The sequence below is a fragment of the Poecilia mexicana genome, unplaced genomic scaffold (genome assembly GCF_051168715.1).
Source record: "Poecilia mexicana isolate PSO_F unplaced genomic scaffold, ASM5116871v1 scaffold_8, whole genome shotgun sequence".
Lineage (NCBI taxonomy): Eukaryota > Metazoa > Chordata > Actinopteri > Cyprinodontiformes > Poeciliidae > Poecilia > Poecilia mexicana.
The window spans coordinates 21,440,426-21,511,308 of NW_028263377.1; the positions used below are offsets into that span (position 1 = coordinate 21,440,426).

Below are 70,883 nucleotides of genomic sequence, written 5' to 3' on the forward strand. Positions count from 1 at the left end.
TTTGGATGTTTGGATTTTTTTAGTTAAGCAAGAGGATGCTCTTTGAAGCTTTTGATGTCACTATAGACCTTTACTATGAGAAATCACAGCACACACAGAGCTATGCTCATTAGCATGCCCTTTCAAAGCTTGTTAGTTTCCTTATGTATTTGTGTTGTTTTTTTTTTTTGCTTTACTGGACACAATAGTTTCTGTCTTTGGCTGCTCATAGTAATGGCATGTGTTAATAAACCCTCCCTATGCAGTCACAAAGGCATACCTGTAGTTCATCAAATCTCTGTGGAGATGATCTCTAATAGGGCTCTAATTAACAGTCACGAGCGTGGCAGCAAACTTTAAATGAGCAGAAATAAAAGATTTGTGGGGTTTTTTGTCTGATTGTGGCTGGCCTGAATGACGCCCAAAGCACTGACGATGTGGACACAGTAGAACAATATAAAAGAGACTTCCTCCTGTGGGACATAAGAAGATCAGATTATAACCCCATCACACCAGAGTGAAGATGACATGGTACACCACCAACTTCCACAACACTGCTGGGATGGACACACCTAACAGGGTAAGACCTTTCAGGGTAAGCCTTTGTACAAAGTTTTGTGATTACATGTTGATGCTCTGAAGAATTCAGACTTTAGTTCATGTGGAGCACCTTAAACATGACCACTGAATGTGAAGAAATGATTTAACAGTGAGTCAGTCCTCTTGTCAAGTGACAATGCAGATTCTTCTAATTTGTGTTTTTTTTTGTATTATTATTATTATTTCTTCATCAGATCTCTTATAGACAAATATCTTCATTTCAAAGTGGCATTTTATTCATGATTAAATCAAGAAATAAAAAGTAAAATCTATCAGATAATGAATATTAAATCATAAACGTGATACAATCTGGCAAAAATAAAAATAAAATGCAGAATTTCAAAAAAGGAAACATATGCAAAGAATAAGAAGATAAATCTTTAATTGGTTTTTAAAAAGGTTGGAGTCTCAAGTCTTGAGAAAGACTTTTCTCCAAATTTGAGGGTTTTATTAAATGACTCACAGCAGCTTTAATTTTAATTACAAGAACCATCGGAAGAATGGTGGAATCTGAATAGTTTTACAACTCAGCCATTAGTAGCAATAAAATAAAACTTCATTATCAATCCTAAAAATTCATATTTAGCAGTTTAGCGTCTTTAAAATCTTCATGTTCACAGATGAATTTGGTTAAACCTGCAGCTGAGCTGTGCTTTTCTTGGAAGATTCAGAAAACAGAGCACTGCAGTTGTAAAAAAAAAAAAAATCTCTCTTGAACTAAAGCAGAGATTGCTGAACTCTTGGATTGATCTTTAGATGATAAGATAGATTTTTTTTGTTTAATTTTTAATTATTTTGACTTGGTGTGAAAAATTCATTGCCGAACTGCAAGTTTGAGATGTGAGTTTCTCTCTCCGAAGGCTTGTGCCAATAAGTAAAACTTAAATTTAGCTACTCTTCCATCCATGACTTGATATTCACTACAGTATTTATGTTCATCAGCTGGTTATTGGGAGACACGGCAGCTCAGAGTGGTGTTTTATTGTTATCTAATTTCATAGTCATATTGCCCAAACTAAAACAGCATTGCAGTGGTCTTATGCCATCAATTGATGAAAACACTGACTGATCAACATTTTCTTGTTCAGTCTGTACCAGTATCTGAACATTTTAAACAAAACTTATTGATGCTCAGTATGAGCGACATGTTTATCTGAACAAATGCATTCCAAAGCTACTTTTCTTCCCCTAACAGAAGACTCTGGCGTTCATGTTGATACTGCTGCTTGCTCAGCTGGGATGTAGCGCGCAGAGTGTGTCTGAGTGCTGCAGACAGCCAGCGCGGTCCTGTCGCCTGCAGGTCCTGCTGTGTCGTTCTGGCAACAAGAGCACAGGGGGAACCATCGCAGGAGACGCAGCCGCTGGGATCCTCACCCTGGGTAAACGGAACGAGGACGAGCTGCATTTGCAGAGCAGACTCCATCAGCTTCTTCATGGCCGCAAGAACCAAGCAGCCGGGATACTGACTATGGGGAAGAGGACTGCAGAGAGGGACAGGGAGCAATAAACAGACTGAGTCTGTCAAAAAAAAACAAAAAAAAAAACACAATTGTAACACTTTAGCCTGTGTAAACAATGTTCATAAAATGTTTATAGAAAATGACATTTATATATATAAAAAAGAGATAACAATCAAATGATTTTCTTTAAAATGCATCTTTTCGGGAAAAAAAATGTAATAGAGATTAAGAAATTTGTGGTGACATAATTCAAAGTTTAAGCTGATGACATTGTCTTTAATAAAGTATTGAAAACAAAAAAGAACTTGTCAATATGTTGGTTCACAACATTCACTTATACGATTCAGTCTGATAGAAAATGACTATTTATCATTCACTAAACTACGATTTTGAGTATACCAGGAAATCTTTATTTTTTTTATTATTATTTCTCATCCTTGCAGAAGAAGGTTGTTTTTCTCTCGTTTCTCCTGTGGATCATATAAAAGACAGAGAGTGAAGATTAAGAAGAGGAACAACACATTAAAGACAACATGGGGCTATAAAAGGAAAGAGACAATAAAACCAGAGGTGTAGTGGCCAAAGACATGTTTCAGAGTAGATTTCATAGAAACTGTAGGCCAGACTATAGTTTTTTACAAAAATGTTCTCAAGGATGTACTCCCTGTGTTCATGTACTTATAGACTCTACTGTGTTTCCATGCTTTTCTGTGCGGTGCGTGGGTGTGCCATAGAAATTGTAATAGAGACTGCAGAATCCTTCAACTAGCTGAAAATGAATTATTTTAGCTGTAAACATTTATTTCTGTTACAGAAAGTGAACTGACTGCTTTTTTTTTTCTTTAATTTTGCAAGCCTATCTGGTCAAATACATGGGAGGAAAGATTCCCTGTGGGGACTCAGAAAAAGTCTCATTACTTTCTATGCTTCAGAGTATCCACAGCAACCAGCAGCTCGAGATGGAGCTCTGACCTAGTGGTTTTACGCTGCACAAGTACAATTATTTGATGAGCTGAAGAGAAAAGCATTGAGAAGTCTCTCTTTACACCTCAGTGAGGAGCTTGTAACAGAAATCAATGTAAAGGTGAGAAAGCTGGAAGATAAGGAGAATGAAGCTAATTTCTGTTAACTCCTATGAGGAAAGATAAGTAGGAGGAGACAGGGTTTTTTTTTTTTTAGAGAAGGAAAGAGATGTGCATTGAGCTCACGGTGTGTGGAGTGGAGAAATGACTGAGGCTCCCATAATGGGAGGGGACTCAGATGGCAGGAACTATGCTTTGTGGAGCTGAGACTGACAGAACAGTTGAGGATATGACAACACTGAGCAATGTGCAGCTGAACCTGAAAAATCCTGATTCAGTTCTGGGAGAAAATCTCTGGGAGAACAGCAACTATCCTCATCTTCTCAAAACAGATCGGGCTTATCTGAAAATCTCTGCTTTTGATTTCTGCATCCAACAAAAGAACTTTATACCAAGGCGCAGCACTTTGATTTTATTTCAGGTTTTATGGATTAGTGACAAACTACGAGAAGCTGAAAGTCTCCTTTTAAAAGCTAAAGATGCCTGTGATGAAGGGCCTCCTTGCTCCACAGAATACCTTTTTGGACAGCATTGCAAATCACTTCGATGGAACTCGTAAGTACTTTAAAAAAGATGTTTTACCTTTTTTTTTTTTTTTTTTCATCAAACACTGATCAAGAATAGCGCAGTGGCTCATTTGATAGCCCAAATCAGTTTTGTGGGACAAAATACTCAGTTCCGCGTAGAGCAGAACTGAGTATTTCTGTTCTATGCAGAAATACTTGTTTCGTTAGCTAAAGATTGTGAAGCACATTAACATACAAAATGTGTATAGTTACTGGTGAAATCCTTTATTTTTAAACCAATAACATAAATGTGAAATTATTTTTTAAGGATTTATTTTGGACAAATCTGTAAAAAAAAAAAAAATGAAAAAATTGCACAGTCATTAACTTAATCAGTGAAAAATGCTGTGGTTGTTTCCACCTGGATAAAAATAAGTATCCTTTCACACTTCAGGTATGCTTAAGAAACAAAAGGCCAACATAAAAAACATGCAGTACTCGCTAAAAAGATATTTATTAATTTATTTTTGGGTTAGGTAATTCAATCTTAATATCAATATAAACCTTTATATTGTCATAAAATGGTTGCGGTAGTGGTGAGGAGTGACGCTGTGACCCAGGTAAGGTGATGATAATGATGAGTTTAATGATAATCAATAGCACAGAACAACGGAGACCAGCACAGAGAAACAGGCATCACACGACAAGGATCCAACGAAGAACACAGACAACAGGTGGGTTTAAATACACACAGGGATAATCAAAGGAACGAGACACACCTGGGAAACAATCAACGGGGAAGACGCAGAGACAGAGACTCACAGGGAACAGGGTAACAATAAACACAGAAATAACTCAAAAATAAACACAGAAAACTACGGATCATGACATGTATAGCCAGGATAACATATTAAAAGTCTCCTATACAAAAGATTCATGATAAGTGGCAGCAGCGCAATCTAACAAGTTAAATTTCAGGAAAATGGATGAAATAATGAACATTTCCCATTTTATGGCTCACATGGTTCAACACGGTGGTTTCTTCATACAGATCCTTCACCAGTAGAGGCTTTGTTTTAGATTGACTGAACAAAGCCTGTTAATCTCCATCAAGTAACATAATAATCTTGCATTTGTCCAACCAACAGAAATTTGTGACAGTGACCCTTCAAGGGGACAGTCAGTTTTCAGCATCAGCTGTCAGTTCATTAGATTAGATAGAGCTTCAGCAACAAACACCACTAAGTCCATGAATCGTCTTGAACTTGTCTTGACTGAAATGTGAGCAGCAGCCATTGAAAACTCATAGCAAACAGGAATGGAGACACTATCCACATGATCCTGTTATGAAACCAGGGAGATTGATTAAAATGAATTATGTAGTGGTGGGGAGCTTATCAGATATCAACTGAGGTCTTGCTCAGTGAACCTTTTTGAAAGCTGGAAACTCACCTAAATTATTAATCTGATCACCCACCACCTCAAAATGTAGAAAACAGCCACTCAATAGAGTCAGAACTGATGTTTAGATTAACTTTTTCAGCTTCTGTCATTGATATCGGACTCTTCATGGACACTCTTTCCTGACCTGAGTCTGTATTTCATAATTTTCACACCTTAATCCTTGCTGGACTGCAGGGGCTGGTGCCAGTGGTTAACACGTGAGGTGTGTTCCTAGATCGTCATTTTAAAGAATTGGAAAAGCTCTTTGTTGAACACAACTCAGATTTCTGTTTTGCATTTTTGCTGTCAACATTATTAATTAATCTGATCAGCATATATATATATATATATATATATATATATATATATATATATATATATATATATATATATATATATATATATTTTTTTTTTTTTTTTTTTTTTTTTACTTTAATCATGACCAATAAAAATATAAAGAATCTTTCAATTTCTGACTGTAGGCAAAGGAGTAATTTGAAGATAATTACAAATTAACAGTTTTTGAAGTTACTTTTCCACAGTAAAATAATGCAAAGGATGCATGCTGCTAGATGTGTAGATGTTTTCTCTAAAGTATGTGGAGATGAAGTCATAAACCTAATTAAAGACCTTTCTGGTTTTGTGTTGCTATGGGGATTTCTGAGCAAGAAGAGAAGGAAAACATATGACAATTGTGCAATTTTACAAGAATTTAGTTCTGGGACGCAAATTGAATCAGGCAAGCGCGCTGAACGGAACAGCCAATTAGAAATATGTGAAAGATTTTTACCTTCCTTAATGTATTATTTCTTAGATAAACATATACAATTATGCCACTGAATGATGAATGAACTGTTTGCTTTGTTTTCAGCAGGAGAATACAAATCTCCTCTCTGACATTCAAGCCAGCAGGTGTTCCATGCTGTCCTTGGAGCTACGTTACTGTTTAAAAGTTTTCTTCAGCAAACAAAGAACGTTTTAAAAGGCTGTTTGCTTATATTCAAAGCCTCACCTGAAAACGGACGCCTTACTCATTATTTGTACAGAAATAGAAAGGAGACATGTACCTATTAATGTGCTTTATTGAATTAAGAACAGATTACCAATAATAATTTCTTCCACAATGCTTTTCAAATATTACTCACCAGCTTGTGTATTAAATCAGTACAAAATTGCTCTTGCAAACATTTCAGTACAAGCTTATCTAGCGCATTGTTAGGCTGTAGAGAAAAGCAATCTTTGGCATAACAATTAAAAATTAGTGAAAATTAATACTGATACTATTATTATTCTGATATTATTTTTTGAATAATATATTTAATTAAATAGGAAAATGTAATCTTCTTGAGTTCAGACTTTGCATTAGTGGCTTCTAGAGCAGTAATTTACAGAATCTTATTGTACAAAGGTATCAGTCAGGAGAAGTACAATAAATTCCTACATCATTCTACATTTGCCATCGCACAATAAAGACAGTTATATATGAATGGAGAAAAAAAATTCAAAGACTTACAAGAATCCATCCTTTGTGTTTTCTGCATGAGATCTTTAAATAACTACTTTTCTGTCTGCCTGTGATGGCAAGCTGTTCAGTTGCTTGCCCTAACATAAAGCTAGGAACAGCTTGCAGATATCTAGTCTTAGCAGTGATATTTTTCCAAACAAAATTGTCTGGCAGTATTTGTGCTGCTGCTTTAAAAGAGGGAATTGGTGAAATTCCTCTTTGTGTTGAGCTCTAATGTTGTTTTTCAACCTCTAATCTCTGCTATTTGTCTTTTTGACTTTTTCACAGACAGCAACTTTCTTCTGGGAAATGCCAGGGGTCGATACGATTACCGGATCGTCTATTGTTCAGATGGTTTTTGTGAGCTGACTGGTTTTGTTCGGACGGAGGTCATGCAAAAAACCTGCACCTGCACCTTTCTTCATGGGGCAGAGACCAGTGACGGTGTAATGGAGCAGGTGCACAAAGCTCTGGAGAGTCAGCAGGAATATCAGGGAGAGATCTGCTTTTACAGGAAAAATGGTAAGAAAAAAATACTGTTTCTTCTGCTAAAGTCATTGTTCATCTACTTATATTTAGCCATCAAGTGAACACTTTAGTCTTTGTCTAATATCTCTCTGTAACTCTTTGGTACTCAAAGGAAATCAGTTCTGGTGTCTCCTGGATATTGTTCCAATTAAAAACGAGAAGGGCGAGGTGGTTCTGTTTCTGCTGTCCTTTAAGGATGTCAGCGAATCTTACGGGAAAAGCCATCACTACATTCATGAAGACGGTGAGTCCTTACTGCATGCTTCTAAAAGCTCTTTTCTGAGTGATTCTAAATGATCTCTAAAACTGTTAACATGGTTTTTCGTTGGCTTGATTTTACCTAAAACTGTATTGAAATGACTAATACAGCTAATTTTGTAGTTGCCTTTGATTTTGCAGAGGACCCTCAAGAAAACCGAAAAAGCAGTCGATCATATTTTATTCAGGCTCAAGACAGGTGGAGAAGTGTTCTGCACCACCTGAGTAGCCTGTTCACAAAGAGAGGCAAGAGGAAACTGACCGATGTGAGTTCAAAACTCTGTCTCAACTCCCACATGATGGAAAACAACCAGAGACCAAGAAAATAAATGCACATTTTAATGTTGCTCTGAATACTTTCTTCATTGTTCCTCAAGAGCCCAGTACAGATTAAACCTCTTTATAGAATGACTTTTATTTACCTGAGTGTAATTGAGGGTATTAGAGATGTGGAGTTCAAGATTTCGTGTCATGTGGCATTTTCAGAGCATGTTCCAGAAACCCTCCGTACCTGAGTACAAGGTGGCCTCTGTGAAGAAGTCCCGTTTCATTCTGCTGCATTACAGCATTTTCAAGGCCATGTGGGACTGGCTGATTCTGCTGGCGACTTTCTACGTCGCTGTCACTGTACCTTTCAACGTCTGCTTTGTCAGTCACAGCGAAGGCGGCGATCGTCTCTCACTTGTCACTCGTAGCACCACATGGAGTGACATAGCGGTGGAGATGCTCTTCATAGCTGGTACGATTTCTGTGCATTGACTTCAAATGTTGGATTTAGTGGAGAAAATGTTTAAGCGTTTCAAACCTGTTGACCATCATATTGAAACCCAAGTAACATTATGAAAAGACAAGAGCAGTAAGTTTAAACTACAGCTGTTACCTTGGTGATGGCTGGCACGTGACTACCTCCCACCATTTCTCACCCACTCAGTGTCAATGTTGCCCTAGGTTATGAACATAATTAGATTTTTCTCACTTCGTCCCAGTTCTTCTCCAATGGAAGTGCCATAACACGTCTGTCACACAACCTCTCGACAAGTTTGTCTTTAAAGAGACAGTCGTAGAAAATTAGCTCACCCGCTACCTCGTGCATTTCCCTGAAAGTCTCTGGAGCAAGTTTTCAATCATTGTGCATTTTCTCTCTGTTTCATGTTATGTTTCTGAATCTTTGCAGATATTATTCTGAATTTTCGCACCACATACGTCAGCCAGTCGGGTCAGGTTGTGTATGACACCCGATCCATCTGCCTACATTACTTCACTACCTGGTTCTTTGTGGATTTGATTGCGGCCCTGCCATTTGACCTTCTCTATGCTTTCAACATCTCAGTGGTAAGACGGTCATGATAATGCAAAGAATGTCATGTTTCTTTGTTTAATATTTTTTGGCTAGTTTCTTTTTCGGTATACCTGGTAAAGTTTTAAAATATAGCACTATTTTATGTCTGCATCATAATCTCACACTGAAAATGTTTGAAAAGTGAGATGGGTCATTCACTCTCCTTTGCACAAAAACACAATCTAAAATTCATGTGACCAAGTTAAAGTCACAGCACAGATAAGCAAATTTTGGGTGTTTGTGTCAGTAATAGTCAGACATGAAATGAATTTTTCTGGCATTGTTAAGCCAGAAAAGACAAGTGCCAACAAGTTTGTCCACTTCCATACCTCAAATTTTGCCCATTTTTCTTGGTACTCTTCTTTTTCCCACTGTTTTAAGTTCTCGTTAACTTTCCAGTTTCTAACAAACAAAATCATCTGTTTAGCTTAAAACATAGAAAAGCAGAAAAATGTAGAACCTTTTAATGCGTGTTTTGTTTTCCCACATCCAGACCTCACTGGTGCACCTTCTAAAGACGGTTCGTCTGCTGCGCTTGCTTCGGCTCTTGCAAAAACTGGATCGCTACTCCCAGTACAGCGCAGTGGTCCTTACACTGCTCATGTCTGTGTTTGCCCTGCTGGCTCACTGGATGGCCTGCATCTGGTACATCATTGGACGCAAGGAGATTGAAAGTAGTGATCCTGTTACCTGGGATATAGGTGAGTTCAGCTACTCATGATAGTCTCCTTTAGTCAGAAGATACTTCTTGTTTTTGTTTGAACATCTTGAGTCGTGACTTAATGCTTTAAAGCCTCTGACTTTCCTCCTTAGCCAAGAGGAAGTCTAGGTCACAGAATGTCCAATTTGACCAATTCGCAAAGCAGAAATATCTGTCCGCTAAAGCACAATAAATCAATAGAACATGAACAATGTTTGTGTTACACTTTATTTTCTTCCTCCTGAGTGAATAACAATATGTACCCATACCATCAGGGTGGCTTCAGGATTTGGGTAAGCGTCTGGAGACACCATACATCAACAGAACCATAGGTGGACCCTCCATCCCCAGCGCCTACATTGCCTCCCTCTACTTTACTCTCAGTAGCCTCACCAGCGTTGGTTTTGGCAATGTGTGTGCCAACACGGATGCAGAGAAAATCTTCTCCATTTGTATTATGCTGATTGGTGGTGAGTTTAAAACCATGAACAGAAATTTTCCATATGGGTTAAATTTTCTAAGCGCACCTTTACTGTTTCATCCATCGTCAGCTCTGATGCACGCGGTGGTCTTTGGTAACGTAACAGCCATTATCCAGCGCATGTACTCACGGCGCTCGCTCTACCACACCCGCATGAAGGACCTCAAAGACTTCATCCGTGTGCATCGACTCCCTCAGCAGCTGAAGCAGAGAATGCTGGAGTATTTTCAAGCCACATGGTCAGTCAACAATGGCATAAACACAAATGAGGTAAGCGAGGAACAAAGGGGAAAAAAATCTATCTTTTTATTAATTCTTCTAGGGTACAAGACTTATTAGTAAAATTAACATTGTGCTCGTAATTAGATCTTGTATGTATTTTTTATGAAAGAACTTGTTCATTTTTGTTCAGTAATTGAAACACAAATTAAGGCATATCAAGGCATTTGAGGCATATCAATCAGAACAATAAATTCTCTGTGGGTGTTTCTCCTTTCAGACATACTATCCTTTTAAATGTGGGACATTTTATTTTATATTCTCTGAAGTCTTATTCCATTCCCTTGAGTAGATGTCAGAATTTCAATGACAATGTTAGAATCCATTTTGAAGAAGTTGCCAGAGCTGAAATGGGGAGAATACTCATTAACACACCCACCATCACCTCTCTTAATAATTAATTCAGAGTTGAAAGCAATAGATGCAGCCACTGGTTTTAACAGGATGTATTTTCGTATCAGCTTGATACATCATGAAAGTGCAGCAACCTCTAAAACCTGGTTTGCTGCATTTAAAAATCAAAAGACATACATTTTTCAAAGTTGATTGAGTAGAGGTTGGCTGTTGTCTAAAATATTTAATAATACAAAGTTATTTTTTGAAGATTTCAAAAAAGAACCTTAGTAAAATATTATTTTATTAGTAGCTCATAAAATTGCATGAGCTACTAAAAGCAACCAAAACACGCTATAGAGTTTTAAAATTCATTTGTAAATGCGTTGATATTGGGAAGCCATTACAAATTTGCACATTTTTTAAGGTTATCTTTGTTTACTTCCTTCTTGTTTGCTCATGTTGGTCCTTGGCTAAAATCGTGTATATCAAAACAATATGCTTACAGTAAAACTTAAAGTCAGTAACTTAATTTCTGAGGTTGAACTGCAGAATGCTGATTTACTTATAACAAAAGTCTCTTTTTTCTTTCTCTCATTCGCTCTCAGCTGCTTCATGACTTCCCAGATGAACTGCGAGCAGATATCGCCATGCATCTGAACAAAGACATCCTGCAGCTGCCTGTGTTTGAGAGAGCCAGCAGAGGGTGTCTGCGCTCTCTCTCCCTGCACATCAAGACTTCCTTCTGTGCACCAGGGGAGTACCTCATCCGCCATGGAGATGCCCTGCATGCCGATTATTTTGTCTGTTCCGGTTCCCTTGAAGTCTTGAAAGATGATATGGTCCAAGCTATTCTGGGTGAGTGTGCACAAAGTGTGAAACACTTCTAGCTGTTGACTCACATCTTCATCTAGTAGTAGCATCTTTTGGCAACTCCTCTCTCTGACTATCGCTACAGGCAAAGGTGACCTGATAGGGGCTGACCTGCCAGAGCATGATCAGGTGATCAAGACAAATGCAGACGTGAAGGCGCTCACCTACTGTGACTTGCAGTACATCAGTGTCAAGGCTTTAAGAGAGGTCCTCAGGCTGTATCCGGAGTACGGCAGTCGCTTCAGCTCTGACATCCACCACAACCTTACCTACAACCTCAGAGAGGGCAGTGAGCCTCATGTAAGACTTATAATTTTATGGTACCACAGAATTAATCTGAACAATTTTACTGACCTTATAAAAGAAATTAGCTGGCTACTTCACTAGATACAGCTTGTTGAACATATGCTTAAAAAAAGGCAGATCTGAAGACAAATGGGGGGCCCAACCGAGCACTAGGAAGGTGTCTGTGATGTGAATCTGTTGTTCCACCATCTCTCAAAGGTGCTCTGATGGATTAAGATGTGGCAGCAGTAGAGATCATCATGGTACAGTAACCAAGAAACCATGAGGGGATGAGTTGAGTTTGGTGACATGGAGGCTACTTTTTCTGCAAGAAGTAGCCACCAAAAGATGGATTCAATATTGTCATGTGGGATGAAGAATGCATCACAACAATATTTGGGAGGGCTCTGGTATTTAAACAATTTTCCACTATGAGGTCCAAATGGGTCCAAATTACTTCCACTGAAGCTCAGTAAGTCTTTTCTACAACTTCTAAAAGCCTAATTGGAATGATTGGCTTGTTTATGATTGGCTGATTCACTGTTTATATTAACAACCAACTGAAAAGCTGTGCCTAATAATGTGATTGGTGAGTGTACATATTCACTGTGCATGGTTTCTTGGTACAGTAACCAAGAAACCATGAGGGGATGAGTTGAGTTTGGTGACATGGAGGCTACTTTTTCTGCAAGAAGTAGCCACCAAAAGATGGATTCAATATTGTCATGTGGGATGAAGAATGCATCACAACAATATTTGGGAGGGCTCTGGTATTTAAACAATTTTCCACTATGAGGTCCAAATGGGTCCAAATTACTTCCACTGAAGCTCAGTAAGTCTTTTCTACAACTTCTAAAAGCCTAATTGGAATGATTGGCTTGTTTATGATTGGCTGATTCACTGTTTATATTAACAACCAACTGAAAAGCTGTGCCTAATAATGTGATTGGTGAGTGTACATATTCACTGTGCATAATCACACTTTAAAAATTATGGAAAAATGTTTGTTTGTTGTTTTTTTTGTCTATCTGCAGGCAGTAAAGAGATTTACATGGACTCCCAGGCAGTCTTTGGTACGTGTTCAGCTATTATGTCTCCTCTTTACTTAGACAGAGCTGAGTCAGGTGTTTCTTTTATTAAACTAAAAAAACACAAGGCACATTAATACAGTGTATGACTACCACTGTCCGTAGGTAAATAAAAATACACATATGCTTTGTTATGTATGCAACCTTTCAGAGGCCAGAGAGAGAGAAAAATAAAGTAACATTTTATCACAATGAAGCTACCAGATATAATCATTTTATGTGGGTGTTTTAAATATTTTAGACTCATGCTTTAGTTTATGTTTGCCAAATGGACACACACAGTAAGTTCAACAGCAAAATGTAATGTGTTCTATATCTCATAGCACATTAATAAAATGTGTAATTCTATTACATTGTCACATGTAATGTTGATAACATAACATGTTAACATGTTGATAACGTAATAACATAAAGAACATGTCATGTTCTCAAACAACTTTGGAATTAACTTCATTGACTTTCAATCTCTCTTCCAGCATCACGTCTCTTTGGATCACAAACTACCCAACTTCACTGAAGCAAATGAGGAACTTCCAGATGACACGAACCATTTGTGGCAGAGCAGAGTACAGGGTTCTGGAGGTACTCTTCAGTTTTCCCGTCTCAGCACTTTAGGACAGGAGCTCCAACACATCCAAACGCTCCACCCATGTCGGTCACCTGTTTCTCAACGCCAAGGCTATTGCATCTCTCCTCAGTCCTTTGCCAATGAGGATCTCACTCTGTCACCTTCTGTCAGTCTGAAAAACGAATCCGATTTAAGTCATCAGTCATCCAAGCTACTGCTTCCATCCTTCCCTTGTGTTAGTCCTCTTAACCTGAGCCCCAGGTGACTTTTTCCACCTTGTTTTTCTCTTGCTTGCATTTGCTCTTTTTACATTGATGTGATATTCATTTGTTTCATTGTCAGGGTCGTGGATGGGATTGAGGACAACAGTCACACATTTCAGTTCAACATAGAGCAGGATAAGACAAGGATTAGTATGTCAGGTAATGTTTTTTTTTTTTTAAAGATGTTGACCATTTTTTTTAAGTTAATGGAAAAAAAATGCTTGAAATTCTTCATCAACTGAATTTACATAAGATGTAAGACAATTTACATATTTCATTTCTTGTTTTGATTTTTTTTTCTCTAATACATAAACTGCTTAGTTCATGTTAGGTAATTAATTAACATGTTTAGCTTATGTTACCTAGTAAGCATCATAGACAATGTTATCACATTAACTCTGTTTTCTTTTTAATGTGTTTTAGATGAGTTACAGATGAATGCTAACCTTCTAATTGAGACAGAAGAAGTGAAACAGAACATGACCAAATTAAATAAAGAGGTGAGATTCAAACATAAATCTTGTTTCCCCCTATAAATGCAATACTTTATCCTGATCAAAAGTTATATGGGATATTTATACATATCAATAATCCAAAAGAAAAAAAATAAATTACATGAATGTAATAATAAAACTATCTTTGGCCTTCATGGGTGAGTTTCAATGAACAATATTGTTTTCAGGAAAACAATACTGCCAACATTTCGTACATTTTAGGGTTTTGAGTAAGCTGCAGCGGCCTTATTGATTTTTTTAAGAGACTTGTATAAATACCGTTACAATAATCACATTTTCTGAAAATAAAATTGTGCAACATATATCCTGCAATTTGTTTTGATCTGAGACCTGTGTGGTGGACAATGAATATCACACATCACTTGAAACACGCTATTAATGCAAGGAAACATGATGGTGACAGCATCATGCTGGCGTTTCAGTCCTACACCTACTGGATGATTGGTGGAGCTTTATAAAGGGAACTCATGGGGGAAAAAAAGCTTTAAATTAGTTTTCAGTTAGCATGATAGTTTTATGGGGCTTTAATCAACATCTGAGACTTTAACTTTTATTTTCTTCTCGCAGGTGAACAACTTAAATGAAGAAGTCTCCAACCTGACTAAGGAGCTCCATGACATGATGCATTTTCTGCAGTCAAATATGCCTATGCTTCATCATGTCTCTCCTCCTGGTGTAACAAGTTGTAAAGACTGGCAGCCTCGTATCCCTTTAGATTCATCTGGAAATGCACAGGACTGCAGTGGGTTACGGCCCCACAACAGGACTCCCACTTTGCTGCATTCATCAAGCTCTGTGTCTGCCTCTTTGCACCTATGCTGCTCTGATAGAGATAGAAAAACAGCTGATGGGCTGCAGGGTCAGTACAGTCCATTTCAAACACCCAGAGCCACCCCAAGCTCCCTTTACAATCACAGAATTGTATCCCTCCTCGGCATTGATTCAGACCCCAGCACCTTTCCAGAGATTTGTCAAAGCCAGCGAGGCGTCTACAATACATCTAGTCCTATTAAAAATAACACTAATCCAGTAAATTGTGGACACTCTCATCCTACATTGAATTTTTTAACCAACTCACAAAGCCTCACCAATCCCCAGACGCCAGTTCATTCTCTGAGCAATCCCACTGGACAGGCACGGTATCGCACAACCTTCAGCTCTCTGACACCCTCAGGACCTCGCACTTCACTGTCCACAGATCACAACAAGAGCCAGCAGAGCTCCACGAGACAAAACGACCCAGCGGGATCCGGCCTTGTCCTTCACTCGCAGGACCATGTGTGTTCTTTGCTGGGGCAGATTTCAAACAGAGAGTGTGGAGGATCACTCTACCACGACAGGACAGACAATTATGGAGCGAGTCAAAATGTATCAGAAGACTCACAACGATAATGACTTCTGTTTGTGTTACTTTGTCAAAATGACAAGTTTGTTTAAATGGTAAAGGATTGTTCTTTCCGAAATAATAAATTGCTATTTACCAACTGCTGCAGCCAAATATTATCTATTTGTAAAATAACTCTTTATAAGTTATGTATAAAGTAATGCCTAAAAATTTGAGACTGAAAATTTAGATACATCAATAAAACTATGGCAACAGAGACTGTACATGTACTAGTAGATAATTAATGTAATATTATTTTATTAGTTGCACAGCAAGACATCAGTGAAAGCTGCTTTATTTGCTGTTTCCACAGCAGCTGACATCATTTGTCCTTGAAATAATGCTAGATAAAGAGATGTAGCGCCACTATGTGGTCACAGAAACAAAATGCACAGACTATAATTCATGACTGAGCAGGAAAAACAGATTTGATAGGAAACCGTGTTGTTTGTTTCTCATAAGTTTTGCTTTTATGTAAAAAAGAAAGTTTCCATGACAATGTCAATACAGTTGAGGGTAAAGCCAAGTACACATGTGTTGCTTTGGGTTGATTTTAGTGGTAAGCAAGCAACAAGGCCTTATTTATGAAATTCATCTGATAAAATGATCAAGTTCTCCTATAATAGCAGATCTTTACAGCAGATGGACCCACATGAAATGGACAATCACACTGCCAACAACATAGCTAGAAATTAGCAACAAATTGATCAAAATCCTTGACTAAACCTCAATAAAATGCTCTAAGATAGAGCTATTAAAAATAGGTCAAAAATCTAAAAAAATAAAAAATAAAGAAAAAGAAGGCTGAAGCCCTTTACATTCTCAATTTTTAATTTCAGTCCAATCTGAAGGGAACTAGTAAATAAATTATGCTTAAATAATTCTAGCCATACTACAATGAGGAACACTGCAATTTATTGTCAAAATATCTATATCACAGCAATCACATTAATTATGATGAAGTTATCTAGTGATTTATTTAGTGATTCTATAGGTATCACCAAATATAACCTATTGCAAGTGGAGTTAGGAACCTTTAACAATCTTAATCTTCTGTAAACAAAAGAAACAGAAAAAACAGCTGTATTTGATGACTCTTGGTTTTTACTGATTGCAATTAGTTCATTCTAAAAGAGACGATTCAGGACTAAAACATGAAAAGAATTCTTGAAAAAGTCTTCACATCTAAAAACGCATGGTAATTTTATTACATTTTGGTTGTTTAGACATATTTTGACGTTTTTGTTTCTCTTTGGGTTTCAAATAAACAGAAATGACCACTTTATTTGAACTGGATGAAATAAATGAACTATTTAATGATACACTCACTTCTTTAATGTTCACTGTTTATCGTTCCTAAATTTCTCTGGTGTAACCTTTTGTCATCATATGCTAATTAATACGAAATTCTCTGCTGTGAAAAAGTAACATAGACGGGGATAGCAGAAAGTATCTTTTAATCAATGTGCAACACTTTCAAACTTATTTCTACCCTCTGAAAAGAACTGTACACATTTAGCTTCAAGCTTTGAAACTTAACCGGTGTTCTGAATCTGATAGTTTATGCAGGCTGACGTTGTCATTGGTCAGACAGGCACTGACAAAAACAGTGGGAGGTTCCCGGAAAAAATCGCTTAGCGGAAGGGAAGGCCAGACCCCACGAAGCAGAAGACAACCACTGCCGATGAGGCTAACGAAAGAAGAAAAAGTCATGTAAGTCGAGCTGCCTAATATGATCGAACATGTTAGGAGGGGGAACCCTTAAAGAATGTCCACTCTATGTTATTGAAAAGCTGTTTAGCCTTATTTGGTACAATTTAACCGAACCGATGTGCCAAGTCCGAGCTCAGCCTAAATGTCCATTAGTGTGGATCGAGTGAAGCTATGAGCTTCGGGCTGTAAGAGACGGAAAATTGAGAAACAACGTTTCAAAGCCAAATAACAACTGCTGCTTGACAGGGTTTTGATATGGTTTCAATTCCGGAAGAGACACAGTTAGAAAGACCCCAAGTTTCTTTCGGACAGCGTGAAACAGCTGACGACGTGCGGCCGAGAAAATGAAAGTTGTTTTAATGACGTTTTTGACACAGCTGCTAACAATGCTATCAGAAGTTAACCAATTAGTACTTTTTTTTCTCTCCAGAAACGCATTTAGTCGTCGCATTTAACACGTTAAACAAAGTTTCCTTTTCAGTTGCTTAGCATTTATATTTTGCTGTCGTTTACGCCACTAAGCTAGTGCTAAAATGCTAGGCGAAGAGGAAAGATTAACAGTTGGAGTTTGTTTCAGGCATTTAGTCAGATGTTTATTGCTGACAATATTCTTGTTCACAGTCGGACCTTAAAATACCACATTTTAAGGCCTTTGTTGGATACTTGGTCGTTTATTTATCTGCTAATGTCGCTCAGCCTGTGTTAGCTGTTGTGCTAAAGCTAACCACAACCAGAAAGAAGTTTTGCTAACTTGGAAACATTAGAAACTTGAATCATTTCATGTGCTCCGGATGTGTATTTAGACCTCATTTGTTTCGACTACAACAAACACTGTTTATGGAGACGGTTAAGTACTTGATAACTGTTTTTATCTGAGAGACTCAGCAGTTTAACTGACGGATTCGTAAGCAATCTGCTTTCTTCAAATGCTCATACAGCTAGGAAACTCCTTCCACGTCCATTTTATTAAATTTGCTTATTTTTGTAACCTAACATTTAATTTTGCCTTACAAACTTCACTCCAATCATAAATACCTTTAAATGTCATCTCATAAAGTGTCATTACCGTTGACAGGTGTTATGTTGCACTTCTCTCCGTTATATTGCTAAAGTTATCTATCTACACGTGTGTCTGCTTACATTTAACAGCACATTAAATCACATGTACCTCCTGTTTATGACTTAATAACAGGAGCAGAGTTTGGACCTTTGAGACAGAAAGGGATAACCAGCCATGTGCATGGGCTGTTCTGGTGTTTATGGTGTTTGGACCTTGGCCTCATAAAGCGGCAATACGTTTTGGCAAATCAGCCCTGATAAAAGTTATGTTTTCCTTTTTTTAAAAGAGTATGCTTAAGTTTGTTTTCCAAAGTTTGCTGTGTATTGTATAAAGTTCAAAGGTCACAACACCTAAAATGGAAACAAGGGTTTGCATTTCTAATCAAGTGTGTCAATCTTTGTGTTTTGTGCCGTCATTATTTGGAATAAAAACAATTTGAGTTTTGATGCTAGGAATAAGTACTTAATAGTTTAGCTTCTGATGCATAGAAAGAATCTAGAAGAGCAACCTAGACATTTCAAGGCCCACTAATCTGAAGAGGTGAGCAGTAATTCAGTCTACTTACTAGAAAGGAATGTTGTTTTTTCAGTTTCCTTGAAACATTCAACTAAATGACAAGATGGTGATTGGGCTTCTGACTTCTCTGTTTGGTTACCCAGTGTCTAAGAGACGTCACAAGAAAGGGAAGTTCCTGTGATTTCCTATTGGCCTTTAAAGTGATTACTATCTTGTTTGCTTGTCCTGTGTTACATCAGTGCATTTATATTTAAACTTTCAAACAAATTTTTGACTTGAGACACCGTTTGAACAACCTTTTATGAAAAGAATTTGTCATTTCATTGTAGATTCTAGGCGATAATCTGCCTGTGTATCTTTACCGTTTTAACAAATGCATCTGACTTCAGTGTGTAGAACTTGAAATCTTGCTGACTGTATATTTGAAACTGCCTTAGCCAAGACTGGATGGTTACTTGGTATAGGGAACAAAGGGAGACCTGTGGTGCAGCCTTTATGTCAGATACAACCAGCTGTTCTGTGACCCCACCCTTTTTCACAACATTCGTCTCTGGTTGCCTTCATAAAACTTGTACCGTTTGCTTATTATACTATTAAGACCTGAGGAGCCGTCTAGATAAACATACCAATTTGCCAATATTTTCACTTTCAGATATGCATTACGTTTAGCGCAATTAAAGGCAAGGTTAATGTAAAATTTTGCTCTGGGATTGAGTTGATGAAAAGTAAGGACAGGTAAAGAATGTAGTTTGTTTTCTTCATTGATTATAAGTTTGAATTTTTTTCTTTTATTTGTAGAAAGTCTAAATAGATGAGAGTTATAAGTCAGACAATGATATGAAATGGACAAACTTTGTATTTTTATATTTATATAAAAACAAAACAAGTTGAGAACTTGATGTTGAACCTTGGGGTACATCAGCGTCATTAACTGTTTCTTTTGTATTATTATTATTATTTTATTTTATTAACAATGCAGGAAGGTTCATATTTTCCTGAGGAACAAAAATGCTTTTTAGTTATAGTACTTAATTTCCATGCACATATTTAAAGTTTGCACACACTGCCATATTTTGCATTAAACGTAGTGCAGTCCCTGTTAGTGTCTTGGACATCACGCTGGGTGCAGAGCAAACAGGAGGCCATGATGAATATTTAACAGGCTCTTGTGACTGCTGCTGCTGCTTCTTCCTCCCCTTTCCCCTGACCATGTCCTGCTTTTTTTTTCGCTCTCTATCCCATTTCATTATCAAGGTTCTGAGTGCACTTTAGAGATTCCCTCTCTCATAATGCATGATTAAGGTACAAGTGTTACAAAAAATCTTGGCGGTATTTCAGTTATTACCACTGATTCCTTAAGCGAGGAATGCAGGCGAGTTGTCATCAGCTGCTTGCGAGCACACAAGTACAGACTGACCTTTGTTTGTCCAGGTGAGCAGAGCGCCTTCTTGATTTTTTTGTTTGTTTGTTTGTTTTCCTTTTGATGTGCTGTGAAATTGCATACTTGTCTGCCAGGTACCTTCACAACACTGTTAGCATCTGCAAGATATGTAAAAGTTGCAGTTTTTTTGAAAAAGGAGTAGTGCAGCTTACTGATGTTTTAATGCTAACACATTAGTAGAACATGGTTGCTGCACTGTCAAATAAAACATGCAAGTCCTGAATATTTTATGGACAAAGCTGTGATCTGCAGTCACATGCTAAAGATTAAGAATGAGTTCAGCTGCATGCCGGGGAAAAGCCCTGCTTCTTTAAAAAAAAAAAAACTGTCCGCACCTATTTCTTCCTTTCAGTACATTACCAAACTCTACCAGCAAATGTCTATCCTTCATACTCGGTGTAAGAATTCAGCGTCAAACTGTCTGTGTTAGACTGCTGGATTTATTGTGTTCAGCAGTTAAGTGTTCTGCAATCTTCACTTCCTGCTTTTAGCTGAGTTGTTTCCTGTCCTTTGACGGAGCAGAAGCTGACTGACCTAATGTTCGTCATCCAGCTGAAAAAAAAAATAGATTTGGTGAAGTTTTAAGACTGTCATGTCTGGCAAACATGAAGCGAAATGCGCTGGTATGTAAGTATGCAGTAGTCAAAAAAGTCTGTGGTTTATAAATACTGAATTACAATGAATCAAATGTATTGCTGTGGCTTACTTCTGCCTCCATTTGAGTTCCCCTTTTTTGACTCTTGACTACAACAAGTCAAACAATGAATAGTTTTAGAGTTGCTCAGTCTTTGCAACAAAACACATGTGGATATTGAAATGGGATATTTTAAAATCTTAAGTTGAATTTTGGGATTTATGTTCATCTTAACTGACTGAATACATGAAATCTATCAGAAGGCCTTGTTGCCAAATGTCTATGGGATTTTAATTAATATACACCTTTTTGTTTATGTGGGACTCTTTGGATGCACTTTAGCAACCAATGGTAAACCTCTACCAACAGGAAGTCGTTTATGGTTATTTTGGCTCAGCTGGTTTAGATGAGGGCCATCTTTAGAGAGAAAAAAACATTTTATCATTATGTTTCTGTATAATTCATCAAAATTATGCAGAAACTAAATTAATCCTGGTCACCTGTCTGACTAGGCCACAGTTTGATCAGCTTCTAGGTTAACTGGCAGCACTTTAGTTAACATAGATAAGCAACCAACTGAGCTGTTGGTTGCTTAATGTTGCACATTTTGTATTTTATTTGCATGCAATAGACTGAGGGCCTGTTATTAGACAGCTGTTTTGTTATGACATGCCAGAACCGGGTGCATTAATGAGTGTTGCAGTTCATGCTCTGCTTCTTTGCATGTTCTGCAGATAACCAAGGTAACCAGCTGGATTAGGGCACTGCAGCTTTTGGTTAATAGGTCTGTTTACATTAACCATTCAGGTTGGCCTTTGTCAAGTACCTTCACCACTTATTCATGTCTGTATATATGTTGCATGATATGGATTAAGGACTAGTATCTCAATATTTCTATTTTACAAACAATTTTAACTTTAAGTAATTGAACTGATTATTTTTGCCTCTTGTTTCAGTCCTTAGCGTATGCAGTAGCATCTTAAGAAACTTAGTAGTATGGTCTGAGTGTAGCCTGTGGGAGAAAAACCAAGGGCACAATTTCAAATAAGCCATGAAGTGTTCTCCTTTAGCACCTGTTTATACTAAACAAGGCTAAATGAATAACTCTCAAACGGGGTAATGAGTCTGATAGTGGTGCTTTGCATCAACAACTTCAGTTTTAAGGTTTTTGAAGCCAACAACAAAGCTTTGGTGCAGAAGCATAAGGATGATTTCTGTTTTTGGTGGATTTCGATTTTGATTGTATTCGGAGACTGTGGTTGTTTAGTAGAAACTCAATAAACTTAAATGCTTTTCTCTCTTCTTTTGCAGCTCTCAGTAGTGAGGTGTCGTCTTCCTCCAGGAAAGCTACCTGCATGACCTGAGCCCACCTGCGTTTACCTCAGCTTCACCGTCCTTCTGCAGAAAAAACTTAAGCCTTTACTCATTCATCCTCTCCTACCCCTCCCACACACTGCCTTTTTTTTTTTTTTTTTTTTTTTTTTTCCCTTTCCTTGTAATTTCCAACGCTACAATATGGCAGGGCGAGGTGGACCAGCACGGACCAACGGCACCGCTGCTAGCAACAAGATCTGTCAGTTCAAACTAGTGCTACTGGGAGAATCGGCAGTTGGAAAGTCCAGCCTGGTGCTGCGCTTCGTCAAGGGCCAGTTTCACGAGTACCAAGAGAGCACCATCGGAGGTAAGGAGTCCAGGATTTCTGTATGTTTTCCATGCAGGTAAACATGCATTTTTGTTTAAAGCACTGTATTTGTAATCTGTAGTATCAGTGAGTTCTGATGATGTAGTAATTTATAGATACATGGCATATTCCAAATACAAATCAACATAAAAAGGCCTTCAGATTTCAGAAATTCTCACTTTTATCCTTTAAATTACAAAGCACGGAATAAAGTGTGACTAAAACTAGATTAGCTAGATTATCTTAGATTTCTAAGATAATAAATGGAAAGTTAATAAATTAAACTGTAACTTTTCACAACTGCATATGGGGGGAAAAAAAACATTGAAATCCTTGTTTTTCTTTCTCAGTTTCACTGTTTTTTTTGTGCTGCATTCTTCCACCAGCTGATGGTATACAGAAGTTATTTAAAAGTCATCTGGGCTATCTAAAAGGCGCAAAAAGCTGGTAGACTTCTAATGAAATATTTCTGCACATGAAGTTATTTGGTTTGCGTCAAACATCCATGTGGGTGTTAAGGTTCTGAACTGATTGTGCACTCTTGATTTAAAACATCAGACTCCAGCCCTGAAGCAGAAGACTTGTCCATGCCAGTAGAAGTGATCTGACTTCTGGCAGGTCTTGCTCATATTTGTTGTCGGTTTAGTCAGGAGAAGGACTGGTAAAACCAGTTCTTCCAAGACCAAAGGATGACTTCAACTGGCTTCAGGCTCTTCACGCAAAGTAGGCAGACATCTTTACCAAAACTGGTCAAATTGCAGAAAGTGACACACGTCTCTTGACTGTTTCAATGGACCTAGATTGTAGCATCAAATCAAAATGAGGGCAAATACCAGTTAAATGGAGCTTTGAATTAAAGGAGGAATGTTACGAATTGAATTGCTGAACAGAAATATGTTAATCCATCTGAAACTGGATTAACAACTGGAAACTTTCCACCTTTCTTTGTTGTGTTCCACAGGTTTTTGTGGGTTTTCCACATGTTTGCCTATTTCAGAAGATACAAACACACATTTCACTGGGTAGCAGTTTTAGAAATGTTTTTTTTTTTATGTATATATAAATGTTCAGTATCTTCAGGGCAGTCAAGTGAAAATTTAAGATTGTACATGTATGAAATAAGTCATTTCATAGTCACTTTTTCCCTAACTGTCTTCCCTGCTGTATCCGGTTCTGATGAGTCAACTTGCATAAGAATGTAGGAACAGGATACTCGCCAAAGAATGGGTGAAAATAAAACGAGTCAGCACTTTTCTTGTTTTTCTTTTTTGCTTTCTTTTGAACTTGTGGTCAGCGGCATGCCTGGTCAAAGATTACAAAGCTTTAAAATGTGTACTATGCAAGAAGGAGCTAAGCTTTAGGTGTCATGTGAGAGATGGCTGATTGTGTGAGTGTGCATTTCATAAACTAACATTTCCTCCTGGTAAAGTCAGTTGCTTTCTTTTGTTTTCTATGTTTTTTATTTCTTTGATTTGTAGCGTTTTCAGCAGATTATGAATGTTAATTTATTTCATATTATTAATGTGTCCCAATTTAGTGACTTGTGTTTTTTTCTTTATCATGACACCAAGACTTATTCTGAAGAGAAGTCAAATATACTTTTTTTTATTTTTTTTTTTTATAAACCCGTTAATTATTTTTCTAATTATCTTTTTAGCTGCCTTCCTCACACAGACGGTATGTTTGGATGATACAACAGTCAAGTTTGAGATCTGGGACACTGCAGGACAGGAACGGTATCACAGCTTGGCGCCTATGTACTACAGAGGAGCCCAGGCTGCCATTGTGGTCTTCGACATCACCAACACAGTGAGTCACAACCAAAACGCTCTGGTCGGCTATTTGAGTAATCGAGTCAGATTTAAGTGTGGTATCACACTATTTTGCACCTTTCTGTTGTAAAGGATACGTTCACACGTGCAAAGAACTGGGTGAAGGAGCTGCAGCGACAAGCCAGCCCCAACATCGTTATTGCACTGGCAGGAAACAAAGCCGACCTGGCCAGTAAGAGAGCCGTAGATTTCCAGGTAAGGGGAATAAATACAGAATCTCCTACAGATTAATTTTCAAGGTCAAAATGCCCTGAGATGTTTGCTTTGGTCCTGTAGGAAGCACAAGCATATGCAGACGACAACAGCTTGCTCTTCATGGAAACTTCAGCCAAGACCGCAATGAATGTTAATGAGATTTTTATGGCTATAGGTGAGTGTTTCTCAGAAGTCCAACTATTAATTCATGAATGATTTATACAGGCTGAGAATAAATTGGCACCTCCTAGTAACACTGTAAATGCACTTAAATAAATTTTGCTTTTGACTGAAAAAAAGTATTGGAGCCTTCTATCATAGACATTTCAGTGTAAAAGTTTTCTGTTTTTTCTTTCAATATATATTTAATCTTAGTTTTAATAAATGTGATTCTACTTAAAATTTTGGTCATTTGTCACATGTTTTTTTAGGTTCATTGGTAGATAATTATTGGTAGAATCCATTGTCGCAATACTTTAAGCCGGAGATTGACCGATTATCTTTATTCTCTGCAACAGCCAAGAAACTTCCAAAGAACGAGCCTCAGGGCGGAGCGGGACCAGGCGGACGGGCCAGAGGTGGCGTGGACCTGCAGGAAACCGCTCCACAGGGCAGAAGCGGCCAGTGCTGTGGGGGTGGAAACTAACTAACTCAATAAATCAGCTGATCCAGCCGATCAACAACACCAGATATTACCCAGCTGTAAAACGACGCCCCCGTTGGTCCAACCAAACCACCAAAAGACCAACTTATCCTCTCAGCACCAACTAACTGTTTGACAAAATGAGCATACTGGCCAGTTGATTGCCAGATCCCCACTGATGGTTCCAGCTTGATGAACCTGCCAAAAATACCAAGAAATCAACCTACAGGCTTATTCACAGAATCGTGTTTTTTCACCCCTGGACTCGCCATTCCATGACCTTTCTTTTGATGGACACATGACATCACCTTGGATTGGGGAAAAAAAAAAACCATCCCATTCATGGAAGGAAAACAAACAGAAGTCATTAACAATTTCTCCTAAGAGAGGCATCTTGTCCACTGTTCTGTGTTTGTATAGAGGAAATCGAATTAATGGAACAGGAAGGAAAATGTGTAGGTTTGATAACCCTGTTGTTGCACAACTTGGACTCACTTTACAAGTGCACCATAAATGTTTCCATCATGGTCTTATGTTAAAAGCAGGGTGCATATGGAGTCTTAAGGAATTGGATCAGGAGGTTTTCACCAAGAGAGAACAAATGGGCAGATTTCTTATAGAGCTGAGGTGTGTAGATTGATTATCTATTAGTTTTTTTTTTCTTTTGGCACAGACTGGTCAGTATGATTTTGAAACCTATCTTAAGGTTTTACAATCATTTATCTATGTTATCCAAACATATACAGTAAATGCAACTTTATTAACAATTTCACCCGTATGTAATTTTAGCATTAATGTAATGTTCCTGAATTATCAGTGTAAAATGGGAGATGTGTAAAGATTCTTTTTTTTTTCTTGACCAAAATCACAACTGCATTTAAAACATATTTCTGTATTTGTAACAGACTTTTGAAGTTTGTAATCAATCTGTAGTTACTGTAAAAAAAAACAAACAAAAAAAACACAATCTGTTTGTATTCTGTCAACTTTATTTTTTATGTCTTAATTTTTTTTTTCCTCTGGAGATTCATGGTATTAAATGCACTGGTTCTGTCTCATCAGCTTTGTGAATTGAGATGTTATCCTCTGCTTCTTTCATTTCAAGGAGGGCTTGAGTTTGAGTTATCTTGTCATCCTGCTGTGGCATCACCATCTTGCACAGAAGAACTTGCACCAGAACAGCGCTCGCTGCTGTAAAGTGGGTATCGGGTAGAGAAGATGTGTAGAGAAGGAGGAAAGAAAATGTAATTTTACAAATAAAAGAGCCGAAGGTATCATCTTTGAGTGATTTTTTTTTTTTTTTTTTCATATTAACTGTTAACTTGTTTTTCGAAGACTAAATCCACTTTTGATGGTAGATTTATTTAAGCTATGGAGTAAATGCTCTAATTTTAGCATTAAAAATATACATGACATTAAAGCCTCACCTTTTATAGATATACGATTTGTATAGGTGTAAAGATGTTGGAATAACCAGAGTTGGCACTGGTTGTTTTGGTGAAATACCACGATGCCCCGCCCACACTTTTTGCAACATATATGTTGCAAAAAGTCAAAAAAATGGCCACCAACTTCCCTAGCAAAGATTGCTTCAGGAAAAAGGTCAGGGTAATTAAGCAGCTAATATTGCCCTAAAACTCCCAGCGTTGTGTGGTGAAATGCAGAACAGTTGAAACGTCGGCTAGTTTTCGCATTAGATACTTCGAAAAATGCTACATTTTTCAGAGTATGCTCTGTTTTTGCATATTAAAATATCAAACTAAAGATAGTTTAGTGACTCTCTTTATCCGAGTCCCGTGACTCCAGAGAGTTAAAAGAAACAGGTTTGACTTATTTTTGCAGTAGTTTGAAAATTTTTGCTTTCCTGTTTTAAATAAAAGCCATCCGATCATGTTATTTTTGTAAGTTTAAGTATTTTTATTTTTTATTTTTTTACTCATCGCCTGTCCATGTCCACATTCAAAACAGTAATTGTGTTGCAGTTTCCCTCTTTTCCCACTAGGGGCCGGTAAGGATTTGAAAACCTGCAGGTTGCTGCAAATCTCAGTTTAGCGGATAAATATATTTTTTACAAATAAAATTTGACTTTTTTTTTTTAATTAAGCGTGAGATTCCGTTATCTGAATATAACACAATCTCCAGGTAAAAGTTACTTTTAGGTGTGTTTATGGAAAACTCATTTTTCTGACTGCACCTAAAGGCAGCGTATGAGCTAATCGGTAGCGGAGGGAGTCTGTATCCGCAGCGTGGATATGTCGGACCCGGCTACACAGGCCTTACAGCCCCGGCTTCTCCAAGCCCAGTCGAGTGGCTCAGCGGGGTCCGGTGCTGCAGCAGCAGGCTCCGGTACAGGGAACAGCGACCCGGTTAGACCAGGACTTAGCCAGCAACAGCGTGCGAGCCAGAAGAAAGCCCAAGTCCGAGCTTTTCCACGGGCGAAAAAGCTTGAAAAACTTGGCGTATTCTCCGCGTGCAAGGTAGCTAACATGGCTAGCCAAAGTTTACAACAACAAAGCAATGGTGTGATTGTATCATATGTAATATACCCTATATAACAACGAACTATTAACACAGTTTATCGGCGTAGCCGTACAGCGTTGTAGCTAGCTACTCTGGCAGAGAAATGGGCATTTAAAATAAACGCAAACCTGTGGAAGGATATTTCTCCTCGGCTAGCTTAATTGATATCAGTTATTGGCTTGCAGAAACGTGAATTGGTGTGCAATTTAAGTCGCCCATGTGGTTTGTTTTGTTTTTATTCTCAGGCCAGTGACACATGCAAGTGCAATGGATGGAAAAACCCGAACCCCCCTTCAGCTACACGGATTGATCTGCAGCAGCAAGCAGCCAGCCTGAGCGAGCCCTGCCGCAGCTGTGGACATGCACTGGGTACAAACTAACCAGACCCCTTCTCCGAATAACATGCAGAGCGCTGTGCATTTAAACACCAGTTACATTTCCGAAATTAGAATTGGTCAACCTGCAATGTGGATTTGGTTATTTTTTTCCCCCTACCAAGCCATACACAAGAAATTATATTTCTATTTTTGCAGAGATTATCTGTTTAAGTGGGTTCCAGTTAAATCATCCCAATGTATTTCATAGATTAACCCAAATTACTGCTGCAGTTTCATGGACTTGGGGGGGGGGGACAGAACAAACAAAAAAACATATTCTTACAGTGTACATATAGACAGTGACGGTGTTTTTGGATGATTGTATTTTTTTATTTTATTTTGCCTTTTACAACCAGAAATGTCTCATATGGATACACATCTTTTATGCGAGTCTGATGCACAAGTTTAGGGTATATATAAATACATTATTTAAATATAAATAGTCTTTGATAAATCTTAAGGATGGGGTTCCACATGGTTCTGTTCATGGTACTATTTTACGTACATTTCATTTGCTTCATTATGTCATCTTCCAGGATTGTTCTCAGATGGTGATTTATTATTTAAGCCATATTAAAAACTAGTGTCAGATGGACAAGCGGAGATGGATTTTATATTTAAGATAAAAAAAGAATATCTATTTACAAAACCCTTTCATTGATTTTTTTTTCATCCACCGGTAAGGAGACCGAATACTGATACTGATGTTTTGTCCCACAGCTGATCACGTGTCCCATCTGGAGAACGTGTCTGAGGATGAGATTAACAGGCTGTTGGGGATGGTGGTTGACGTCGAGAACCTTTTCATGTCTGTACACAAAGAGGAGGACACTGATACCAAACAAGTATACTTCTACCTTTTCAAGGTAAGCCAGTGCTTCAGTTCAGCTGCAATGATTTTAATTGCCACAGTAGACAGCTTTGTGATCAATGTATCCCCTTGTGTCCCTTAAGCTACTGAGGAAATGCATCCTGCAGATGAGTCAGCCAGTTGTGGAGGGATCCCTGGGAAGTCCACCGTTTGAAAAGCCCAACATCGAGCAGGTAATACAAAGCTTATTATAACAAACAAAGTCTCAAGAACAGTTTTTGTTTTGCTAATTTTGTCCTCCTTTTCGTTGTGCAGGGTGTTTTGAATTTTGTACAGTACAAGTTCAGCCACCTTGCGCCAAAGGAGAGACAGACCATGTTTGAACTCTCAAAGATGTTTCTCATATGTCTGAATTACTGGAAGCTTGAGACACCGACGCAGTATCGTCAGCGCACGCAGAAAGACGATGCAACAGCATACAAGTTGGACTACACCAGGTGTGTGCAGGAGTTTACAACGAGAAAGCATGTGTGTATTTTCCTGATCTATGCTAGGTTCTGTGCTTAACAGACGTTTTGATCTCCATTGCTGCCAGGTGGTTGTGCTACTGCCACGTCCCGCAAAGTAACGACAGCCTGCCTCGCTACGAGACCACGCAGGTGTTTGGCCGGAACTTACTCAAGTCCATCTTCACCGTTACTCGCCGCCAGCTCCTGGAGAAGTTTAGAGTGGAGAAGGACAAACTGCTGCCAGAAAAACGCACACTTATCCTTACGCACTTTCCCAAGTAAGAGCAGCTTCTCCGATGCCGCCATGTGGCTTCTGCTATGGCTGTGACTGTAGATGCAACAGGGTTTTTGATGAGTTTCGGTATAATTTTACATTTCTAATTTTTCAAAAATCACTGCGTTTACAAATGAATTTAATCTTGAATATTTACGTTGCAGTCTATATCATCCTTTATAGATAAGTTACTCATTTATGTTTGTTTCCAGGTTCTTGTCGATGCTGGAAGAGGAAATCTACGGGGAAAATTCACCGATATGGGAGGCTGACTTCACCATGCCTGCTTCAGAAAGCACACAGATTGGACATCAGACAGGTGAGGTGGTGCTGGAGTCACTTATTTTATTAAAATGGACATTATAAGAATAAAGCACATTTTAAGAACCCACTAATGGTCCTGTGATGACATGTCAAGGTTTTCTGCATTCTGCTTCGATGGCCATACCTGTGCATCCTAAAAGTTGCCTCCAATTGTACATTATTTTTTTCACCTAGCAGAATTGCTTATTTCAAATTCTCTTGAGACCTCTTTAAATTCCTCACCTCATTTCTCAGTACCGTTAAATTAGAATTTGAGTATTCATTGGTTCGAATACATGAGAAAAACAGAAGCTATGTGGAAATGATATAAGGTTTAATATATTTGGTCTAACAGACACAAAGTGCAGAGTTATGCTGCTCTCAAAGTTGTGTGGATTTGTAACTGTGTGGTTTTGTGTTTGCAGTGATCAGTCCTACTTCAGCGTCCGGGTCTCCTGCTTTGTCCAAATGTCTGAACAGCTCCTGTTCTCTGGGCAGCACGGATACGGGAGGCGTAGAGCCCATCACAGGTCAGTGACGGACTCTCCTTTGGTTTACTCTTGGAGCTCAAAGCTCCACTCTGCCTGGCTAAACAGAAAAGAACTGCAGGTAGATGTTTACGCTGCTTGACGCCGATGATTTGACCCGTCTTAAACAGTCTAACACCTTTTCCAAGACAACATGATTTGTCTTTAGAGATGATTGTTTAAGAAATTAGAAACAGTTAGCCTTGTAGTTATTTGGTTAGTTAAATCCAGGTAGCAACATTATTTGGAAAGGCAGTGCGGCACACAAATGTATTTGATTTCATAAAATATAGCAGTCTGGCCTAAAATATGAAAATATTCTCACAAAAATGAACAATATAAAACAGCCTAATCGTTGTTTTAACCTGAAAAATGTTGCTTCCTCTTCAGGGGACAAACGCAAACTTCCAGAGGCGTTGACGCTGGAAGACGCTAAGAGGATCCGTGTGATGGGGGACATTCCTATGGAGTTGGTGAATGAAGTCATGATGACGATCACTGATCCTGCTGCTATGCTCGGACCGGAGGTCTGTCCCCATAAACCTGCTCAGCAATTAGTATCGTTTGATTTACAGCAATCTACTAAATATTTCTCCCTTTGTGTTAAATGACTGCAATCCAGCGTAGTTTGTATGTCTATGAAAAACTGGAAATGTTAACACATAGTTAATGGTTCTAGACTAATCTGCTGACACCTAACGCTGCTCGTGACGAGACGGCCAGACTAGAAGAGAGACGGGGCATCATTGAGTTCCACGTTATCGGAAACTCCCTTTCCCAAAAGTCCAACAAGAAGATCCTGATGTGGCTTGTTGGCCTTCAGAACGTATTTTCCCATCAGTTACCTCGCATGCCCAAAGAGTACATCACACGACTCGTGTTTGACCCGTAAGTAAATGTTCTCCTACTTTATTTTTTGTCATCTTTTTTTTTTTTTCTTAGCAAACCTTCCCTAACAATCCCTGTTTTCACAGGAAGCACAAAACCTTGGCCCTCATTAAAGATGGCCGCGTCATTGGAGGCATCTGTTTTAGGATGTTCCCCACTCAGGGCTTCACAGAGATAGTATTCTGTGCCGTCACGTCCAATGAACAAGTCAAGGTAACTATGACCTGGACTAACTTCCACGCTGCTTTTGTTTTTCTGACACTCTAAAGTTTCAGTATTTTTTTTTTTTTTCCAGCCTCATTGGAGACTTTTCAAGTAGTAACAATCACGTTGTAACATCTCAATCAGATTTAAATCCAGACTTTAACAAGACCAGTAAAAAATATTGATTTTAGGAAAAAGAGAAAACATTTTGGTCTATTCAAAGTTGGAATTGTTGGTGTTTGTGTTTGGACAGAGTTGGCCCAAGTCATAAGCAAACTAGGTTGCTCCATATGGCCCAGTTGATAGACAGCTTATTGAAAATGAGGACACTGATTACATCAGCTTAGATAAATTAAAACATTTTCAAGATTCAAAGGAATTGGCAAGTTTAGTTTGTAAAAGCGCTACATGAATACAGTGTGGGAAGATCCGCAATATATTTTGTTTGGCATCTGTTTGTCATACATCTCAGTAAATAATAACAACGTATCTGTGTTTACTTTTTTTTAAAGGGCTATGGCACCCACCTGATGAACCACCTGAAGGAATATCACATTAAACACAACATCCTTTATTTCCTCACTTATGCTGATGAGTATGCCATTGGCTACTTCAAAAAGCAGGTACTGGAGGAACAGCAACTCCATTATCAGTGCCTCTGTTGATTCATGTCTCCTTTTATCCTTAATATTATTATTTTTTTCCATATAGGGTTTCTCCAAAGATATCAAAGTCCCCAAGGGTCGATACCTGGGCTATATCAAAGACTATGAGGGAGCAACCTTGATGGAGTGTGAGCTAAACCCAAGGATCCCCTACACAGAGCTTTCTCACATTATTAAAAGACAGAAGGAGGTGTGTAAGGATAAGAATCTTTACTGCCAAAAAAGACCAGTTTTGAGTGTATCTGTGTTTGTAATATGTTTATTATATCCAATTTTGGTGTGATCATTCTAGATTATAAAGAAGCTGATTGAGAGAAAACAGAGTCAGATCAGAAAGGTTTATCCAGGTCTGACCTGCTTCAAAGAGGGCGTGCGACAGATCCCAGTGGAAAGCATCCCTGGAATAAGTGAGTGTGTACAAGGTGTAAGCTGACATGTACAATTCAATTATTCATCATATGACTAAGATCTCTGTTCGTTTCAGGAGAGACAGGCTGGAAACCCAGTAGCAAGGACAAAGGGTAAACACCTTATTTTACTCAATTTTTGTATCTTTTATTTGCATGTAGATAGTCTTCTGCATCATTTATAGTTTAAACATTGATCTTCTGCAGGAAAGAGGTGAAGGACCCTGATGTGCTTTACAACATGCTGAAGAACCTTCTGGCACAAATAAAGGTTAGAATCACCTGCCAACAGAAAACAAAAATGACCAAACTGGGACCAATAAAAATGGTTCTACGCTGTCTTGAAAACTATAAAATTTGTATGAATTGTTTTCTGTAACTGGTTCATTGTTGGAAAGAAGAAAATATAGAATACCAAAGGTTTGCTTTTTCTGAGCATATTCCTTAAACCACATGTTCACCAATCCGTACACTATTATTGGTCAGTTTTCAGGAATTAAAAATATCTTAAATTTTCTTTTCTATTCAATAAATGCATTAAGACTAAGAACGACTGATGGAATTCGGTGAAGAAAATCATCAACCACCAGTGTGCACTTTAAAAACATCTTTTACAAAAATCGGGTAAACCCTGCAGACACCTAATTTGATGGATAAATTGGAATAAACTTGTAAATCCTTGATATTATGTTTTTAAAAATACAAAGTACTTGCTGCATAATTTTTCTCCTTTGCTCACACCAAACTGGAAAACCACTTTATGCTCATATCACCGCTTCCATTTAAAGTTTACCATCAGTATTTTGTTTTCTGGGTTGTAAAATAGAAGACCTCAGAGTTTTATACCATGACAACACATTGAACATTTCCACTGTTGGTTTTGTCAAATCCATTGTTGGCCAATTTTAGTATTTTGCAGCAGCCTGAACGTTGAAACCTTTCAACAGTTTCAGAAACAGTTAAGAAGTTGCAAAGTTTTTGTTTCTTAAAGAAAGCACACAATTTATCATCTAACCAATGAATAATCAATGAGGACAGCTGGTGCATAAAAGCTCCTTTGTGGTAGCATTAGTACGTTATCAGTAATGCATTACAGTAACCAAAGGTGTGCCACTCAGACATGCAGTGCCTTAACTTTTTCAGTTTGTTGTGTCCTGTGATGAAGCACAAGGAAAGGAAAATAAAGAACCTTTCTTATGCAATTACACTTCATGACTGATTTAAAATTGTAGAGGAAGTGTTACATTTTTCCTTAGATACAGAATTTTCTGAGTTTAAAGTTGGAAAATTGACAGAAAGGTCAAAGGTTGCTGAACCAGCCCTTTACAAATATGCCTGACATACATATGGAGCTTTGTGATTGCCACAATAAAGTTTCAATATAATTTAATTTGACTTTGTCAGATTTGTCACGTTGTTTCATTAAATCTTTTACACATTATGTAATTCTCATAAAGTGAAAATCATTGTGTTTTGAATAATTCATTTTTTGCAATTAATTTTTTGACTACAGCACAAGCATTTTCAGGGTTTTATATTCACTGGTCTAATATGTTCTTAAAGCCATCGAGAAAATCTGGAATTTGGGATCTAGAAAAGTGTGTAGTTATGAAGCTAAACATTTTTTGAAGCTCTGTGGCAATTCGATTTTATTCTATTTTCTTGTCAGACTCATCCTGATGCTTGGCCTTTCATGGAACCAGTGAAGAAATCTGAAGCTCCTGATTACTATGAAGTCATCCGCTTTCCTATTGGTAAGAGAGCATCTACCTCTTTTTAATAGATTAATATCATCTATATGTTTGTTCTTATTTTAAATGTCCAAAGCCTGGTATTTCATGAAATATAAACTATATCGAACAAATTTAAAACAGCATGTCCTATTGGTTTATTTAATAAATCCCTCACTATTTCCTTTGATTCTATTTTTATGTAATAAATAGATCTTGAAGTTTTTCTTTTTTTTCCAAGAATATTTTAATCCACTTCTTTCCTGGACTGGCTTAGAATTAGCAAATGTATAAATGTTGTGTCTTATTATGGAATTCCTGTATTTCCTAAGCACTATTAAGTGTTTTTCTTTACTTTTACATTGAGACCTGAAGACCATGACAGAGAAACTCAAGAACAGATACTATGTAACCAAGAAGCTCTTTATTGCGGATCTTCAGCGAATCATCAGCAATTGTCGCGAGTACAACCCCCCAGACAGCGAGTACTGCAAGAGTGCCAACACGTTGGAGAAGTTCTTCTACTTCAAATTAAAAGACGGAGGCCTGATAGAGAAATGAACTATAGCTTATGTGAAAAAAAAAATATTGCCAGCTTTCGTCATATCTGGGGTAAGAAAAAAACGTATGAAAACAATACATTTTGGAAAGGATTTGTGGGACTTGAGAAAAGAAAGGCATCAGAGTCGGCTGAGCATCAACAGTGTCAAACTGACATCTTCTTCAAGTCATCTTGTGGCATTTCCCAGAGCTCAGTGGGAGAATAATGTGAATTATTCATGCCTCATTGAGTGTACCAAAGTTTTACAGGTCCAAGATTTAAAACTGCTTCTGTTGTGTTATTTACTGATTCATATTTATTGTCATTGAATGATGGTTTGGTTGCATAAAACAAGTCACAGGAGCCAGTGTATGTCAGAAAACTGGACTTTGGGACCTAAAGCCATGTTGCCTTCTGTTACTGAAAGACACTTGAACATCCCAGCCAGTTCACAGGTATGAAGGTTGCCCTTCTCAGAGGGTTTGTTTGGAGAGAGTGAAAGTTCGCTCAAAATACTGAGTCCACTTGAATCAGTCATTAATAAAAAAATGTAAATAGATTTTTGTTTGTTATAACATGGGAAAAAAAGTGTTTTTTTTTTCGTTTGTTTGTTTTGTTTTCCTCAAGTACTTGTGGTCCTTTTTTTTTTTTTTTTTTTGATTATAGAGAAATAAGTTTTATCATCATTTAGGGAAACAGCTTTTTAAGGCATTGTTTACTCCAGACAAATGAATCTTCTTCTGAAGTTAAAGGACATGTTTGGCCTCACTTCCAGGCATGGAATTGGTTTCAAATATTTCCTGTGCCAAACTGTTTTTGTGTTTTCTGATCACAAAAACAAACGCTTTTGTGATCAGAACATCACGCACCTTCATGATATTAAAAGAACCTCTCCAAGCATCATTCCATCATTAACAAGGTTTTGTACCAGATACTTCACTACAAGTTCTCATTATTAGCTTTAAAAATCCCTGTATTGGTGAATAGTAGGTGATGGCACCGACTAGTTTTTTTTTTTTTTGTAGTCAGTTTTCTCAAACATGTTATAAATAGAAATGTGTTTAACATAACACGCAATGTTGTTTTTTTTTGTTGAATTATTGAGATGAAGATGCAAACAAAGTGGGGAGAAGAGATGCAGGAAGACTTGACTTTGGTTTAATTCTCACATCATATTGACTCCACACAACCCGAAGTAGGTGTTAATGCGTAACAGTTTACATTTTTCGTAACAGCAAAAACCACTTGTTTTTGCTGTTTATGCATTTGCTATTTACCTATAAAACATTTTTTTTATTATTATTTTTATTGGTCAGTGTCAAAGTGCTTCCTGAGCTGCATCTAGTTTTTCAGGGAAGTAAATGTCAAATGCTGACTGATTCAGCGTATTGAATGTTTCATTGACACTGTATGTGTGTGATAATCTTTTATTTTGTACTTGAATGACTTAAGAGCTTTGTTGAAGTGATGTCAGTGCTGCATTATTCAGGGTTTTCAATAACGCAATTTCACCTTAAATCCACCTATGCTGCATTTCAGTCTCTTAAACAAAAAAAAGGCTTCGGTTGGAGTTGAATGCCATTTACTGTAAAACTGTTCACGACAATAAATATGTTTTTATGTAAATATTTGATGTTTTCAGGTGATTTCCATCTCTGACTCACTCGGTAATTAACCCTGAAGAAAAGCCTCAACTTGTGTGATTTAACTTGGAGGTCTTCCAAGAGGTTAATCATCTACGGAAATTCTGGTTCTAAAAAGTACAGAAGGTAATTTTTTCTTTCTTGTAGAGTGTGACAATTATTGAATCTGTAAGGCATTTATTATTAATTTTAAGCTGTAGTCCGTGCCTCAAGTGGGAGAGATTTTCCTCATATCGCCCAGCCCTAGTGCCAATGGATACTTTGAAAGAAACTACAAAATGATCCAGTGTCATTTGCGTTAAAACAAATGTTTCAGCCTTTATACATCAGAAACTGCAACAGCTAACTAAATAGGTGTGTCTTCTCTGCTGCAAGGCTACAAGTTTCACTTTCCCAACAGCAAAAAGAAAAACAAACACGCACCACTGTTAAGGGTCTGCATGCAAAGTCTTACTGTTTGTTGTGGCCATCCAGCTATGTTAGCAGTTTTAAACATTTGAAGCACCCCAGGTTGGATTAAATCAAGTTTGTGCGAGAATTACTCCACATTTTGTTTTTGTTTTTACTTTTTTTCCTCATTTGGCTCTCCGTACAGCTTTTATTGTAATTACTCTATCAAACATCTGTTCTAAACATGTAGTAGTGCATTCAGGACGATATTTATTTTTGAACCTCATGGTCTAAGTAGCAGTAGGTGCTAAGTAAATACAGCATATTTTTCTTTATCCTAGTTCCAGATTTGTGTGTGAAATTAGTCAAATCAGTTTGCTCAGTGCAGTTTGTTTATAAATGTACCCAAATATTCCTATTTTGTTATCGCTGTTTATACTTTGACTATTCTTTGAACTTGATGCCACTGAAGCATTTTTTTTAAATCAGAAAGTAACTAAAGCAAATAAAAACAATTTGCAGGAACAAGCAGAGACTTGGATGTTTTATGAATAAGCAGAAACTTGCTGTAGGTTTTGTTTTCCTGGTGTAAGAACAAGAGAGGGGCCCGGTTAGGGTACATCGAACTGACCAGGAAGCAGAACGTTTAATAGATTTGAACTTCTGCCGACAAACATATTACATAAATAAATGTAGATTGAATCCATAGGTGCATATGAGGAAAATATTTCATTTCAAATGGAGGTTGTAAAAAAACATCCTCTCTGAGTTAGGATCAGGTTTCTTGTGTCATTGCATAATGACTGTAAAGTGTTGCTCTTCCAGAAACTCCCTCAGTAGGGCCAAGCTTACTGGATCAGATGTTTTTTACTTTCGTTTTCCAGTTTAAACGTCACGACTCGAAGCTATTTAAAACCTGCCTTGAGAAATGACAGTAGAGAAGACGAAGCTGAAAGCACAGAACCTACCTTTCTTACATCTAATTGGTAAGTTTAAAAGCCTCTCTTACTTTTCTAACAGATTAATGAGAATAATTAAATCCTTTATGCTCCCCTCGTGGAATGCTTGTATTTTAGAGGCTTCCTAAGACTTAAGCACAGGATGGGAGAGTTTGAACTACGTTCCTACCAGAAGGAAGTGATTGAAAGGGCACTGAAGGGAGAAAATGTTATCATTTGGCTTCCAACTGGAGGCGGAAAGACCCGAGCTGCTGTCTATGTAGCCAGAAGGCATTTGGAGACCACGGCAAATGCTAAAGTGATGGTGCTGGTCAACAAGGTACCCAAGCAATGAAAAGAGAGAAAGAGAAACACAAGTTTTGCATGTATGTATTTAAACACATTTCTTTTGGGGTTACTTACTACTCTAATCCACTCATAATCACAGGTTCATCTTGTGGATCAACATTACACCAAAGAGTTTGAGCCTCACCTGGGTAGTGGTTATAAACTCATGAAAGTCAGCGGTGACAGCCAGGAGAAGGATTTCTTTGGGATAGTGGTGCAGGACAATGACGTGATCATCTGCACAGCTCAGATCCTGTATAATGCTTTGCTCAACAAGGAGGAGGCAAAACACGTTGAGCTCTCAGGTCTGTGAAGCTGAACAGGAAACTTCCAACTTCATGGTGCGTATGGTGCTGAGGAAACCTAACCGCATCCTCCATTTATGTTTGCACTCAGATATCACTCTTCTGATAATCGACGAGTGCCATCACACCCACAAGGAGTCGGTCTACAACAAAATAATGAGATGCTACGTGGAGAAAAAGCTGAAAGGACAACGACGGATACCACAGATCCTGGGTCTCACTGCATCACCTGGGACAGGAGGTGCAAAGGTCCTGGAAGAGGCTGTGAATCATGTGCTGGAGGTCAGATGAACTAAAATTCAGGATTTTGCCTCTTTTACCATCAGTAACTCCTACTGAAACACACTCTTTTTTTTCTCCCTCTCCATCTTTCAGATCTGTGCCAACTTAGACTCAGTTATTGTCTCAACTAAAAACTACATTCCTGAGCTGGAGGAGAAGGTGCCCCGGCCCCAAAAGACCTTTGACATTGTGGAGAAGAGAACATCAGTAAGCACATTTTTGTGATCTGCAACGTAGCAGACAAACCGTGTTCAGTATTTGGCTAATTTAGGAAGTTAGGTCACAAAGAGGTGAAATATCTGCTACACAAAGCCCTTTTAACGGATGATGTTCCACACCACCCAGGGTGGCATGTCACACACGCACGCACATGAACAAGGCAGTATGTTTTTCTATCTTCACAAAGACTCTACATTGACTCCCATTCATTTGTAATTAATTTCTATTCTAACCCTGGCTCTAAACTAAAGGTTAGATTTAGGACACCTTGGTCCTAAACTGAAATCAGCACTTCTTCTCATGTGGACTGGGCTTTGGGCCCCGTAAGGCACACTCCATGCCCACCCTTTTGTTTGAGAAGGGTACAAGATACAACGCCACACACACAAAAGCAGGTTGTGTTGACCTAAGATGCACCTGTTTTCTTAAAGGACCCATTTGGAGACCATATCAAGTGGATGATGCAGCAGATCCACGGATTCATGAACCTTCCTCCTGACGTGAGGCTCAGAGAATGTGGCACGCAAGAATATGAGGCAGATGTTGTGATTCTGGAGCAACGAGGTAAGACTTTTGAGTTCAGTTTAATTGTTTCATTTGTTTTTTTAGACTGGAAAAAAGCAATTTGATCCTAGAAGAAGGCATCCCATTTCATTGACTATACTAATGTATCTTTTTGGATCAGGAGTTAACCAGGACAACAGACTCTTGGCACAATGTGCACTCCATCTTAGACAGTATAATGACGCTCTGCTCATCAATGACACGCTGCGCATGATGGATGCATATCGCTCTTTGGAGGAATTCTACGACACAAAAGCCATTACGGCCATTGATGGAACAGATTACTTCCTGGTGGGACTTTTTCAAGGTGGGAATTCTGAGCTTGTTTAGTTTTTTTCTGCCTCCATTGAAGTTCTATGTTCGTTATACAAACATATGTATCTGTGTTATGCTTTTGGTTTTGCTACAGAGAATCAGGTGGAGCTGAAGAATTTTGCTGCAGATCCCCGCTACGAGAACCCAAAAATGGCAAAACTTGAGAGCACGCTGCTTGGCCAGTTCGGTCCAGATGTCCAGTCTCGGGGCATTCTCTTTTCCAGAACTCGCAGGAGCACCCGCTGCCTCCTCGACTGGGTCCAGAAGAATAGGACATTGCAGAAAGCGGGGATAAAGGCTGCCATCCTTACAGGGGCTGGTAATGGCATCACTTATATGACACAGGTGTGTCTATGACAGATTCAATCAAACAAAAAGTTTTTCTCTCTCTTTAGCAACTTTTCAAAGATGGAATTTTATTTATTTTATGATTTTTTTATAGAATGAGCAGGCGGACACAATCCGCAACTTCCGGAATGGTACACTGAACCTCCTGATCTCCACCAGTGTGGCTGAGGAAGGCCTCGACATCCCTGAATGCAACCTAGTGGTACGATATGGACTCCTTACGAATGAGATCGCACAGCAGCAGGCCAGTGGACGTGCCCGAGCGCGGGACAGCCAGTATTCAGTGGTCGCCCAAGAAGGCGGACGGGAGATCCGCCGAGAGCACATCAACGAATACCTGGAAGAGCTGACTGGAAAAGCCATTGCTAGGGTCCAGAGCATGAGTGAGCATGAGTTCCGCAGAAAGGTGAGGATGCAACAAAAGTTCCTTGTTTTTGCTACATTTTTCTTTGCTGCTTACAATTTATGTATATTTTTTTCTTCTTCTGCATTTCTAGATCAATGAAATCCAAACACAGGCCATTATTATGAATAAAGTTTTACAGGATCGTAAAACGGAAAAGAAGAACCGACATGCTGCTTCTAGCATCAGGATCTTGTGCAGAAACTGTTTTGCACAAGTGGCATCTGGGAGTGACTTTAAACTCCTTGAAAATGCGCACTATGTCAACGTAAATCCTGACTTTAAGTGAGTTCACCTCTTCCCAAAGACACATTGTCCAAAGTAAACCCTACTGAAACATCCTTCATGTCCTTAATGTTGTGTCTATGTTTTCTTAGGAATCGCTACAAACTGGGTGGAAAGGTGGTGCTGGAGAGACGTTTTGAAGACTGGGAGCCTGGATGCACAGTCAGCTGTAATAATGGCAACTGCAACAAAGTACAGATGGCACTCTGCTGAATAATACAAATCATCATTAGAGTTCATGGTGGTTATTTTGGATTCTGAGGCTTACTTCTGTTTTCATCTACAGGATTGGGGATTTGAAATGAAATACAGGAAGGTAGCCATACTTCCAAATCTCGCCATCAAGAACTTTGCCTTGGAGACACCCGACGGAAGGATCACAGTTAAAAAGTGGAAGGATGTTCCTTTTATGGTCGAGGAGTTCACATTTGAACAGTACTGCAGTGACTTCTTCCCAGACTTGTTTGATTAAGACATAGATAAGCTCAGTGTGTTTTTCTTACTCCGTTTTCCTTGTTGTTTCCTCTATATTTTTAGAGGGATATGGTAAACATTTGTCGTACTGTCGGAGCTACTTGAAAATAAGCACATCCTTTTTAAAAAAAAAATTTTAAAAATTCACTCCACGCATGTTAAGTCATATTAGTGCTGGCGGGCCAGTGAGATAGAAGCTTAAAAACCCATTGCTCATCGATCATGCTTGAAATTAGCGAGACGGCTTTGTTTATGCCCAAGGTCTTCCCTGCGCTGCACGTATGATACGCTTTTCCTCAGCTTCATTGAAAGTCAAAGCAGAAAACTTAGCTTTGGTGTTGCATAAGCTTCGCTGAACATTTTATATTCACACGGGACTCTACATGAACTCTCTTTCAGACACTTGAGTGGGAATAAACATTTAGAATCACTAAAGAATACATTTTGAATGCTTTATTTTTCTTCGCTCATGTATACATTTTAAACTAAATTCAAAGCTGAAATAAAAATGTTTTAATAAATTTCTTTTGAAGCTGTTCTTTGATTTTCCACTAGGTGGCAGTGTCGATTAATCCAAGTTGTTTCCAAGCTATGAGTGGTGGATCACTGAGATTCAGAGAGCCTTCAGCAGCAGAAATTATTCTTAATCCAAAGATGTGCTACAACAAACAACAAAAAATGAGGAATGATCACAATCTTACTAGTATTTTCTGAAGAGAGACCCTGAACTTCTCCCTTTAGTGAAGGACCTCCTAAGACACAATACACAAAAAGTAGTCAGTTCAGTTTGAAGAAAATTAACTTGTTCTTTTTTTGTTTTTTTAATATTTATCACACAAGATTGAAATAAAACCATAGTTGCCCTTTTTTAAATACTCATTCTTTGATTCAAAATGGGAAGTTGTGGTTAATATTAATAGCTTGAAATAGCTTCTCTTTGCACATGAATTGGCTTTCATTAAAAAGCAGCAAAGATTCAACTATCAAACTTCAGTCCAGAAGGCACGCTGAACAGATTCATCGTTGACCTATGAAATGTCTTTGAGCGTTTCTCCGGGCAGGGACATAAATGGGTCGGCCCTGCGGTATCAAATCTGCCCTAATCCTTTCGAATCTGTCCGAGAGCTGAAATCAGAGCCGCTTTCACGGACGTAATCACAATAAAAACAGACTGTTCCACTGTCACTCCTGACTCAAATGTTGGTGAGCAGAGGGAAGCCATGCAGGATGATTTTCTCTGATCAAACTCAAGCTTTTACAATCAGCGCTGATTGCTTCCTTTTTTTTATTTATTTTTTCCCCAACTCAACGCCCTATGCATCCTAATTGCAATTAGCTGTCTTGTGAAATTAAAGCAGCTTGGAGTACATGAGAAACAGATGACAGTCTCTCTCTGTAGATACGTGAGACTGGTTGAGTGTGTTTGTGCTACAAACACAATAGAGTCTACTGTCTGGAGACCAGGATGCACACATGTAGACACACCTGTATGTGCAAAAGCAGGCCAGAATATTTTTTTCTGTCATCACAGAATGCCTATGAATAAAAAAAAATATGCAGTTTCATCCAGCTGATGGCAGAGGCTAGAAAATAGCATATTAGCTATCGTTGTGTTATGATTATGTGTTGTGTAATTGGATGTTCTTGCTGGAGAAAATTTAATTGGATAATTGGTGATTAGAGTTTTGGACTGAACAATGTGGAGCCTGTTGCCTTGTTCTCTGAACAGGGCCACGGCCAGTCAGTTTTGAATCTCAGAAATTGCAAAAAAATATTTCAAACAGGGATTTCAGATTATAAATTACAAATAGTATGTGTTTGGAAATGATTATGTTTCTCTAATTTCAACTTCTCTCATGTGCTCCATGTTTACCCAAAATAATCAAGCATCATCTTATACACTGCTCAAAAAAATAAAGGGAACACTCAAATAACACATCCTAGATCTGAATGAATGAAATATTCTCATTGAATACTTTGTTCTGTACAAAGTTGAATGTGCTGACAACAAAATCACACAAAAATCATCAATGGAAATCAAATTTATTAACCAATGGAGGCCTGGATTTGGAGCCACACACAAAATTAAAGTGAAATGTTCCCTTTATTTTTTTGAGCAGTATATATTACAGCTCTGACTGTAGCTTATGTTTTCATCAGAACACATAGCTCTCAGTTTGCTGGTTTATAGGTGATTTCTAAATGGTTCTAGAGTTGAACAGGAAGCGGATCTTTCAGTTACAAAGCTGCTTCATGAAGAAACAATTCCCAGTTCATGAAAGGCCGGCAGACACCCATTGTACCTAAGATCAGGCTTAAAGGAGAACTGAAACGACATCTCTAATATTGTTATTCTTTGTTTTCAGCATTTTTGTCAATCCCACATGAGGTGGTATTGGGGTTGGCCAGAGTAACCGTCCTCTGTCGTCTTTGGTTCATGACATGCAGTTTGCTATTCCATGCTGTGCCTCAGTCGACCACTAAAACAACACTGCTGTCTGGTTGTTTATTAGTGGAAATGGAAGAAGAAACCTAGATGTCCAGAACTGAGTGGAAACATCAGATTTCAAGACTGTCATGGCCGACAAGACAACAACCAAGTTGGGAGTGTGTATTGGTAAGAAGTGATGGCAATTTTTAATGTACAATTTGTGACTTTAGTGCATTAAATTGAATAATTATTCTGCACATACTTCTGTGCATAAGACTGACATGACACTGTCATAAACATGAGATAACACCTGTCATGAACAAAACGAAGTCTTTATGAATGTTTATGACAGTTATCATGAAGTGTCATTCGGTAAATAATGACACTTTTAATGCAAAGTTGCTCTAGAAGTTGCATTGAAAGTCTATTAAAAATGCCAACTTTGCATTAAATTGTCATTATATACAAAATCATGCAAGATTGGCATTTTAATGAAACTTTTAGAGCAACTTTGCATTAAAAGTGTCATTATTTACCAAATGACACTTCATGACAACTGTCATAAACATTCATAAAGACTTCTTTATGTTTATGACGGGTGTTGTGTCCTGTTTATGACAGTGTCATGTCAGTCATATGCACACCCCTTCAAATAAAGTGTTACCAAATTCCCTTCTGCTCCAAGAAGCAAAATTCAATAACCTGGAAGGATTAACCTTGACTGTGGTTACAAACAGCATGTGGCAGAGACGTAGTTTACTAAGCGACATCTAAGTTTTCTTCTTGATTTCAATATAATCTACCCTTGAATTAGTTTAAGAAATCCCAATGTCTGAGCCCAATTTTTGTTTTTGAAAGCCATTAAAATAGTTTATTTCAAATGGTAACAACAATAAAATAAAATTAAAACCCCAAATGTATGGTTTCACTGGAGCCCTACACAATAGATATGTTTTTTTTTGTTGTTGTTGTTGTTGTTGTTGTTGTTGTTGTTGTTGGCTACAACAATAAAGGCTGTAAAACACATCACTTGTTCTGTTTTGTGGTTGCAGACAGAAGTCACACCTGCTGGGTCATCTGTCAAATTGGTCTCACAAAAGAAACACTCCTGCTGTCTGCTGTTTAGAGCACATCTTTGTATTTTTTTGTTTTCAGTTTTGTCACACACTCCATGGTCCAGGACATGGACAGCTGCACTCTGCCCAGTTGCCCTCTGTGAGGTTGTCGACCTTCTTGTAGAGGCAAAACGACTTCACCCGTTGGTTTTCTCATGACAGCAGAGAAGGATGAGGTTACCTTCAGAGATGCAGTTCTCTGGGACACCTGAATTGTCCTTCTGTTTGTTGTTCCAGCTATGTGTTTTTTTAATTTTTAATTTTAAAGACTAGTGAAGTACCTGGTCACTCTGAGAACTCCATCTGCAGATCAGCTTTGTCTGGAATCTTTGAGTTGGAGAGAATTTTACTGCCATCTTCAAAATCTTTTGGGAGACAGTTGGTAATGCACTTAGAAAACCACCATTTCTTTTTTCTTTCAAACTTTACACAACACTATTAAGTAGTAATTAAATTAATGCTTTCATTTGCATCCAGATAATTCAAATCCCACATCTTAAAACATGTCTGAAGTTTTTGTAGTAAAATAAATGAGGGTCTAGCTCTCTGAAGTGGCCTGTAAGTCTGGTGTGAGTCAAGAGAGAACCAACCCACACTCTAAAAAGTATATTTGGGCTGCAGTTCATTCTTATGGACTAGTTTACATTAATTTCACTTAATTCTTTTGCTTTTGCTATGACAACTTGTGTTCATTTAACTCAAAACTTACAAATCTGTAACCTAAAGGAACTTTTCACTTTGACTTTAATTAAAACAATTGAGTTCAATGCCAGTTTCGTATCCTACGTCTGACCAACTCAATTTATTATGATCATCCAACTCAATTCACCAAGTCCTTCCATCTCAATTTGCTAAGTTTTTATAACTTAATTCATAAAGGGGTTTAACATGACAAATTTAAGTCACTCTTACTCAAATAATTTAATTTGTTCTAATAAACATTTAAAATCTCTTTGACTTAATTCTACAGAAAGTCAACTCAAACTTTTAAGTAGTTCCCAACTAAATATTTTAATTTGGAACTAAACTAAGAAGTTTGCAGCCCCGAAAAAGTTACAAATCTTTTCCTTAAAGGACCTTTTTACTTTGACTTTACTTGAAAGAATTAAGTTCAATATGTCTGACACCATGACTCAAGCTTACCAGGGACAGATTCTGTACCAACCCGGGTGCTGCGGTGGTGCAGGAGTAGAGCACAATCCACATAAGGAGGACTTAGTCCTTGACGCAGCCTTCGCTGGTTTGATGCCCAACCTGATGACCTTAGCTGCAGGTCTTCCTTTCTGTCAGTAACCCCTTTCCTGAATAACTATGCTCAAATAAAGGCTGCCTTGGATGTGCTGTGGTTGTGCAGGGGTAAAGCACAAGCCACATATGGAGGCCTTAGTCCTCGACATGGCTGTCGCAGGTTTGATTCTCATCCTTGGCGACCTTTGCTGCATGTCTTTCCACTTTCCTGTCAATTAACTATCAAATAAAGGCCACTAGAGATAAATAAATAAAATAAAGGCTGCCTCAGCTAAAAAAGATATCCTTTATTAATTTACTTTTTTATTTGAAGAAACTTAAATGATTTGAGTAAGACTGACTTAAATCTGTCATCTTAAACATACTTAATAAATTTGTTTAAAAACTTAACAAATTGAGTTGGATGATTATAATATATTGAATTGGCTAAACTTAATAAATTAAGTTGGATAAACTTAATTGAAATGCTTGTTACCAGTTGAAGCAATTCAATTAAGTTGGTTCAACTAATTCCTTTTTAGAGTGCATTTCATGCTTCATTATAGAGAAGGTAAACTCACACTTTGTGCTTCCTCTGGTTTATATGAGGCAGACCTGCCTTCCTAATTATTCTTTACTTCAGAAGGAATTTGCTGTAGCTTTTTAGTAGCGCTAACTGCCAAGCAGCTATTTAAATCCATTGTAAAATGGTTTGATTTCCAAGTGTTTTTCCAGTCAGTTTACTTTGGGTTGGTACATTTAGATCAAAGCACAACTACTGCTCTGTCCTCTTTCCCTTGCCAATTATTAATCCACATTGAGTAATTAACTCAGTCAGCCTGCTGAGGATTATTGTAAGCTCAGAAATCAGCCAAACAGTTCTTATTCACTATGTTGGTAACGATGACTGACTGAATACTTATGTTATTTAAAAAGAAAAAAATAGATAATCAAAAATGTTTTGTGGTAAATTTGCCCCCCAACCATCAGTATTTGATCCCAGTGAGGCATATTTAAAATGTGTGGGGAAACAATAAAAAGGGTCACATTTTTGAGAACCACTGCTTTACAGTAAAGCATAAATTGATTATAGGAAGTTATTTTAAGCCACAGCTTGTCAAAGTGAATAAAACATCTTCTGGGTGGTTTTGAACTTTGGTGTGTTATGTGAATAATTGCCCCAGGCAGGCAGTTTGTTTTTGTACTAAACGGTGAAAACGTTGAAACTCCAAAAGAAAGAAATGGTTGAGGGGTGAAATCAACAGCTCACCCAACTCATTCCTGGTGAGAGGGGGTATAATCCGTCCAGTGAGCTGTCAGTCTCCCAACGTTCATAGAAAATGTCCAAAGAGGCATCAAGGTGATGGACCTTCTGCCCTCATCTCTGAGTCCAACCACCTCGGTAAGTTCACTTTAGTTGATCCTTGCATCAAAGTGTAAATATTTAGTTAAAACATTGAATGAAAATGGATCACATAAAAAATGTATTCATAGAATTCAAGATTTTTGTTTAGTAAAAGCAGGCCTTATTATTATTATTATTATTATTTATTTTTTATTTTTTATCTCCTGTTGACTTTTCTTGGTGGATTAAAAACCAAAACTGAGCACCAGTGCAGTGGCTTAGGCTGTACTGAGAATGCTGTAGTAGTCAGTGAGGGTCATTTAGTTTTACAATGAAAATAATACCTCTTTTATGAAACAAACTGTTTTTTTTAGAAAAAAAAAACTTAAAAACTTTGATAGAAGTAAAAAACTAGTCGCTCTGAGTTTAAAAAAAAAGAATAAGTAAATAATACATACTTATACCAACACACAGTTTTATTTCTACCCATATTGACTTCCATTCATTTTGATAACCGTATTTCTACTTTTTCTAATGATAACCTTAACCAGAATCTAATCCCCACCTTACCTCTTAACCTGACCCTAAAACAAAGGGGTTCACCATATTAGGACTGTGTTTTGGTACCAATAAGGCCTATTAGTCTCCAGAAGACTAGTAAATGAAAATGGTTCTGAACAGGATCATTAAACAAGTACACACACAAACACACGCACACACACACACACACACACACACAATACAATGAGAATTGTGAAATAAAAACGTGAAAGCTAAGACAGAGAAGAATGAAAGTAAATGAGGCCGTATCATTGGGTGGGGAATTGCAATCTATCACGCAGGTGTCAAAACTCAGAACAGAGCCTTAAAAACCACAAAGAAACAAAACCAACACTGTTCTGATAACACAGCCTGGTAAAGGCCTTTTTTTCTGAGTACCAGTGTAGCCATGTAGCATAAAAAGATTTATGCTGGCATAACAGAGTAAAGTATTGATCTAACTCTCTCATTCGAGACAGATAAGTGGTAGAAGATACTACAGGAGAATGGTCTACATACCTTTGATTTTCTTTTCTGTGTCATTTCCAGGAGAGAGAATGATGGCAAAAGTTGAAATATACTGTATTTTAGTGAATCTGTACGATTCAAAGTTTCACTCCAGTAATTGTTAAATAGAGAAGCAAAAGATAATTGAGTGTAAAAAGGATATAATAAAATGTAGTGTTAAAATGATATTCTGTAGAATATATGCAGCTGACCACTCAGCTTATTGGTGTATTTGCTGATGCAAGATTTCTGTAATTGTTCTTTTTTAAAATCATCCTTCTATTTATTATACTGGACATGGCCTTTGCATCAGATTTTTAAAAAATTGTTTTTAATGGCGCGTGTGAAGTTTGAATTGCATCAATGTAACTTCTTTAAAGTTTTTTTTTTTTTTTTGCAAAAATAAATCTTTCCATTGGGAAATAAAGACCGTTAGTGTGGATTCTTTTTTAGTTGAATCCTGTATCTTAGAAATAATAATAATAATAATAATAACAACAACAACAACAACAATAATAATAATAATAATAATAATAATAATAATAATAATAATAATAATAATAATAATAATAATAATAATAATAATAATAATAATAATAATAATAATAATAATAATAATAAAAAACACAGGGAACTTAAAAAAAAACATTAAAATATCTAGGTAAGAAGAATAAATCCTTTCTGTATCTTGTGTAATACTGGCAATAAATTAACATCCTTATCACAGAGATTATCACCAATGACCAAAACAACCCCAGTGAGAACACCTCACTGTTGGATTGGGCCATTTATCACAAAGCTGAAGCTTTTCCTAATGGAGGCAGTAAATTAACTGCTGGTGAATTCAGACAGATCCAATTAAGATGAGGTCCATGTCGCTGCCACACCTCTCAATTTCATGCAACCAGCTGCTCTGTAAGCAAATTCGCAACAACAGTGCTTCACCTCAACCTCAGCCTCTTTAATCTCCACTGTATTCAGTTGCTTATAACAGTATCCTGCGAGTGGCGGCAACATCTTGCGGCAAAGGGTTAGGGTTACTTTTTGTGACTGTTGTCACGAAAAGTAACCGTACACTATTCGTAAACATTTTATTAGCAGAGGAGCCATGCTTTCATGCTGAATACATTTCATTCTGCCGCCACACCCCCTTCTTTTTCAGAGTCCCTCAGAATTTCTATTCCTGTCTTTGGTCTCCCATCTATCCACAAATGTACAAATGATAGGTTTTGTGTTGAATGAGAAAAGGGAGCCTTGCTTCACCAGATGGAGAATGGCAGAACATCTGACTCGTGCCAGGGAGAGGAAACAAAGCAGGCTCATTTCTGCAGAGTGTGTCCTCTCTCTTCCTCTTCCCTGGCCAGCTTTCTTTGTCTACCCCTCACTCTCCTTTCAGCCCTTGTAATTATAAAACAACAAGAAAAAAAACAAAAAAAAACTCTTGTCAATCTTTTCTTTGAATAGCTAATGGTGTATCTATCCTCATCTGTCCAACAGTAAAGCCAATTAATTTGATCAAGCTATTTGAAAGTCATTTTCAGGCGCAGCAGGAGCACAATGTTAGACAGACAGTGCTGACAGTATGTATCTATTGTTAAAGGAACAGCAACACTGAGAAAACCAAAAAGAAATGAGTCTAAACGGATCCAGTTGTAATTTTCTACCTTCTGGATTATTCTATTATCTTGTTCTGAGCATAATTTCCCTGTTATTTTGACTGTACAAAAAGAAAACAAGTAAACGTGGGGTTGCTTTCTTGGTCATATACAGTACAGACTGTAAACAGTGTTATGAAAACAGTGTAAATCCAGAGAATAAATATAAAATACATGCAAACACATATATGTTCAGTTTCGACTCCAGGTCTGAACTCTCTCAGCTAGATCTTCACAAAGAGTAGCTCTGGAGACAGTGTTAGAAATGGATCAGCCACCTTTTCTCCATTGGTTTCCATCAAGTTGTCAGAAATTAACTCACTGATCCACCTAACCAGGACACACACACACACACACACACACACGGGACCTTAGGATTTCTTGTCCAGTAGGTTTTCTGTTGCTGTTTTGATGGTTTGTATCTGGAAGTCCTACAGGATCTTAGCACAACCCATTGTTTGACTCAGAGGTCTCCTCTGCCTTCCAGGTTTGTACTCTGCCCAGATGTTTCTGTTAAAAAAAAAAAAAAAAAAGTATATGTAGGTCATTTGGTGTCTTTCCACGGTTCAGTTTGAGGTCCTTAGCATACTTTCTGAATTTTGAAGCCCACATTAGAGAACTTGCAGAAAATGAAAACTCCAAGATAATAATGTACAATCTAAATAAAACAGGATGAGAGTCCGTTAAAATGATTTTTCTTCCGTTTTTTTTTTTTTTTTGCTGAAGTGAGCTATCAGATGGCTGATGCAGGTCTTTGATGCAGCACTCCATTGTCTTGCAGAGCTGCAGGAAATTGAAAAGCGGAGATCTTGAGATTGTTAGTGAAGGGAGGAGCGGAGGTGGAGGACAGGGGCGACGTGGAACCCCATCAGGGCTTGCTGGGACATTGAGCACGGAAATGAACGAGCCTTGCTTCACCCGAGGGCGGGGGACTCATTCTCAGAGTGTGGATGTTGAGAACACAGGAACAAGAGGAGTTAAAAACAAAAATCAATCAAAAAAAAAAAAAGGTGACCAAATTTGTTATGTCTTTGCTAAAATTCAGTTTAAAAATTTCTGCAGCATGCTTTCAAGCTGACGCATCCTATCGCACTTGCGTCCAAGGTTCTGTTCTAGTTCAGAGAAAAACATGAATTGCACAGAGCTCTCTCTCGCTCGGCACTAAAAGACCATTTGTTACCTTATAGTTAAGACTAAAATTTTAATGGAAACTTAATTGGATTTGCTTTTTCTTTGTGTCTTGAGGAGCATAAATCTTTTTACTTATTTTTTTTATCAGTGAATGTGCTGTTTCATATTTATCAAAGGCTGCACTTTCCCATATTATTCTTCCCTGTGCTGATGAATTATGATGACAGCATGAACATCCTGTTGTAGGCTGGGAACTACAAAGTAGTTTTAGGCAAGGTTAACGAGTCAATTTCTGCACTTTTGTTAGACCTGGAAAACAAAAGTAGCATTTTTCAGGCATGCTGTTGCATACTTTGTGAATATATTTGAATATTCCAACACTACTTCAAGACTTCCTAAAGTGCTTCTTTTAAGAAGAAAATCTACGAGAGATTTTTACTTGTTCTGTCCTTGGTTTTAAAGTAGCTCCTCCAGGGAGTGATTCAGATTTTCAGATAATTGTGATATCATATTTGAATTTGGATAGCTCTGCCTCTCCATTTCTACCTTTGATCTCCACCTGTTTTCAAATCAAGCTGTATTAAATGTACTTTAGAAATTGAAAATCACAATTATATTAATTGAAAAGAATAAGACATGACTTTATCATAGAAAAAGCTGTTTTAATTGTTCCACTGTTGTCCTTTTAAATCTAAGATTTATTTATTTATTCATTTTTTTTATAAATTGCAAGTTTTCTCCAGGGTAAAAGTTAGAATGCAAAATTGCCACACAAGCCATACATTGTTTATTATGAATATACAACACCTGTACATCAAAGCTATTTATTAAGACAGATTTTTGGGGGGGACTAGAAAAGCAGACAGGCCATGAAAATGCATACTGTTGTGGGTCACCGTTATGTCTCTTAATGCTCCTTAAGTTCAGCACATTTTGCTGCTATATTGCACCTAAGAGAATTATTAACTATAGCCTAACAACCTCAATGAAACAGCAGGATATAGAAACCCACACTTTACACCTTCATGCTTTCTTTTCCATAAATGCATTAAATATTTTTTTAAAAGTGTGCTCTACATTTAGAAAGTACTGCAAGTGTAAAAATTACTCCTGAAAGCCTCACACCCCATGAAGAAGAGCGGTAAAATGTTTTATGCTGTGCCCTGGTAACAGCTAGAAGAAAGAAAAGAGTAAAACACAAAAGATGCTGTTGTCATTTCAAAACCCCTGTTGTGTTTGTACTTTCAAATACTGCAGAAAATCCTTTTTCACATATGAATACCTCTGAAAACAAGCATGTTTTTGACAAAAGAACAGTGTTCATAATTCTGCTCTTCACTACTATGGATACAGCATTTTAGTAAATCTTGTCCGATTTAGAGATAATTTTTTTTTTTCTTCTTCATTTTTGTTCGGCCCAACAATTCATGGTGGAACAGTTTTATATTACAAACAAAATATGTATCTTTTCAGTGAAAAAAATCTCTGTTTTCCAGCCAAACGTTTTGCTTTCTGATAAGAAAATAAAAATCACATTTAACCTAATTTCTCTTTTCCTCTGGGGTTCAATATGAATGTTTCAAAAACTACACTCTGGTCTTAGGTTTGTTTACATTTTGTGGCTGTGTTGAAAATAATAGATGTTCTAAAACATCATTAACTTCTGATTCGGAGTAGATTTTTGATTTTTAATTTCAGTGAGATATTGATTTAAAATAATGCATATCCTAGTGTTGAAAGCACTTTGAACATTCTTTAAAAACTCTTTGAGTTTGTAGTCATACCTCCAGACAGACATTGTAATCCAAAATCCACTTTGATGGAGCTCATGCAAAATTATACGAAGCCTCTGAATGAAACATGGATATGAGTGGGTGGATCAGTTTTTCCGTATGAGGAAGAGGACACCTGCAGCACTCACTAGTCATACTCCCCCGGAAGCGCGTTCAGGTATTAGAAGAGGAGGTGGGACATGTTATGTGGGCTTGTAATGTGTAACGCGGCAGGTCAGACGCAGGAAAGTGGGTTTGCTCTGGCGGGAAATGGCTATTTACGTAGCTGAAAATGGAGTGCGCCTCTCTGACATTTTCATAGCCCTGCAGGCAGGAGTAACCTTCATTGGAAAACAGAACGATTAAAGAAATGAGAGGTGGAGATGGAAAGGGACGGGCAGAGTGAGAGATGGGGCAGAAATCATGGGAAGTGATTGCATGGGAAAGTGAAAGTGGATGGAAATGGAATTTTGAAGACGGCGGAGGGGAAATAACGAAAGGCAGAAAATAAACAATGAGCATTTGGAGGCCAAAAAAAAGTGTTGAAAGAAGAACTAAGGGATTAACAAAATAAATGGAGCAAAAAAGGTTAGTAGTGGACAAGGTTAGTAAAACACAAAAAAACATATCCAGAGGAATACAATTCACCAAACGGGATCATTTTTTGAAGGGCAAGTTTTACGAAGGTTTGGGCTTGTTAATAGTCATTGTAGTTCCCCTCAGTGTTTATAACTAATAAAGCTACAGTATGGTTTCCTTTTTAAACCTGTTTCTGCAGTTATTTTCAATGAATATATCTGTATGGATGGCTGACCAATTCCTCTTCCATATCTCCATACATGGGAGTGACTCTGCTGAGCTTGACCTCCTGTTTAAATGTAAAACTGAACTAAAAATACAGCTTTTTAGAGATCTCACTGACCCATGACAGCTCAAATACATAGCATCTTTTTTATTATTATTATCATTATTATTATTATTATTATTATTATTATTATTATTATTATTATTATTATTATTATTATTATTATTATTATTATTATTATTATTGTATATAGCGACTAGTTTCTGATTTCTCTTTTGAGGTATGATTTCACAGTCAATCTCATGCCAAGTCAGCCAACCACACTTTAGACTTCCACTATAAATATGGTTTGTTTTAGTGCTTATGTTCCAGTTCTGCAAGTTATTGCTGTACGAAAAAGTCAAGAAACAAAACCTGAAAGTTAGCAGACAAAAGGCAAAATATGCTTTTAGACCCCGAAAACCATCCAAAAACAGAATATTCCCCAGCTGTCACCAGCTACCAATTACATTGTGCACCGCGAGATTATAATTATTTCAAGTTTTATTTGTACAATTTTATGTAAATATATTGCCTATAAACATCTGATTGTGATCAAATGCCACCACTTATGAAGTAAAGACCTAATTGTAACTTTGGGGCTCACCAAATACTTTAAAGATGTCCTAAAATGAAACCAATCTATAATTTAAATATAAACATAACTTTTATTGACTTCTTTCAGATTGAAAGCACCACATATTGATGCGTTTTGAAAGGGCAAAACTAATTGGAAAGCTCAATGTCTGCGTTTGCAAAGTTAGCAAAGTATGTTGAAGTTCAGAGAGAAAAAGTGATGGATATGTCAAAAATTCTTTTAATCTCTATCTGGATAGATTTAATCATGTTCACAGATGCTTACGTTCTGTTTGCTCTGGAGTTAAAATCCTTGACTGGAGTCTTTCTGGTGTTTGCATGCTCTCCTTGTGACTGCGTGGGATCTGGCTCATCCATCGACTTTCTCTCATAGTCCAAAAACATGACCAGTGGATTCATCAACTAAATTCAAAGCTTGTTTTTTTTTTTTTTTTTTTTTTTTTTTTTTTTCATTTGCAACAAGACAGCATATTTTTCTTAAAATTAGAACAAGCTAAACAATAAGCCAAAATTATATTTCACAAAGCCAACAGCCAAGAAAATCTCACAGGTTTGTTGTCTGTCCACTGAATGAATTCCTGACACAAAGAAAGGCATCTTAGGGGTTTAATAGCGCATGACCATTATAACATTTGGAAAGCCATATATATATATATATATATATATATATATATATATATATATATATATATATATATATATATATGAGCCAACGTAAAATGCATGTTGCACAGACAAAATCCATGTGACTGCCGTAGCACCTGTTGTAATGCACACATTTTGGAAAATTTTATGTGCTATTCTGAACCAAATCTATGTGACCGTGTAGCCAAAGGAGATTTGATTATATCATCAGATGAAGCAAATGGACCCTGATTATGTCCAACTTCATTTCCTTCAAATTACTCTTGTAGAACCATAAGGGGTGCTGCTGGAATATTATTTTTTTCCTCTCGTGCATGCTGTTTTTTTTTTTTTTTTTTGACAGAATAACAATGTTACCATAATGAGAAACTCAGTAAGGCTGTTCACCTTATCTATGAATTTTCTTTCTGATGCATCAGCGGCACTATAATTATGTGAAGGCGCAAGTTCATGATCTTGCCTTTCATATTTAAATATAAAATGATATGCTGATATGAGTAAGAATTGGACGAGAGTGCTATGAGTTAAGCCTTTATTAGTTTTATTCATTCCTCGCATAACATTTGAGAATCATTAGCTTTCCAGACTGTCTAAGCAAGTAATCATTTTTATCACATTTGGACTTTTGTTTGCCTAATTTAGGCCTGATATATTATTCCAATCTCTTAAGTGCAACATATTTTTGAGCAGCCATAGATTTAATTAAGAAGCACCTCTTTATGAAAATCAAAAACTCAGGAGAGATAATTAAGTTCCAGTAGGCTTGGGAGAGAAAAACATGTTTTTAGATTCATTTATTTGTTTTCTGCACTTCAAATGCAGGGTTTATCTCTAGCTTTATTAAACTATTTATATGTAATATTTATTATTCACCAACTCTTAGTATCTCAAGCTGTTTTCTTCACAGCAGAATTTGAGCTCCTTCATACTGACAATGGTCCAACTCAGGAGCATGCCACTCCAGCGAAAAAAAGATGTGCGAACAGATACCGTCTCTACTTATTAATATGTATAGCTTTTGCTTCGGTGGGCTCCCTGTGGAATAAGAATCTGATAGAGTGTGTTGGGAAGAGCTGGGAGGCTTTGCTCCTCAGTCGTGGCCGTGCGTCTCTCATGGGAAAAAAAAAAAAAAAAAAAAAAAATGCTCTGAAAGTCACCGCCACCACCGGAGGTTAATTGCCACATTGTAAATCACTCAAGACAGTTTGGGAGCTGCTGGCAGTTAAAGGATACGGAGAAACGGCCGCTGTCGACGGCTGAGCTTCTGTCATCCGCCAACACGTTATTAATGTGTCTTCCTTTCTCTCATATTGCAGGTGAGCTGAAATAATTGAAATACAAATATTGAGTCCTTTGAGTCATTTTAATCACAATGAGACCTCATTTTGATAACAAACAGTTCATTGTGTGCCTGCGAATCCAATCAAGACACATTTTGATCAAGCTTCAAAGATTTAATCAGGGGTTCCCTGTGGCACCTGAGACAAAAGGAGCTTTATGACAATTTAATTGTAATGTTTGAGAAATCGAAACAAAAACTCTGCTAATACATGTGAGTGGGATATCCACTTGCTGGTAATTCTTAGTAATCGGTGACCTTTCACCTGCCGTCATCGGTACGAGTTTCCTGCAGATACGCAAAGACACTGGGAGTTTTTTTGGCAGTATCTTTAATTGTGGCATTAAATTTGCTAAAATGTAATGCTGCATTGAAAAATGTGTGTCTAATAAATGTAAATCAAATATAAAACAATGCATTTTACTCTGGCTTGTTGTTTCTGACATCCTCATACCAGCAATTGCTTTGCTCTCTAAATAGGGGGAAAACTCCTCCATTGGCGCTTCATCATCATATTAACTTGTGGGATCTAACCTTGCTCATTGTTGAGAAATGTACCAGTGCCTCAGGTTAGAGTTACCCTTTCAGCTGATCTGTATCAGTCAATTAAATCACCAGGTATTAGTCCAGTAATCACACAGGAAATGTTCCTCAGTTTCATTAAGGAACCTAATGATGATGTCAGATCATCCTGCTGCGCAGTGCTGCAGTGGGGTGATTTCCCTCTCTGGCGGTTTTCCCAGTTCCTCTGGCTCTGCCGACCTTATCTTCCTCAATTATTTTTAAGTTCACATATATCAAGTGTGAATTGGATAGGAGTTTTTCTTCTTTCCTCATACATTCAAAATAGGTTGGAGAACTCGTGCTTATGACTGTAAACGGTAACCAAACTTGGCACCAAGCTGTCGCTGATTTAATAGTTCTGGATTCATTTTAACTGCCGGTATGGATCATATTTATCATATTTCCCAATTGCAAATCTTTTTCTATCTCGGGCATTGATTCTGTTTGCTAACCATCAGTCAAATCTAAATCTGTCCTGCTGCTGACGTCTTGAAAATTGACAGTGAAAATTGTCTTCCAAAGTCTGACTGACAGCGTCTTTGAAGTAAACTTTACCCGTTTAATCTTTAAAAGAGTCAGATATTTTGGTTGCAATTAATTTCTTTCTTCCCATATTTCAACATGCTTTTGTCAAATTGAAAACAATTTTAAATCTCTTTCCTGACCTTAAAGATATGTAATGTCATGTCAAATTACCACTTAAGATCAGCAAAAGTAATTTAGATTTACAGCCGTTTTACATTACGTTATTTCAGATGGACAGGTAATTGTTTGCAACTCAAACTGTCTCATAATTATACAGAGCCGTAGTGTACTGCAATTACTTTATTTAAGAATAAGATGTCATTTGAATGTGTACTTTTTCAGTGCTAGGCAAACAGTTTCTATCCTTCAAAGAAATTAATTGAGCAAAGAACACTGTGTATTCTGAATACAAATATTCAGAATAAAAATAGTCTGGTTGTCTCTTTCTCAGACGCATTTCTCCTCATTTTTTTGTTTTCCCTTTTACACATTTATACTCCGACTGCATTTTACTGATGTTAATCAACAGCCTGAAGGGTTTTCATTTCTTCTATTACCCTCATATTGTCTTGCTCGTTGTCCATTAAGGCTGGCTTTTTAAGATGGGCTTTAAAGTTCACTTTGGATGAACACATCTTGCCACTTTTGTTGCTGGGGAAACCATGGGCAAATTGTTGAGAGCCGCCTGAGTGGGAGTTTGAGAGGCTGCAGAGACATGTCAAGTTTAAAGGACATTATTCTACAGCTACAAAGCATTTCAGTCTTTTATCCACATTTAAAGTAAAAAAAAATAATAATACAGTATGGTTGGAAGCAAATAGAGAAATATTAAAAACAGAGGTCAGATCACAGCCATTACAGAATTACAATTTCTATGCTTTTTTTCCACTTTGGTATTGCTGTTCAGGTCACAAAACAGTCAGACAAGAAGGTTCTCACTTCTTTCTGTGATGAAAGAAAAATATGAGATAGACACAAAACTAAAACGCATAAATAAATAAATAAATAAATAAATAAATAAATAAATAAATAAATAAATAAATAAATAAATAAATTGCAATACTAGCCGAACAGCCACATGTTAATTTTCTGTGGCATCTGGCCACAACTTAAGGGTGTGTACTATTATTATTATTATTATTATTATTATTATTATTATTATTATTATTATTATTATTATTATTATTATTATTATTATTTCTTTCTTTTCTTTTTTTTTTGAAGTACCAAATCAAAGTCTGGGAATCTGTAAAGCGTTGTTGCGCTCGCTGGTCATATCAGCCGGTCAGTTTGTCAGAGTAAAATGCGTCTTGAAAAGAGCAAGTACATCTAGTTTTCCATTTCAAAATAAAACTCACCATGGATTCAGAACAGATGATGGGCTAATCGTTCGATGCACAAAGCTGATGTGTATTAATCATTTATGTAGAGATGTGGCTGTAATGCTTCACATTTAATCGTCCAAGTATTCTGGTTACATGCAGACCCTGGGCTCAGATGGGGATTTTATTGTGAAAAGATCTCTGCCATCGTACAGTTTTGCACTGTGTTTAACTTGGCAACACCGCTTCCCCGGACAGGTTCGCTCTGTGCGTTGGCAGCCAGTCTTTATCCATCTGTTTCATCCCTGGACGCGCACTGTGGAGCTCGGAACGGAACGGAGCCGGTGAGGCAAAGCGCCTTTTTTCTGACAGCTGTAGATGCAGACACATGTGTGGTATGTTGTCTGTGCTAAAAGTTTGGATTTGGGCAACATGGTCTTTGGTCCAGAATGTTTTAGGCGCACCTACTGCTGTGCTGACAGTGGAGGAAACGATACCTGTTCTTTGGAAAGTTTGAATTTCACAGATGGAAGACGAAGAGTGCTCATGGTTTGGTCTAACTTTTGGAGCCTGTGCGTAATTGCGCATACATATTACGCTAGACGAGTTTTTTTTTTTTTTTTTTTTTTTTTTTACGCTTGCTGCTGTTAATTAAGTCCACGTTCACACATATCTCGAATAGACTAAGTATTAGGGATAAATAAGCTGTGAAATTATAATACTGTTATCATCTTTCATTGAATAGAGATGTTTCAAATTTGCATAAGGTTAGACTTAAATGATACATTACAACATAAATTATATCTGTAAAAAATAAAAATTCTCTAAGTTTGTTTGTGCATGTGTTTGAACTCACAATGCATATTAGTACAAAGTCCTGTTTCTTTGATATATTTTTTGTTTTGTTTTGTCTTAACAGCCTATTAATTAATTTCATATTATGTTAAGTACAATTACTTTTAATCCTTAATCATGCAACATTAAGGATTAACACTCAATTTACTTATTTTTTTAGAGTAAAATCATTGTAGTGTGTTCTTTAGCTATTCAGTCATAAGTTTAAAAGTAATATATAGCCTAATCAAACTAAAACCCATCTTTAGTTTGATCTGGATTGGTTTTGAGATCTCTGCTGCTGTTGTAACAAAGAAGAGGTCCAGTAATTCAAGTAAAAACAAACTGCAGCTATTATTTTGAGAAACTGAAATAGTGCTGCAACTTTATGGATGTTTTAAATATGACTGCAATTCCTGCTGAATGACCTTGTGCTGAATGTGTCTGCCTGTCCTGCTGTTGTGACAAAGTGCGCAATATTTTCTTTGACTTATTTGTATCTATTTTTTATTTAGATTTTTCTCCTTTTTTTTACTATTGAAAAATACATTTTGGCACTTTAGCCTTCCTTTCAAGAAAACAAACTATTACAATATACTACAACCAATTTAGTATATTTTTGGTTTATAGTACAATAATTACATATATGTTGACATGCATAACAATTTCAGCATGGCAATTTCACTTAAGAAAACCTTAGTCTTTTGTTGGCTCTTACTTAAACCACATTTCATAGAGCAAACCACATCATCATGGTGAACACAAATTAGAGGGAACTGTCACAATAAAAAAATAAAGCCTTTATTTCATTTGACTTTTTCTGTTGGATAGTACTTTTTGGGCGTGCCAGGAATGGATCCATCTCTGGATCATCATTCATGCCTCACAGTTTATGGTGTCTTTATTATCCCAAGATGCATTTAGGTTTACATCTCAAAATAGGAAATGGTACATAAACACAGTGACATTTTAAAATTCCATTAGTTTTGGACTTGCTTCTGTGCATTGGATCGTTGTCCTACATAACAAAAATGTGTTTGAGTTTTAGGCCACAAATTGATGGCTATACATTGTCCTTGAAGAGTTTTTTTTTTGGTAGAAAGCAGAATTCAATTACAGCAAGTTGTCAAAGTCCTGAAGCTGCAATGCATCTTAAGACCATTAAACTCATCTCATCTCATCTCATCTCAACTTTACTCGGTCATAAGGGTTTCCAGTAGCAATGATTAAGTACCAGTTCAGTGTTTTAGAACCTACTTCACTGGGGATCCAAACATGGGGGCTGAAAATACCACATCAGAAGACTGTCTGTCACTGATTCTGTCACAAGAGCAATTCCTCTACAATATTCTGACTTGCTATTTGTAAAAACTCACATCACCGCATTTGGAGTTTTTAAGGAGAATAGCAGACTGAGTGGAAGGTTCAACATAGTTTCCATGTCCTCCATTGTTGTGTTGTGTTTGTATCGTGTACAGTTTGCATCAGGCTGCTTTTTTCACTCTGGGATTGCCCAGCTACATGACAATCCCATTCACTAGAGATACTAAACAACCTGGACTGTGGAAAGTTGAGCCAAGTCCAGGCCTTCTGCTAAGGAGCTAGTGGAAAAGGGCCGGTTTGTAACTTTTACATCTGGTGTAACGGGACGCAAGACTTCCAAAAACTTCCTCTTTAGTCTTTTCAGTTCAAAGAATATTTTTCCAAAGGTCCTGGAGATCATAAAGATATTTTCAGGCATATAGATGGGCTTTTGTGTTCATTTTGGTCAACAGAGATGTTTTTGGTCTCCCATGGATGCCATTTTTGTCCTGGCTTGTTCGTTGAATCATTGCCACAGATCTGTACAGCAGAAAGTAAAGTCCACAGTTATTTAAATATTGCTCTGAGCTCTTTTTTGACCTAAAGTATTTAGTAGACCAGATCAGCATTTCTTGGATAGATTTACCATGTGTATGTCTTCTTCACATAGAGTCCTGTAAGTGGTCATGTGGTTTATGTCTTATAAGAAACAATGCAGATGATGTAAGAATTAAAACAGTTGAATGACATTAGATCAGAAGTTATTGAAAAGATTAGGAGGGAAGTCTGGAATAACGAATGCCCAGTCTTTCGAGCTGGCAGTGGATTGTTTCTAATCCATCTAAAAGCAGTACACTGTTCTTATAACATTTGTAATGTAGTTCCCCCCACCCCCATTGTTTCTTAGTTTTTCCTTTGCCCTTTTTCTCAAATACTGATGCTGCTCACTTTGTAATTTAGGTTACGGATTTTGCACTTTGCTGTCTTCCGGTGTTTTGGATTGACCTTCTTCTTACCCCCTTTCTTGCTACTATTATCTGCACAATCATCACCTGCTGGGGGAAGCTAACCCCCCTCATCACGCTGAGAAAAGCACGCAGGAGGAGCCGAAAGGCCCAGAAAAATTGAATGTAAACACTTTTGGATCGTTTATTGACCTCTCCGATCTCGCCTTTTCTGTATTCCTGCTGCACGTGATCCAGTAGCAGGATGCTGAAACTACAGCGAAAAGCACAATGACCTTCAGTAAAATTCTCTGAAAAGATCTGTGCTAAGATTGTGACATACTCTCTGGTTGCTGCTGTCTGCCGTGCCAAAACAAATACACAGTTAATTCCCTTTTAGCTGAAGGGGAGCTTGGCATTGGTGGACGCTACCATTCCACCATTGCAAAGCAGAGCATTGCTGTTGTGTTTAACACTCTCTTGACACGCAGATAACTAACAAAATACTGTAGTTTATTGTGCTCTTCATGCCTCAGACATACCAAGTTAGGTGCAGTGGGATTTCTTGCTGTACCCTTCATCAATGTTACAAATGTTGAAACTTGTTTTACAAAAACAGCAAAATAAAGAAATACTGACGTTAGAGTGATATCCCTGTATATCCAGAAAAATATACACATGACCTAAATACTTTTATTTAAAAGAGAAAAGTGCAAATGATTCCATTCCCCAAGGGATATTAAATGTTGTCATAACTCATGTCATCGTAGTGTCTTCAGACTCGCTGTGGATGGTGATGCTGTGGGAAGGAACAATCTCTGATAACAGTCTGTCTTGCAACCAATCTGAAATATAGAAATTTCAAAGGAATACCAAAGGAAAATAGATCAAAACAATTAAAATTTAACCCATCCTTTCAAGTATTGTTGATGAAGTTGGAGGAGCGCTGTAACAATACTTTTTTAACAAGCAACACAGTCACTCGCCAAATACTTTTTTTTTCACAAAGTAACTCAGATAATCTAACAAGTTGATAACTGGCTAATTAGCCAGGCTATCTTCTCACATAACACGTAACAGACAGGCAACCGTCTATTACAGTGTGCTAATCGCTAATGACAGTAGTAGTTGATGTGCCATTAGTTTCAGTGCAGCGACTTTCCAAATGTTCAAATCTTTCTTGTGCAAAACAGAACTGAAAAGGAGCGAGCAGCTGTGTTCCTAAACAAGTAAGGGAGGATATTAAACTGCTGAGATAGTGTGATGAATTATTTTAGAAGGTTGGAAATGTTTTGAACCTTGGTATATCTTGATACCAGTAAATGCTCCATGCTGGTTGCTTCAAGCTGTGTTTCGACCAAGCTGGTATCATAGACTAGTACAAGATGTGCAGGACTTTGGATGACAGGTGCAATCAAAGTGTGACTTCTATAATAAAAGGCACAAAATGTTGCCCTTCAAGACGTGTGATTCCGTTCCTGCGCCCCACGGCCGTTGGCTGGCCCGCGGCGGTTGTTGCCCTGCGTGAGGCCGGAGGTGGCAGACTTGGCAAGGGGTCAGAGATTCTGACAGCTGCACAGAGCCCATCTCAGGGCAAGCAGGCTTTTCTTTCTCCACGAACCCCCGCGTGGTTGACTGGCAGTACCGACCGGAGGTGATGGAGAAGACTTGGCGGCGGGCCGCCTGCGTCTCAGTCAGGCAGCTGGAGAAACAAGGAGACCCGGTTTCATCTCCACATCATCGCCTCCTCTGTAAGCCCCGAGCCTAAATGAGAACAGAGTAGGCAGCGAAAAGTAAAAAAAAAAAAAAATTGGGCGAGTCTGTATTTGGACCTACAATAACATCAGGAGGTAAATTACATCAGTACATTTCAACCATTATTCAATCTAATTTTAATTTGTTATGAAATGATTTTCCTCATTAACAGAAGGCAGCAGAAGGCAGCCTAACTGCACCATGTGTACACACACTTTCACACGCACTTGTAATGACTCACAGTAGCGCCAGTGTTGCAACGGTACGTTCACTAACACAAACACGCGTGTGCACAACGGCGCATTTATGGCATCAGGCAGCCGGTAAGTGACGCTGCTCTGAGGCTGAACACTGGCTGAGTGTTTCCAGCCAGGTACACCTTCCCAAGCCCGCCACGTAAAAACAACAAAAACTAAATAAACTGCTTGTTTGGATCCAGCGGAACTCCTCAGGAAGGGCAGTGGCCGGATTACTCAATCAAAAGCATGCTTTTATAGACATCTTCCCAGAGTATACATATCTGTTTGTGTTTTGAATTGATATTTTTTTTCATTTAAATGTTTCCTGTGAGCTCTACTTTCACACCTGGTGACTGCCAAAGGCCTTCACTGGACATTGTGTGGGTTACTCACCTCGCTAAAGTGTGTAACAGCCATCATAGCAACAGACGTGAGAGTGTTACTCACTTACTTACTCCGTGTCAAAACTGATTAGACGTGAGATGACTAAGTTCTCAGACTGATCCTGTGAACGTGTCAGTCCAGTTCCTGTCATTTTCCTGGCTTTCCACTGTTAGGATTATAGAAATGATATTCAGATTAGAGTGTCCCCTTAAATTAATAATAAAACTAATAATCTCAGAGGATATTATATCAAATATTTGCTCTTTCAGAGCTAGATATGCGCCAACTGCCCTCTTAAAATGTGCTTAATCCCACATAAGTAATTCAGAAAAAGTGCATTGTTTATAAAAGCATTGCTTGAAATGTTACAAGTGCTTCTTGCAGAATGCTCCATATATTGCACTAAAAGATCTTAACATCCAAAGAGATCCAGAGTAGGTTATGCAGCATTTCTGTTTTTTGTTTTTCTTAATAAATGCTCTTTATCCAGTCTGAGGGAGCTTTAGCCATTTTGTGAACAACATGGGCACACTTGTCTGTAGATGTGCAGAGATTGTAGACAGAAAATCCCCCAAACTTATACCTGTAATTGGAGTGAAAGTTTGTTTTAAAATGCTTAGACTTTGGGAGATAAATACAGACACAAGTGTTATGTCCTGAGTTGTTTGTAGTTATTTTTGAGGGTTTGGTTTCTCCGTATTCCTTAGTCTCATTCTTTGATTAGATCAGTCTTGTTTCAGTTTTACTTTAGTTCAGCCCTTCTTAAATTTTATAGTTATGTTTATTTCTTGTCTCTAGTTAGTACTTGTTAACCTAATTAATTAGATTTCTTAGCTCTAATCATTCTTTAGTGTTAGATTCATTTCATTGTCTCTCTCTCTTTCTCTCCTCAGCCTTCCTTCTGCTCTTTCCCCTCACACCTGCAACTCATTAACTCATCAGCCCTGGTCTTTTTTTTTTTTTTTTTTTTTTTTTTAATTCCCAGCATTCATGTTCACCTTATTTAAACCCCTCTCCTGCTCAGACTCCTAGCTGGCTCCTCCCGTTATACTCTGTTAGTTCCCCACTCTACCTCATGTTCTCCTCATGTCTCCTTGCTGGTTTTTGTCATAAGAGGATTTATGGTTCTGCCCTGGCTCCCTGTGAGTTTTGTAAGTATTTTTTGTTCATCATCTTTTGTCAAATATGCCTCATCTACAAGGTGCCTCTCCCTCTCTGCATTTATGTCCACCAATAACCACTACACACTATGACAACAAGCCACACTTTTCAGATTTTTTATTATTATTATTATTATTATTATTATTATTATTTGAAAGCCATGCATAATTTTCCTGCCACTTCACACTTGTGCACCATTTTGCATTTTCAGTGTGTGAATGAGTGGACTGAAGTGTGCTTCACTAATGAATTCTTAATCTGTAGCTATTGGAAGGAGATGATGGTAGAAAGTTTGATGCAATTCATGGAAGGCATAAATAGATAACTGTGTGTTTCCATGGCTATTAGTTCATGTTGAACCTGCATGTCAAGTAAAAAGATCGCAGCAGATGTCAGGTATCACCTTTGCTGTAGGACATTTGATTAAGACAGTAGAAAAATGTCAACAAATTTGAAGGCGAGGCAGTCATTTTATAAATGGATGATGTGAAACAGTTTTTTTTTTTTGGATGGTGTCATATTTTTAGCCAGGAGTTTCAGTTTTGTTTTTAGACCGACAGTCTATGTGCTTCCCCTGCTTCCAAATGCTAAAGATAACTAGCAGCCTCGGATACCTTCTGGTTAGTTCAACAGAGCAAATGGTTGAGTTTGCAACACAACCTGCGCCAAAGGAGGTCGCACCAAAACATTTACATCTACGTCTCTCATTAGTTTAGTGACTTATAAACACATGATGGCTGTCCGGACAGGAACTTAATGTTGGCTCAGGTCAATGCCGAAGATAGGTTTGTGATGCCATCATTGAGGTAGCTGCTGCTGACTAAGAATTGCTCATGTCAGACGGCTGTACTCTTTTATCCATTTTTGCCATCTCCTTCCAGCGAACCAGGGCTTAGCAAACTAAACTGCGGTGGCCTGGCCTTGATTAAAAGTCAGATTAGTCCCCTCTTACAATATGTGGGCTAAGCAGCTTTTGGAAAGTGAGATTGTTTATTCTTCCCGCATCAGCTTTCACACTGTTCAGCTTGAGTCATCTGTGTGCTTTTTCCAGCGGTATCTTCCGCGGCCCATTTTCTCATTTAAGGCCGATGTGTTTTTCATTTTTCTGTTTCACGAGTGTGTGGGTGATGTGCGTTTGCTCGCTGTTTGAGGCCTCTTATCATTGGTGTCAAACTGGTGGGCTGAGAGTGGACGAGGCCAGCTCTGTGCTCTCCAAGATCGCACATTAACTCCACTTCCTCCAGTTTAAAAATCCCTCTTAGCCCTTCAGAATTCAGCTGACGCACACATTGACTCACTGATCCAGCGAGTCCGTTCTGCTTACTGCTTTGATTCACCATGTCTCTCCCCGTTTCTTAGCTGATTGGGGACTTGCAGATTCTCCAGACCATTCATCGTTTCCTGAGTGGTGTTGAAAAGACTGTCATGTATTTTCTTAAAGACAAAATTGAACTTCGCTGTACGTGAGGGTGAACCCCACTTCGACTGCATTAGTTATCAGCTTGACTCTGTCTCTCCCAGCAGCCCAGTTCAGGTCATCACAGTCTCATGCCAGCCTGACAGGCCCTATAATTGAACCATATATTTTTCCACACTCACCGAAGGGGGACATTTCTCAGTGCGCCGCTTTAGAAAACATTTCTGTTGACAAGCCATAGGCCACTGGGCTGGGTTAACATTCACAACAAAGCTGCTGTCATAGAAGGGGTGTGATGAAAAATAGAGAGGACGGAGGAACGGATGGCTCCAGAAGAGACGTCTAAGCTTTTTCCACCAAACAAGGAAGAGGACAGACATTAAGAGCTTTCCTTAAGTGTACTTGACCTGCATGTCATCCCTTTAAACAGTATTCCCAAGACTTTCAGTCTTGAATGTTTTTTTTTATCGAGATAGTCAAATTTAATTTTCAAACAAAAAATGATATTTGAGTCTTTACTATACCCATGAGCTAACCTGGGTTTTATTATTGTAATTTCACAATTTAGTACCTAATCTAATATCTGTTAATCAAGTTTTCAGCAAATAGAATAGAATAGAAATGTCCTTCATTGTCCTTTTGAGGGGAAATTCACAGAGGTATTTTTTCTCGATGGGACAAATTCCCAGAGAATTTGTCACAAAAGTTTGTTTTTCTTTAAAATAATTTCATATCAGAAACCCATAAAACAGACTAATGCATCTCAATATGGGTCTCTAACCCAGTTTGCATTTTTTTTTTCTTGTACTTTTATTTTTGTAGCTATAATTTGGCTTCAATTCAAGGTGAAAGAGATCAACTTTGATGGGACTTCTGTTACTCATAGACTATGTGATGACACTCCTCCATCACGGTGAACTTTGTGAGGTAGGTCCACACCGCTTTTCCTGAGCTTGTGTTCACATCCAACCCCAGAAGCATTCCTTTGAGGTAGACGGATTCCTCACAGACGGCACCTTGTTCTCCTGGTTGCTCAAGGTTGGATACACTGGGGCCTTCAGAGGGAAAGCGGCACAGGGGCCGGATCGGTAGAAGGACACACATTGGAGCTCTGTATTTTAGTATTTACCTTCCTCCTCCCACCTCAGGTGCCTTCCTGTGCTCTGCCATGTTTTTGCTGTCTCTATATGCGAGCCTTTAAGACACATAATACTAGTGTAGTGCACTTTCTTCTAATTTCCTTGTCCAAGCTTTGATTTTCTACGGCCAGATGTTAATTTAACCAGAGTTCCTGTCTTTCTATCAAAGAGAAAAAAAAATGTTGTAAGACTGAGAGAGCTTCTTTGGAAATAAAAGAAGTTTTTCAATCTGTTGGTACTTCTCAGGGTTTTATCTAAACCTGCTTAGTGCTCGGCTTTCAGTGTGGCAAAAGAGGTGTTACATAAATGACAGAATATCCTTGACAGCCACTTTGTGCATGCTAAAAGCCTTCTCTTGGTTAGTGTTGATATTAATGATCCCACTCAGTGTTTTTTGAAGTGCTTGGATGTTGAGCTGCGAATCTAGGAACGAAGGAGTGACTCTGACCTTGTCCCACTTCATAGATTTGCTCTGGTTTCTGGCTAATAGAGTACGCCCTATTCTTTCTCCCACAACATGCACTCAAAATAACTTTGGCATGCCCCATTAGGCAGTATCGTAATTGTTAACACCGCATACTTTGTCCTTGGCACATATTACCTCCTTCATTTAAATGTCAATCCCAATTAAACAAGGGGGCTGAGAAGATAATTGTTTTAGCTGAGAACTAGTGTGGTGTTTCAGCTTCAGTTGACTTTATCAGGGTTTTTGGGAAGTTGCTTGCCGACTGAAATGGAACCGAGACCAACTAAACTACTTGGATTTATAGTCAATGTAAAGGGTATGTGATGTGTCCATTAGCAGTAATTCCAGATATTTTTAAATAAAAGCCTTTCATACAAATTGAGAGATGGCAGACATTGATACTAGGTCTAAAATTAGACTAGAGTTTCTCACATTCATTGTATTTCATTAAGGGATATCAGAGTGAAGGGGGTTGGATACAAATGCAATTCTGCACTTTTATGATAAATATTTGCAAAGTATATGTTTCTCCTTTCACGTTAGAATTATTGTTTACTCTGTGTTGGTCCAAATCCCAATACAGTAATCCTGTAGTTACTACATGCTAAAGTGCACCGCCTTGCTATTATCTCTCCTTAGTCTTCAAACAAGCCTTACTGATTGTTTGGCTTCTAAAACTGCTGCTGGTCCTTGTTGTCTCTGATGCAGTGACAGAATGTGACAGATGTTTAATTCCTCTTACATTGCACCAGGCCAACCAAGAGTTTCCAAGCTTTTCTCCTCTTCCATCTGTTCTTGGGTTAACCGTCATTGTCTCTCTCAGAGTATCCCACACCTAGAAGCATGCTCAACTGTGAGGGGACCCCAACTCTCTATCCCTTTAGAAAGCAATAGCGCAACCATGAGGTTCTGCACAGAGTGGTACCAGCCTGGGGGTTTGGTATGTCGTGGCCCACCGCTGCACACAGAGACATGCATATGCTAAATCTATTCCCAGTAGTGCAGCGCAAAGAGGAATGCTTCCAGGTTTGAACCGCTTTTTGCAGCTGGATGATAGGACTTCCAGCAGTGGAAGGTCAAGGCAAATGGGGACTGGCATCTATTTCCTCTTTGATGTTGTAACACTTAAATAAGGTATTTTCAGAGGATGATGTTCATGCTTTGTTGTTTGAGTGGTACATATTATGTGATATTCTAGTCGCTTTCTCGTTGACAATGTGCAAAGCATCAGCGGCCGCATCTAATTGCAGGTGGAGGTGCTCCTATTGGCAAGCAATAGCGGTGTTGTCATGGGGATGATGCGTGGACCTCTTTTCCTGCACTGTAGTGAATCAGTAGGTAGTGCTTGACTGCCCACCAACCAAAATGTGCAGAAGCTTTCTCTCTTGCTTTCTCGCGCATGCACGCACGCACACACACACACACACACACACACACATAGCTTCTCATGTAGAACATGGCATTACCAGCAGAGAGGATGAATCAGTGCACTCTTGAGCATCTCGACGTGGAGGAGGTGCTGGAAGATAGGGTTGTCTTGGTTGATCTAGTCACTTAGCGCAGGCAAGAATGAATCAGTGTTACCTGCTTTTTAAATTAGCTCTCAAAGGCCACAAGTGACTCACATCATTTGCATTGCTGCTTTCTATTTTCATACTAATGCGCTGTGTGCTGAACACCAGCCTGCTAGTGTAGATTTGATCATTTTGTCTATCTTTTTATAGTATCTGTCATTCTCCATCTGTCTTTGTCTTGCTTTTCTTCACCCTTCCATCTCAACCCACCTGTCTCTTAGACCGCCGATCTTACAGCCTCCGTGTCTGTCTACTGCCATGCTCTCATGTCTCCCATCAGGACAACAGATGAGGTGAGGTACCAATAGAAATATCTTGGGCCCCTTACCGGCCACCCAGGGAAGCAGCACAGAGGGAAGAGGTGTAGGAGGGAAGGGATTAGATAATAATATGCACATGAAATGCTTACAAATTGTAAAAAAAATGGAGAAAGAAGGTACTGCATTGTGAAGACAAGAGTTCGTGATCATGCTGAAAGCTTTTTCCAGCACATGAACCCAAGCACTCGCTGCATCACTTCTCCTGCTTTCCATCCTTCTTTTTTGTGGCGCAGCTGTCCCATCATTCAGCCTGCCATGCTTTTTCAGCACTTCTGAGAGGCCATTCCTTTTCTCTGCCTCCTGCCTGGTCTATAGCTCTTACGATTGTTTTGTAGA

At 38.0% G+C, this 70,883-nt stretch overlaps 5 protein-coding genes across 5 annotated transcripts; all 5 read left to right on the top strand.

Annotated features, from left to right (window-relative positions):
• Positions 1–481: 481 nt before the first annotated feature.
• hcrt (hypocretin (orexin) neuropeptide precursor) lies at positions 482–2,492 on the top strand. The gene is made up of 2 exons (XM_015009339.2): positions 482–559; positions 1,775–2,492. Exons 1-2 carry the CDS (start codon positions 503–505, stop codon positions 2,084–2,086), a joined length of 369 nt encoding a protein of 122 aa, XP_014864825.2. The 5' UTR covers positions 482–502; the 3' UTR covers positions 2,087–2,492.
• Positions 2,493–2,557: 65 nt separating this feature from the next.
• kcnh4a (potassium voltage-gated channel, subfamily H (eag-related), member 4a) lies at positions 2,558–15,568 on the top strand. The gene is made up of 15 exons (XM_088007680.1): positions 2,558–3,676; positions 6,863–7,096; positions 7,215–7,346; positions 7,484–7,626; positions 7,847–8,099; positions 8,535–8,692; positions 9,193–9,400; positions 9,675–9,869; positions 9,951–10,150; positions 11,101–11,350; positions 11,451–11,665; positions 13,215–13,567; positions 13,649–13,728; positions 13,993–14,069; positions 14,652–15,568. Exons 1-15 carry the CDS (start codon positions 3,601–3,603, stop codon positions 15,474–15,476), a joined length of 3,399 nt encoding a protein of 1,132 aa, XP_087863806.1. The 5' UTR covers positions 2,558–3,600; the 3' UTR covers positions 15,477–15,568.
• A 1,497-nt stretch (positions 15,569–17,065) lies between these two features.
• On the top strand, positions 17,066–26,457 carry rab5c (RAB5C, member RAS oncogene family). The gene is made up of 6 exons (XM_014993339.2): positions 17,066–17,181; positions 22,144–22,513; positions 24,171–24,322; positions 24,418–24,540; positions 24,622–24,715; positions 25,059–26,457. Exons 2-6 carry the CDS (start codon positions 22,348–22,350, stop codon positions 25,184–25,186), a joined length of 663 nt encoding a protein of 220 aa, XP_014848825.1. The 5' UTR covers positions 17,066–17,181; positions 22,144–22,347; the 3' UTR covers positions 25,187–26,457.
• An 11-nt stretch (positions 26,458–26,468) lies between these two features.
• Positions 26,469–36,565, top strand: kat2a (K(lysine) acetyltransferase 2A). The gene is made up of 18 exons (XM_014993337.2): positions 26,469–27,660; positions 27,949–28,072; positions 28,801–28,946; positions 29,035–29,124; positions 29,207–29,388; positions 29,487–29,678; positions 29,887–29,993; positions 30,403–30,507; positions 30,895–31,031; positions 31,184–31,392; positions 31,479–31,605; positions 32,109–32,219; positions 32,308–32,451; positions 32,554–32,668; positions 32,746–32,782; positions 32,876–32,939; positions 34,338–34,422; positions 34,766–36,565. The coding sequence occupies exons 1-18, from the start codon at positions 27,436–27,438 to the stop codon at positions 34,957–34,959; spliced, it is 2,394 nt and encodes a 797-aa protein (XP_014848823.2). The 5' UTR covers positions 26,469–27,435; the 3' UTR covers positions 34,960–36,565.
• Positions 36,566–36,622: 57 nt separating this feature from the next.
• Positions 36,623–41,974, top strand: dhx58 (DEXH (Asp-Glu-X-His) box polypeptide 58). The gene is made up of 13 exons (XM_014993338.2): positions 36,623–36,708; positions 37,857–37,958; positions 38,049–38,250; positions 38,359–38,563; positions 38,655–38,845; positions 38,939–39,052; positions 39,496–39,628; positions 39,750–39,935; positions 40,038–40,288; positions 40,386–40,697; positions 40,789–40,979; positions 41,072–41,171; positions 41,266–41,974. Exons 3-13 carry the CDS (start codon positions 38,074–38,076, stop codon positions 41,449–41,451), a joined length of 2,046 nt encoding a protein of 681 aa, XP_014848824.2. The 5' UTR covers positions 36,623–36,708; positions 37,857–37,958; positions 38,049–38,073; the 3' UTR covers positions 41,452–41,974.
• Positions 41,975–70,883: the final 28,909 nt, after the last annotated feature.

Excerpts from the sequence above, each read along its gene's own strand:
- kcnh4a (XM_088007680.1), top strand. The coding sequence starts at position 3,601 with ATGCCTGTGATGAAGGGCCTCCTTGCTCCACAGAATACCTTTTTGGAC. Across the intron at positions 7,097-7,214 it reads CTGCTTTTACAGGAAAAATG|GAAATCAGTTCTGGTGTCTC; the intron begins GTAAGAAAAAAA and ends TGGTACTCAAAG. Across the intron at positions 8,693-9,192 it reads ATGCTTTCAACATCTCAGTG|ACCTCACTGGTGCACCTTCT; the intron begins GTAAGACGGTCA and ends TCCCACATCCAG.
- hcrt (XM_015009339.2), top strand. The coding sequence starts at position 503 with ATGACATGGTACACCACCAACTTCCACAACACTGCTGGGATGGACACA. Across the intron at positions 560-1,774 it reads GGATGGACACACCTAACAGG|AAGACTCTGGCGTTCATGTT; the intron begins GTAAGACCTTTC and ends TTCCCCTAACAG.
- dhx58 (XM_014993338.2), top strand. The coding sequence starts at position 38,074 with ATGGGAGAGTTTGAACTACGTTCCTACCAGAAGGAAGTGATTGAAAGG. Across the intron at positions 39,629-39,749 it reads TGTGATTCTGGAGCAACGAG|GAGTTAACCAGGACAACAGA; the intron begins GTAAGACTTTTG and ends TTTTTGGATCAG. Across the intron at positions 39,936-40,037 it reads CCTGGTGGGACTTTTTCAAG|AGAATCAGGTGGAGCTGAAG; the intron begins GTGGGAATTCTG and ends GTTTTGCTACAG.
- rab5c (XM_014993339.2), top strand. The coding sequence starts at position 22,348 with ATGGCAGGGCGAGGTGGACCAGCACGGACCAACGGCACCGCTGCTAGC. Across the intron at positions 24,323-24,417 it reads TCTTCGACATCACCAACACA|GATACGTTCACACGTGCAAA; the intron begins GTGAGTCACAAC and ends TCTGTTGTAAAG. Across the intron at positions 24,541-24,621 it reads AGAGAGCCGTAGATTTCCAG|GAAGCACAAGCATATGCAGA; the intron begins GTAAGGGGAATA and ends TTGGTCCTGTAG.
- kat2a (XM_014993337.2), top strand. The coding sequence starts at position 27,436 with ATGTCGGACCCGGCTACACAGGCCTTACAGCCCCGGCTTCTCCAAGCC. Across the intron at positions 28,947-29,034 it reads TATACTTCTACCTTTTCAAG|CTACTGAGGAAATGCATCCT; the intron begins GTAAGCCAGTGC and ends GTGTCCCTTAAG. Across the intron at positions 29,389-29,486 it reads TACAAGTTGGACTACACCAG|GTGGTTGTGCTACTGCCACG; the intron begins GTGTGTGCAGGA and ends CATTGCTGCCAG.